Consider the following 65,640-nt stretch of genomic DNA (forward strand, 5'->3'; position numbering starts at 1 on the left):
TGTAAGTACGTACGTACGTATGTACGTCTCTGCCAATTTTATCTGATTTCTCTGCAATCGCTGATCTGTCAAACAGACGTTGTGTATATCTATATATATATATATATATATATATATATGTATGTATGTATGTATATATATATATATATATATATATATATATATATATATATATATATATATATATATATATATATATATATATATATATATATATCTTCTTCTTTCGGCTTTATGTATGTAAAGATACAAAAACATATATATGTTTTTGTATCTTTACATACATGAATATATATATATATATATATATATATATATATATATATATATATATATATATATATATATATATATATATATATATATATATATATATATATATACATACATATAGATAAGGTCTGTAAGCAGTTGTATGTATATATATATATATATATATATATATATATATATATATACACACAATGTATATATACATACAACCGCTTACAGAACTTATAATTGCATACGTCAAACGCTTTATCTGATCAGTGTGAAAATATTTGAGGGTCAACTTGGGCTAAATTGTATGGGGGGGGGGGGGCAATTGATGACATCACCGGTCACGTGGTTCGGCAGCCATATTTGTTGACATAAAAACCTTCAAAAATCTTATCCTCAGAAATGGCTGATCAGATCTAGGCAAAACATTTCAGGTATGCTCGCCTATCCATGAGGAACAAAAACTTCTCCACCTATGACATCACAGATCACATGGTTTTGCAGCTATGAGTGTTTGAAGAATAAACCTTTAAAAATCTTCTTCTCCAGAACTGCTTGACAGATTGTGGGGAAACTTCATTCACATGTTCCCCAAGCCTTGGTGATACCAGGGTATTCACAAATAATTAATAGGGCACATGGTCTGGCAGTCATTCTGGATTGAGCGAAAATCTTAAAAAAATTATTTCCCTTGAACCACTTCATCAATTGATGTGAAACATCACAGTTATGATTGACTAGGCAAGCAGAATATATGTTTTTAATTTAAACCTGATCGGACGCATGGTGTGGCAGCCAGAATATTTTGAATCTGAGTTGAGGGATTTATATCCAACTTGGTACAAGTATGTACAGTTATGTAATAATGTGCATATATATATATATCTGGTGACATCTCGACGTCGAAGAGTGCTCTTGTAGTTTATGTAATGCTGTGATGTTGGTTGATTTCCAATTTCCCAGGTGGATATGGGAGACTTGTCCTGACGTGTAACCCCAAAAAAATGTGAATACGTGAAGTGAGAATGCAGAAGCAGGTCACACTTTTTGACCCGTGAATACACGGAGTCCATGACTAGCCAATCTGTGAATAGCAGAGTTCGACAGTCGATATATGTATATACATATATGTTTAAATTGACTCCTCCCATGCTCTTCCAACTGAAGAAAGCTGCATAAAGCAACCATGAAAGGCTACGCAAGATAAGCCCATTGCTGTTTCAAATCCTTTCCAGAGTTCCTTACAACATCAATACAGAATCATGGGCTTGTTTTAACTGAGGATAATGATTGTACGTGAGTTCCTGTATTGTCATTATTTACACCAATCAGAATACATACATTTCGTTTGTGCAAATTAATTTGTAATGAGTAAATACCACCCATTGCTCCACTGAAAGGAATACTGGAAGAGGGGAGAGAGGGGTGAGTGAGAGAGAAAAGGGATAGTGAGAAATGAGGGATGGGGGAGCGAGGAGGGATGGAGAGTAAGGAGCGGTGGGATAAAGGAAGACAGTGTGAGGTGAGAGGAAGGGAAGGCAGACGTGCGGTGGAGCATTAATTCCGATTCATACTGTCTCATCAAAATGAGTATGCCAAGAATAACAGTGAAGAGAGAAACAAAATAATGTCTGAAATCCATTTTTTTACTGGTCATACAATGAACACGCCCCAGAGACAAACACCACCCGGACATGTCCGGAGATAAACAATTTAAATTTCTTTTCCATCTGCCCTAGGAATGAAGATAGAAAGGAAAACAGGTATCCATTGTGGCCATATTAGAATCCAAGATGGTGACCACCAGGATGCATTTCACAGGAGGCTGTTGGGAGAGAGGTGTTATTTGTGAAAGAGGGTCAGCTGGTAAGAGGGGGAAAGGGTTGGAGAAGGAAGGCAAAAGGTCTGTGAAATTATCGTGATTTGCAGGTGGTGGCAGACCGAAAGCCACAAATAGTATTCCTGGAGGAGATCTGCGTTGCATGTTTTGTGGCCTGATATTTTCATCTGGTCAGGTACAACAAGGCAGGTCATCTTTGAGGAATTGTCAGTACCTTGGGAAGAGAACACTGAGGTGGTGCACAAAAGAAAGTCCAAAGAGCTGGAGTGTCTGGAGAAGGGTTGGCAAGTTTCTTCTCAGCTATTTGAGGTGGGGAGTCGAGGGTATCTTGGCAAATCCTTTGTGCATTTCTTGCTCGACTTGGAGTGTGTGTAATGGAAAGGAGGATGATGTGTGAGAGAGTGGCTCAGGTTGCCTCGAAATGCTCACTTTAGATTTGGAGGAATTTTATGGAGGCAAGTCGAACGGTGTAGGTTGAGGTTGATTGGGTGGTGGTTCTTTCAGCCCCAAAACGGGGTAGTTACTGGTTGTGGAAAAGATATGGAGACGTGTGTATGGTTGTTGTTTTGAGTAGTTTATGTTATAAGGATAGTTGGTTGGTTGCGTGTGTATTTTTGCATGTGCTTTGTTGTGGAGTGGTGTGTGTGTGGTAAGGCTGGGTGGTGGTTGCTCCAGCATATATTTTTGGTGTTGTGGATTCTGGGAGTGGGAGCTGATGTTTTGTTGTAGTTTGTATTCTCGCTGACTGGGGTTGGGCCGTTGGGGGTATGTATGTATCCATGTGTAGTTGTTGCATGTGAAGGCATATGCGCCTCTGCTGGCCCACCTCGCTGACCGTATTGAGGTTCTTCTTCTTCGTTTTGAGCTTGATCTTGATTTTCATTCTCTTTCTTCTCTCCATGCTCAGGGGCTGAGGGTCTATGCCTTTTACCACCCCGGAGCTGTGGCGGCGCCCCTGGGCTATATGTCGGGGCAGGTGTCGAGCTGCCATTGGGTTGTATCGTCATCCAAAACACGCAGACCATGTGCCCCACTTGGGGCACGGTATATGGGACAGCCAAGGATGACATGGTCTGCGGTTTGTTCCTCCGCCACACTCACAAGCCGCAGAAGGTGCCACACCCCATGTGTGCATATTTGAGCGGAATCATCCAACGCTGGTATAAAGACGATTTTGTCGTACCCAAGCTAGTCTTGGCAAGGGCATTCCGGTGGTATGGGAACCGATGTCGGGAATGAAAGCGCGGAGTCTGGTAGAGTTTGTCCCCATTCTGTGCTCCAGTTGTGATCTGCCCAGCTGGCCACACTGATGTTAAGGTCGTTGGCGTTTTTCAGCAATGACTGTGCGGCAGGCACAAATGGGTGTCTCAAATTCAGTTGCTGGGGCTGCTCATTTGATGAAGTAGAGAGCTTGAGATGGAGCAAATGGTTTGGCTCCAGTGCCTGGCGAGTGAGAGATAGAGTGGCTTCCTCACGGCGAAGCTCAGCGGGTTGGATGCCTGCGAGGATGGAAAGGTTGTCCGTTGGTGTGGGATGCAGGCATCCGGTCACAGTAAGCAAGGCGCCATTGATGGCGGTGTCGATCTGGTGGGAATGAGCTCTGCGGCACCAGACGGGTGCACAGTACTCGGTGGTGGAGTAGACCAGGGCTAAGGCTGCTGTACGTAACGGGACAGCGCCCGCACTCCAGCCGGAACCCACCAGTCATCTTAGCAGTGCGGCACAGGATGTTAGCTTCTTGCATAGTGACTCCAGGTGTCGGCGGTACGTAAGCGACCTTTCCAATGTTACCCCAATATATTTTGGCTCAGGGCAGTAGAACAGGGGTTTTCCATCGATGTTGACGTTTAGCTCACGTTTTGCTTCCCTGTTGTTCAAATGGAAAGCTGCTAACACTGTTTTGGTTTCGCTGAGCTTCAATCTCCATTTCTGGAGGTATGCCGATAAAGTAGACATGTCCTGGCCATACAGTATCGTAGGCGGCTGTGAGATCGAGGAACACAGCACCGGCCTTCTTTTTAGCCTCAAAGCAGTCCTCGATGTCTTGGGTAATAAGAGTGACCTGATCTTCAGTAGATTTCCCGCACCAAAAACCAGCTTGCTCCCGAGGAAGAAGTGGATCTATAATTGGTTCGACCCGGGCATAGATAAGACGCTCGAGGATTTTGAAGTGGACACAAAGGAGAGATATTGGGCAATAACTCTCCGGGTCCCCTGGTGGCTTATGAGGCTTGGGGATCGTGACTACTAGGGCTCTTCTCCAGATTTTGGGGATTTTGAGGTGGCGCAAGCAGGAAGAGAGGAATTCGCATAACCAGGACTTCAATGCAGAGGCAGCGTAGAGTATAAGTTCCGGGCAGATGTGATCGGGGCCCGGAGACTTGTGTGGCTTCAGTAGTTGGAGGGTGTTGGGGAGCTCATCCAGGGTGAAGTCATCGGAGATACTCTTGCCATCTGGTGTTTCCGCCTTCCAGAGGTCAGACACCTCTTTGGCCACAAGTTGAGATGACTTGTAGTCCCTCGCTTCGTACACCCCGTTCTTCACCAGCTGGGTCGCAATGGCGTTAGCAGAAACGGGGCACGGGCAAGGGGAGCGTGCTGACCGGCCAGTGAGGTTGTTAATGATACTCCATGCTTTGCGGCTACAGTGCGAGAAGTCTATGGTGTTGATGGCTTCGGTCCACAGCTCAAGCTTCCTTTGGTCGAGCCACGCGAGTAGATTGGTGGTGGCTACATTGGAAGCGGTGCCTGGTGGGGCACAAAGGAAAAAGCGGTAGAGGGTCTTGCACTCGGAATCCCAGCACGGCGTATAGTTGTTTCAGCGGCCGTGTGGGATTGCTTTCTTCGCCGCAGATGTTATGGCGTTGCAGAAGTCCTGGTAAGCCTCGTCCATATTAATGGTATCGGGTGGTGGTAGACCCGTGATAGATTTGTTGGTAAGGAGGCTGTAGCGATTCCAGTCGGCCTTTCTGAAGTTCCATCGTCCCACCGGTGCGCTCGGGACGGGTGCCGCGAGCTTCAGAACAGTGATAAGCGAGGGTCGATGTTGGGACTGCAGGAACTTCTCAAGCACACGTCTGTCAGGTAGTGGGCTGTCAGGGTCAGCACTCGCAAAGGCCAGATCGGGACTCGTCCCCGTTCCCCAGCATCCGGAGAGGAAACTGGCTGCACCCTTTGGATTGTAAAGGAGGGAAAGGTTGTTGTTTGCTGCCCAGGCAGCCAGACACTCTCTGTCATTGCTAGTGGTGTTATATCCCCAGTCAATGTGCTGACAATTAAAATCGCCAGCGTAGAGACTGGGGGAGGGGAATGTGGGTAACGACGATGGCGATATCCGCGAGGATGCGGGCTTGTAGACGATGATGTTATAGTTTGCAACGTCCACACACCCACTCAATCTCGGCATCAGCCAGAGATTGACCGACGAGAGTCCAGCTCAGACTCTCGTAGACAAATGTGGCAAGGCCATGCTTCCTGCTTTTAGTAGACCCAGCGAGTGCATAGTGTAGAAAGACTAGCTTATCTGCAGAGGTGCAGTGGGTCTCTTGGAGGAGGATGACGAGGGTCCGGTTCTTATGGGCAAGCTGCTCGATGACATTGATCTTGCATGTCGTGAGGCCCTCGACATTCAGCTGCAGTATTGTGGGTCGACGGTACTTGTTGGCGGCATGGGCGCTGCCGCACCCTAAAAAGGGCAGTTCCCTCGCCACCTGCTGCTGAAAAGCCCGGGTGGAGGCTCGGATATGACAGGCTTTGTTTCGCATACTGTAGTATTTGCTACTTATAGGGGGGACCACGTGAAGGTGCCTATCTCCCCCCCCCCCCCCGAGGTATTGAGGTTGAAGGGCTAAAACTGGATGATGCTGAGCACTTCAACTGAAGACCCGGTCAGCGAGGTCTTTGCAATTGTGGCCCAGGTGTGTTTTGAAATTGTGTGTATATATATATATATATATATACACACACATGTATGTGGTTTGCTGTTGTGACTTTGAAATTGTAAGATTATTCCTCATTTCTTTAGTTAAATGTAGATGAATCAGTTGTACTACGATTGGAACATGTGCATCCCTGACCGGTGCCCGGCTCACCACAGCATGGTCCAGGGCCAGAAGGTCGTGCGGCGGCTCCGAACATGCAGCCTACTCCCAAGCCGGCCTGGGCTAATGGCTCCCACCTGACATGGCAATCAATTACCGCATATCAAGTGTCCGAAAGTAGCCCATTAAGGGCGTGTGCTGGGAAAGAACTTTGAACTATGATGGCCTGGCAACTGTTAGCGGGTGTTTTACGAGTTGGCTGCATATAGGTATACACATGGTAACCAAACGAACATGCCATCAATGACGGTAGGTGCGAGACTATAGTGCTTCTGGGAGGGAATGATTCGTGGAATAATGATGGATACCACTTGTCAAAAAGCTTTCTGAGTGGTGGGTAAAATGCTTTCGCTGTTGCTGTCGTTTTGGGGTTGTCCTCAGGCTTTTCAAATTAAGCATTAATACTTCAGAGGTCCCGAGGTGCAGCAGAAAAAGATGCAGCTCACACAGGCACTTACTCAGAATGATCCTCTATTGCCTCACTTTTCTGTTTCATTAGGGCCATAATGAAGTTGTGCTTAATGAGATTAACCTAAATTATTCATTGGTAGCTCCTGGAAAGGCTTTGCTAGGCCCAACAGCACATGCATTATGGATGATGGTTTGAGCGGTTACCGGTCGATGATGCATTGCGGTCTTTTGGAGATGCCTTCAAGAAGGCCTTTCACATTGAGCGGCTAATGATCGTCATGGTCAATTTGGCTTCAGTGTCTGATATCCACAGAAGCCTGGAGGGAGGGGGGTCACATGCACGATGTTCGATGGGGGAAGCTGTGTGGGATGGCCTATAGTTGTGTTTCTGCTTTCCTGCTGCTCTGCTTTCCCCCGAGCAATACCTAAGAATGCAGGTATTGAAACGTATTTTTATAAGATTTTGATAAGTATGTCAGCAATGCTTAACATTAAATGCCTCAAATTGTGTTTTGTTCATTTACCATTGTTAGTCTCACCTTGAAGAGGATGCAAGACGATTGCAATTCCCCCGTATATCTGTCTGCCTGCGTCTGTGCGTCAATATATTTACACTTTAAAAATGGTTTTCTCTGGAACTGCTTGTCTGATCGTTGCGAAACTTTAAACACACTCCCAATGGAGAATATGTTGTTGCAAACTCTGACGTTTGTCATTGGATTAAAGGAAAAATAAAAAAATGGACATTATTTTCTCTGAAACCGCTCAACAAAATAAAGTGAAACTTGGCTTGTGTCATCAACTCCCGATGGAGTGATAACGATGACGTCATCAGTGAAGTGGTATTCCAGCCATAATTGGGCCACAATAGCGGTGAGCCATAATCTTGGCGTGTTCAGTTAACGACGGTATTTTTGTTCGGAATGAACGCGCGTGGCGAGATGAAGCCCTCTACGAGTGATTGTGACGTGCAATATGAGTGGCTGAAAATGTGTATAAAATAGCACGGTTGAGGGACAAAATGGAGGAAGACTTGGACAAATAAGGAATCTGTGGAGGAAAGAGGGGTAGGAGAGGACACGGGGTGGACAAGATGGATACAGAAGTAAATTCTGGAAACTGGAAGGAAAAACTGGAAACTTGGAAAAAGAAAATAGAGGTGGGCTTTTGGAGGGTTAATGGGGGTAGAAATGATCATCGTTTTGGATGGGGGAGTGTGGGAGGAGGAGAGCAGATTGGTACCATACTCTCTGCAGAGCGTTGGCCATTGGGCACAATCCTGGACGGGTCACCACTCTGACACAGATTACTAGCAAGCTGGCACTCATTTTGGCAACCTCGGAAGGATGACAGGTCGAGTTAACCCCAACTGGTATTAATTCAACAGCTGAGCAGAATTAGAACTCAGGACCCTCGGATCCCAAGAGCCCACCACTCTAACCATTAAGCCAACATCAGGCATACGATCTGTGTGAACAGCTGTTTTGAAGACCTGGAGGGAGGAATGAGATTGAAGAAAATGTGGAAGTTGAGAGCAGAGGTGGGAAAAAGAGGAACGAATGAGTGGAGGTGAGCAGTGATCCTGGATTTTGGGAGTTTTATCAGAAGGGCACGACCATGTGCACCTTGTTTAGGGGGTGGGTCCAGAGCACAGAAAGAGCAGTGAGAGTCCCGTTCTCTCTCACCTGTGGGATCACCTCCATGTGTGAGTCCAATCTTCCCTTCACGGCTTCAATGTGGCACCTCACCATCATCTTATCTTCCTGTGATCTTTTGTTCTTATCCTGGTAACTCTCTGATCGCCCCCCACCCTTTCCTCTATGCTTACCTGGAGGGTTCCCTTCCTCTCACTTCCTAATAATTTGTGTGCATGTTTTGCTATGTGTGTGTCTATTCCCCCCACCGCAAGATCACTGCGATAATCTCTCCTCTCACCACCTGTTCCCCATTTCTCATTGCCTTGCTCTTCATTGAGCTTCGATATTGTACACACGATAAGAAAGGACCATTCAGTATCTTGGCTTATTATGATTTTCTTCAAGTAATGAACATAGTGTTGGCTAACTTGCCTTGTTAAGACCACTCCTGGTTTATAATCACTTTGGCAGCTCCATGATGCTCAATGATAGTTGAACCTCCATCAAAAAAATCAGATCATGTTAAGATTAAAATACTGTATCATTACAGGGAGGGCCATAAAAAAGTTAAATAAAACCAAAAGTAATAACCTGACACCAGTGACAGATATGAAAGAAATTTTTAATGTGAAATATTTGTATAATCCTCAAGTTTCAAAACTTAAACAAAGTGCTCTGTTATATGCATTTCCATATGTGTAGAAAGAGCTTCTGCATCACCTTCTGAAGGGTGTGTTGCGTAACTCCCGAGATAATCGGAATAACTAAATCTTTCCAATCAGCAATTACGGTTGGTTTCAACTGAAACACTCCCTTTGACTTATCCCCATAAAAACAACAACTCGGCGTTGATAAGTCAGGGGATCTGGGGGATGCAGGAATTAATTTATGTGACTCGGAAGGTGATTCGGATTTTTTTTGTTTGTTTGTTTTTCAGCCGAGTAAGACATTCATTAGAGGTATGGGATTTGGCTCCATCTTGTTGAAACCACAAATTTTCATAATTTCTCAACCTGTTCCATCGGTTAGTCTTCAGAATGTGATGATGACAACCTGCCATCACAGTTGCAGCCGTTTCGGTATGAAAGTCTTCAAAACAAGAGGACCTGAAGTTTCACGATGAACTTGACCGACACCAGACAATGATTTCCGGAGAGTTAAATGAAGCTTGCTTGTTCTTGCTCTTGTGGCTTTTCCAATCCCCCAAAATCAAAATTCTGTTTCTTGTACACCGCTCCTTCAACATTCCATATCCAGGTGGTGCATGATGTCATCGCTGGGTGCCGAAGGAAGAGAGTACTCAGTTTTTACTCCGTTTGTTTGTTTTCTTATTTGTCCGGGCGATAGCTCAGCCATCCTTTGAGCTCGGAAGCTGAAATTTGGAGACAAAAGTGAAGATTTGCTTTGGCAAAACCGTTTTATTTTATTTTTTGATGAATCAATTAATTGATTAATTACTTAATTATTATAGATTTATTAATTACTTATTTATTTTATTTCTCATCTGGGCAATATCAGGTACCTTTTGAACAAGGAAGATGATATTTGGATATGACAGTGAACAAGTGATTTTGGCTATAAAGAGTATTTTAAAATTTATTGATTGATCAATCAATCGATTAATTATTCATTTTTCGATGAATTATTTAATTTTCAAAAAGTTACAGATTCCGATTAAACGGTGGTGGTTGTGGTATGCTATTCGGCAATTTGATGAAGAAATTAATTATTTTGAGATTATTATTTGTTTGCTTTAATTTTGCAATTAATAAATTAATCAATCAATTATTGTACACCGCTCCCTCCTAATTCCATCTCCATGTGCTGCCTTCGGTGCCCCAGCAATGTCACATGCTGGAGGATTTGTTATCTTTTTATTTGACTTGGGGGCCGTGTACTTTGAATGTACCTGTACTTGCTCATAATCCCATTAATGTAAATATAACACTCATCAGAGAAAATAACCTCATTGATATTGAGGTCTTCATTTTCCAGTGCTTCAGATAAGCAGTTACAAAATCAATTTCCTCTTCTGTCATCATTTTCATGAAATTCCTGGAAAATCTGAATTTTGTTTGGAAAAATCCCAACGTCTTACATTCCGTATATGTCGCACTGATGTGTGAATCATTCCTGTTTCAGATAAGTCGTCTTGCATCGGCCATGGGAACAAATGATATATAATATCTGACTAACAAGGGCACACATCTCCTGCCACTCGGGCCTTGCACCGACACACATAGTCGAGAGTTTGGCTTACATAGTCACATAGTCGACTCACATAGAGTCCAAGCATATTTTTGGCTTCTTTTAGAATCTTGGTGAGCCATTTCAAGTAACCATCCGCTTCCCGGACACATAATGTATTTTATTTCGCCCTGAACACGCCAACTTCCTGGGGTTTCTGCACGTACACACCGATCATTTTGGGGTGGATTACCTCATTTCAAAAGGACACAAACACGAACATGCCATATCCTGAACAACCCATATCCACATTGTATAATGATGGAGTATCTTTCATTTTTCACACAAATACCTTTATTGTTTTGTAAGCAGGTACACGAGATGCTGGGAATCTTCTTTGTAAAGCTCTATGCACTCTCTTCGGTGACTTTATTTCAATGACAGATGTGCTGCTTGTTAAATTGTCCTGTCATTTTAATACCGATTAAAAAAAAAAATTAATCTTTGTGTCACAGGTAATCTAAAGAAATTTAAAATTTATTCACAACTATATTATTAAGAAGATCACAGCATGATAAAATGTTGCCCTTTTTTATGGTCAACCCTGTATATTATGTCAACCATTTGGAGAAAACATTTCAGGTACAGTTTTTATGCATTATTTTGAATGGGGATTTTACAGACTAAGGTGTAAGAAAGAAAAAGACAGGTTTAATTGAAATAAGTTACCCTAACAATTTGTACAGTGCGAGGCAGAAATAAACTAAGCAGATTTGATTTAAGATGCATTAACACGAGGATAATGTACAGGTGCAAGAGATTAGTATTGGCATTATATAGAGGTCGAGCCAGGTATCACTTTAAAAGCCACACACAGTTCTAGTCGTGATATCATCGAGAGGGTAATTGCAATAGAAATTGTTGAGTGTAAGGTGACCTTTAGGTATGTTTTTCTGCTCATCGAAGTCCAAACTGACCAAATCAGACAGGCCAAGAGAGCGCAAGCTGGGCAACACACTTTCGTTCACACATTTAAACTTCTGAACAAGGTTGTTCCAAGAATCTTCCATAAAATGTCCTTGGATGAATGATGTGAGATACAACATGGCTGATATGCAACTGAATAGCATCTACTTAATGTACTGTACTGTACTGTAGAAGTAAAGATGGCAGAATTTTCAACCCCTCTCTACTTCCATACCCTCTCTCACTCACTACCCACCTTCCACTTGATCATTCATATGTAAGATAAGGATTACCCAAAGAGGCCTCTTTATTCATCCTTCCCATACCACCCCCAAAGCTTGGAAAACGAGAATACGTTCTGTGATTCTGATGTACCATAATCTGTAACAGAGCGTCGGTACTACCAAAGCAGTGTCTTGGCAAGGGTTGTACTGCATGGTTTGCCGTTACCTTCCCCACAGTAGTTAGTAGTTATGGCAGGAATTTTTAATTTGTTCAGGGTGTTGGCAATTATCACTTGCCTACTCTTAGCAAAGGACATCATAGGATCTTTAACCTCCACCAACCAGTGCCGGCAGATGGGATTCCCATTTAACATCCATCTGAGGGACGGCACACACATCGATGAACCTCCCTGCCTGTGAAACACCAGGGATGACAGTTTATAACTGGGCCTGGCTGGATTTGAACCCAGGCTGGACAGTTTGGAGGCTAGACGGTGTATGTGTGCCCCTCTCGGCCATCCTGCCAGCTCTGAGATAACGTTATTGCTACCCAATTATACCAGTTAGCACTCTCAGAGCATTGCTTTGTTGGATACACCATACATGTGGATGTTCCATACAGGTATAACTGTTAGGAACTGCTACTTGGCAATGTAGACAAGCATTGCAATTGTTCATGGGATTATCAGAGCCGATTATGTACATTTGAGGAACCAGAAAACTTGTCACATTGGTGAGAGCTGCATTTCAAATATATATATATATATATATATATATATATATATATATATATATATATATATATATATATATATATATATATATATATATATATATATATATATATATATATATATATATATATATATATATATATATATATATATACAATGTCGAGGCTCGTATAAGAGTTAACACACAGAACGTACAACAAGGGGAACAGGAGACAAGATGGGCGGCAGAGGGAAGCACATTCAGTGTGTATCAGAGACATGAGCAGATCTGTAGAAGGGAGAGAGATGGGGTGGGGTACACAGGGTATACAAGATGGATACAAGGACTTTCAGATCCTTACACGACAGGGACTTTCAGGATGGAAAGCAGTGAATTTGAAGGAGGTGGGTTTGGGATAAATTAGTGGGGGAAGAAAAGATCGTGGGGTTGGATGGGGGAAGATAAGAGATGGTGGTGAACAGCTGTTTTGAAGAACTGGAGGGAAGAGTGGGATTGAAGAAAGTGTGGAAGCATGTCCCAAAGGTGGGAAAATGAGGAATGAAGGAGTCAAGGTGAGCAGTGATTCTTGATTTTGGTAGTTTTACCAGAAGGGGGTTGCTGGTGGACCTTGAGCGCCGCAATGTTTCAAAAATGTGAGGCAATATATAATGCGCGGTAACTTATGTCAACTATACTCTTCTTTGCATGTGCAAGTCAAGACATAATGAGGTATTTATAGTGACATAAGTATGCATAAAATCTACCAAGATTTGAACGGGCTATATTCTGAAAAATTTTGGAGCGTCCGTTCTGAGTCGATGAGGTCGGCGGTTTGAACCTGACCATGGCTGAATCATATCAACGACTTTATAAATGGTACATACTGCTTCCTTGCTTAATGCTCAGCCTTTAAAAACAATAGAGCACAGATAAGCAACCATAGGTTGGCAATGGTTGTGCAGGCTTTGCTGGACCTAATGGCCGACTCTGGCATTTTAAGTTCCTTGTAAGGGAACTCATCATGGAGTATGGCAGTACTCCATATGTAGGGATGGCAAAAGAAAAAATGGCCACCCCATCAAATGTATATAAAATTGTATGCTTCACAACTGTGATAGAGGGAAACCATAAGCCTTTAAAAACCATATATTTTATTCTCGAGCATTTTCATAACTATCAAGACTGATAAAGATGCCAGACTACATCGTTAAAGTACCAAATTGAGAGATCGCAAAAATCCCCGAATTGTTGAAAAATGTTATCCGGACGAGCACAATAATGGTTGAAGCAATTATAATGATTCCAATGGAAGGATGCAACATTGTCTGTTGGGTATTGTACAAGTACCGTTACAATTTTTTTAATCAGATTAAAAAAATTTAATACAACCACAATACACTCCAGCCTGTTGAATGCATTTACTCATGCACAGAGTAAGAAAATCTCCTGTAAAACTCATTGTCTGCCGTAAAGTCTTTATTGTGGATAGTGAGGCCTCACTTGGATTGTAAAGTACGACAAACGATTGTAAGGTATTGAAGGAAAAGGTCCTAATCCTTGCCAAGAAATTCCTTTGTCTGCTTATGCTTTCATTGGGGTTCACAGGGGGGTCATACCAGTTGTTAAAAAGAGCATTCTAGTCACCTTTCCATATACCGTACGTGTACTATTGTTCATGCAAATCGTGCAGCACCTCCTCCTTATGTAAATAGATGTGATCATGTGACTCATTTCGAAGGCATATCTTTATTATATGAACACAGGGAAGGGAGGGAAGAAATTGGAAATGCCAACATTGAGAAAAAGAACAGAAGGGAAGAGGATACGAATGGAAGAATCTTCTTTATTATGTATGTACAGGGAGGAAGTAACTTGAGGAAAGTAAAACTAAGGAAAGGAGAGAATGTAGGATGGTAGGAGATGGAAAGGAGGTGAGCGAAGTTTATGAGAAAAGGGAAGGAAGATTGGGTAAGTGTTTGAGTATGGGGATAGAATAGAAGGGAAAGTTCTGAGAAAGGAAAGCGGTTGAAGAAAAATTCTGCCATGTTTGTGTACAAAATAAATAGATTATTCCCAAAGTGAACAGCATCAAGGTACTGAATGTCTGAGTGGAGAAATAAGGCATGCAAATATTGGATGGCATAATATGGGAACTGGGGAGGGACTTGTATGAGATATATCATTGAGGGAGTGGGGGTTGGGGGGTTTCTTATGTGAACGCCCTTCAAAATAATTTACTGGATGATGATGTCATTCGCATCCAGACTGGGAAAAATAGAGTTCAGTCAGATAAAAAACATTTAAAAAAACACAAAAAAAATGATGTGGGGATGGAATTCCGTAAAAAATTTAAATAAATAAACAAGGTCGAAAGGAATGACAAGGTAAGAATGACACCACAATGCAACACCACAATCCTTTTACGGATTGCCATCACGCTATCTTCTGACACTTTTCCACCTCAATCGCGCAACAAACTCAAAGGGCACTCAGTAGAGAGCATACCTCAGTACCAAAATCAGACGCAACTACTTTACACATCACTGTAAAATCATTACAAATCACATTTCTACATTTCCATCACATTTTAAGTACAATGGTTACGAATCAAATCAAAATTTTGGAAACATTTCTCTTACGTCACAGAGCACGGCATGCGCATTCCAACACAGTAGCCCCCAACCCCCTTTTGGATCCGCATATGAATTGAATGGTGGGTTCATTACCAATTGATCTCTTCTAGCAGTACTAACAGCTGCTTCTAGGACCTCAGCTTTCTGGGCTTAGCAATTGGAGGCAATTCCCCACTTTTCATCATCATAAGTCCTGAACAAAGCTCTGTTTAATTAATTTTGTCTCGTAATGCTAGCGAAAGCCAGTCTACTAAATGGACCCTTGTTCAGAATATATTTTGCATTCACCATTGTCATTTCGAATTTATCAGCATTTCCATTTACAAACTAAGGCCCTCTGGGGTTTCCAAGATTCCTATGGTTCTTAAATAATGCTTCGACACTTGCTTCAGCATCTATCCAAATCACATTTACGTCCTTTCCTGCCTACAAAACAGAGATTCCAGTTTGGTGTTAGCCCATGCAGGGAAAGAATCTGTGGCCTTTACATTATCAAAGTGGCCAAGCCAAAATGCTTACACGATTCTCACACAGAACATACACAATATAATATTCCATTCGTGCATCATGCAGCCGTTCTCAAGGCATAATCTGATTACTTATAACTGCACCGAGACGTGCGTGCGCATCATGCTTTAGTTGTTGCAATATTACCTCCAACAACACATTCATGTATGACATTGCACAGTAATCTTCAGTTCCTTATCGAGCTCACAATCGCTTCTAATTCAGATGTTCACCAAGATCGAATTCACACACATCACCTCTCTATCTGGTCTTGAAGCACTCTCAACGAGATCCACAATGCACTCCAAATAGACCGCACCACAATGCCAGGGCTCTGTCTTTCAATAAAAGCTGATATATACCCAGTTGTTTGTATCCACGCCAAAGATGCAACGACGTGTGAGGAGTGTGTCATCATTTTTCCTCTGGAATCGGCGTGTGCACTTCGCCTCATCCAGAGTCTTCACAGTGTACGGTGAGGACCAATCCTTATCTCCACTTTCCGTACTTATTCATTCCCATTATCTTCAAAGTTCACAATACACAACAGAGCACGTTTTATTCCAGTGAAATCTACTGGACTTGCACACGCTCCATTTCAACACTCAGTACAACATGTAGATCAATGCAAATCAGTGCGCATACAAATCAAATATAAATACAAACATACAAGAGTTCTCTCCTTTTAACTTATGACTAAAACAAATACAGTTCTTTTCAACTTGTGCTTGAAAGACAATAAATTTCACGCTTTAGCTCTTCAGCTCAATTGATCCCTGTAGGTTGGAACATCCAATTTATGTCCTTAACACAAAACTTAACATTTTCAATCACATAGGATTCATGAATCCGTAACACCTCCACACAATAATAATGTAACAGTTTCACAGCAACAAAACTTCCAGCGAGCAGAGCCTTCAACTCTCCGTTGGAGGTTTCCAACCCCTATTGAAAACATTTGAATGCCCTGGATAAATCCTGAAATCTTAGGTGGCCTCCAACCACCTCACTTTTTGGCCTGCCACTCACAGTTCTCTTATGTATACCTCTCCTATCAATGGAGTACCACGCTACCGGTTTGGCTGAGAGATGCAGCATCCGATCTGAAGTAAGAGCAAACATCTTAGTTTTTGGCCACTTGCTTGCTGTTATGCCAGATGATGCTATTCCAGCCCTGCCGGGGTTTGTGTTCGCTGTTTGGGTGCAAAAATTGTGCTGGAAAAGAACTCTATTTCCAGATGTTGGATCAGCATACAAAAGGAGAATCTTCCATTTCGTATATATGGATGAAGAACATTCAATGATTCACTGAAACATTCGAATGGACTTCACTGAAACAGAATCCCGAAGTAATCCCTCTTATACACAATTTGACATGCCAAAGAATGGGATGGTGAGACATTTGGCAATTCAACCACGGGATGAGCTAATAAGCATGAGGCTAAATAACTCAAAACTGCAATACATGGTCACTTTGGGTGGGAGTGAGAGAATGACACAATCATAGCAAAAGTTTGAGTGTTATCAACCAGGTAATCCTGTTTCTATGCAGTGAGAAAGACCTTTTTCATCGTGAGATATTCCTTTTATCAATATGGAGGTCAAAAGATCTTGGGAAAAAGGAAATATTACTGACAGCCAATTTGACTACAGCACAAAAATTAAATTTATAAAGTACCAGCAACAATTCAACAGGTGAATATAATTGAAAATACATGAATATAATTATTTTTCTTCCACATCGACATGGGGAATGATGCAAATTGGTTGCACTCCTCCTTAACCACCTTAGACATCTGAGGCATGTTTAGTTCATGCAAGAACATGATGCCTTAGTTTATTCTTCTGGTATGGGATAATATAATTACCATTGCCTAAACTCATTGCTAAGTACATTATGTGGTAATATTCAATTTTACAAGGAAATCTAAGGTGGAGATCTAAGGTGGAAATCTAAGGTGGAGCCCATCATGCCTGCATGAACACCATACTAATTTTTCTACACCACCAAGGAAGAAAATGCAAAACAAATTTTGAATTAATGAAGGAATTTTTTTTTGTTGTTTTTTTTTTGTAGTTTTTGTATTTTGTTTTTGTTCCCTTCAGGGGAGTGGGCATGGGCTTGGTTAAAAATACACATCAACCACACAACCTTCCTTGACAAGACCCCCACCACCAACACTCCGTACACAATTCTGTACCCTATGAAACTCATATTTAATGTTGCTCACATATATGTTGTTCTGCTTTGTCATAAATAAACGTTTTGTGTTGTACTTACACACTTATTGGTTCCTTGTATCATGAAACATGGGTATAGACACAAACGGCACCTTCCTAAGTCGATCGGATACGAAGATATTACTATTTCAACGTTTCCATCATTATGCATGATGCTGTATTGGATTTAGGCAAAGAAGAAATGTCTGGAGATGATTAATTTTGCTTTCATTGGATTCCTTGGGACAGAAAACATGGGAATAGACACCAAAGGCAACATCCTAAGTGCAATAGTTTTCAAGATATGCCGATTTCATGATTTAACTAATTATGGGTGGCGGCATGGTGGCCATCTTGAATTTTGGAAACCCCCCCCACCCTTAATGAGATTCTTCGGGACTTTTTGTGGGATATCTACCAGGTCTCCCAAGTCTTCTTCTTCCTTTGGCTGCTCCCGTTAGGGGTCGCCACAGCGGATCATCCATCTCCATTTCGCTCTGTCCTCCACATCTTCCATTGTCACACCAACCACCCGCATGTCCGCCCTCACCACATCCATAAACCTTCTCTTTGGCCTCCTCTTCTCCTCATACCTGGCGCTCCATCCTCAGCATCCTTCTCCTGATATACCCCACATCACTCCTGTAAACATGTCCAAATCATCTCAATCTCACCTCTCTCACTTTGTCCCCAAACCGTCCTACGTGCGCTGTCCCTCTAATATACTCATTTCTAATCCTGTCCATCATCGTCACTCCTATTGAGAACCACAGCATCTTCAACTCTGCCACCTCCAGCTCCACCTCCTGTCTTTTTGTCAGCGCCACCGCCTCCAAACCATACAACATAGCTGGTCTCACTACCATCTTGTGTACTTTCCCTTTCACTCTTGCAGATACCCTTCTATCAAAAAATCACTCCTGAAACTCTTCTCCAACCACTCCATCCTGCCTGCAATCTATTTGTCACTTCTCTCCCACACTCTCCGTTACTTTGGACAGTTGATCCAAAGTATTTAAACCCATCCACCTTCACCACCTCATCTCCTTGCAACCGCACCATACCACCACCCTCCCTCTCATTTACGCACATGTACTCCGTTTTACTCCGACTGACTATCATTCCCCTTCTCTCCAGTGCGTACCTCCACCTATCGAGGCTCGCCTCAGCCTGCTCCCTACTCTCCCTACAGATCATGATGTCATCCGCGAACATCATAGTCCATGGGGACTCCAGTCTGATCTCGTCCGTCAACCTGTCCATCACCATTGCAAACAGGAAAGAGCTCAGAGTCGATCCTTGATGCAATCCCACTTTTACCTTAAACCGGTCCGTCATTCCTACTGCACACCTCACCGCTGTCACACTGTCCTCATACATATCCTGCACGATCCTCACATACTTCTCCAACACTCCCGACTTCCTCATACAATGCCACAACTCCTCTCTTGGCATCCTATCATAAGCTTTCTCTAAATTCACAAACACACAATGTAACTCCTTCTGGCCTTCCCTATACTTCTCCATCAACATTCTCAAAGCAAACATCACATCAGTGGTGCTCTTTCCTGGCATAAACCCATATTGCTGCTCACAAATCGTCACCTCTCCCCTCAACCTGGCTTCCACTACTCTTTCCCATAACTTCAAGATGTGGCTTATCAACTTTATACCACTGTAATTACCACAGCTCTGCACATCACCCTTATTCTTAAAAATCGGAACCAGTACACTTAATCTCCACTCCTCAGGCATCCTCTCACTTTCCAAGATTTTGTTAAACAATCTGGTTGAAAACTCCACTGCCATCTCTCCTAAGCACTTCCATGCCTCCACTGGTATACCATCTGGGCCAACCGCCTTTCCACTCTTCATCCTCTTCACAGCAGTCCTCACTTAATCCTTACTGATCCACCCCACTTCCTTATTTCGTTATCTCCACCTCTTCCAACCTTCTCTCTCTCTCATTTTCTTCATTCATCAGCTCCTCAAAGTACTCCATCCACCTTCTCAACACACTCTCCTCGCTCGTCAGCACATTTCCATCTGCATCCTTTATCACCCTAACCTGCTGCACATCCTTCCCAGCTTGGTCCCTCTGTCTGGCCAATCGGTACAAATCCTTTTCCCCTTCCTTTGCATCCACCTTCTCATGCAGCTCACCATATGCCTTTTCCTTAGCCTTCGCCACCTCTCTCTTTGTCTTGCTCCGCAACTCCTTGTACTCCTGCCTACTTTTTCATCTCTGGCTATCCGAATTCTTTTTCACCAACCTCTTTCTCCTTATACTTTCCTGTACTTCTTCGTTCCACCACCAAGTCTCCTTGTCTTCCTTCCTCTGTCCAGATGTCACACCAAGTACCTTCCTAGCTATCTCCCTCACAACTTTTGCTGTAGTTTCCCAGTCGTCCTACCCATCTTTACCACCATCCAAAACCTGTCTCGCCTCCTCCCTGAATTTCACGCAACAGTCTTCCTCTTTCAGCTTCCACCATCTGGTCCTTGGTTCAGCCTTCAGTCTCTTCCTCAACCTCACCACCAAAATCATCCTACAAACCACCATCCGATGCTGTCTCGCTACACTCTCCCCTGCCACCACCTTCCAGTCTCTAATCTCTTTCAGGTTGCATCTCCTGCTTAAAACGTAGTCCATCTGTGTTCCTCTTCCTCCACTCTTATACGTCACCCTGTGCTCCTCCTTCTTCTTAAAATACGTATTTACCACTGCCATTTCCATTCTTTTTGCAAAATCCACCACCATCTGCCCTTCCACATTCCTCTCGTTGACACCATACCGACCCATTACCCCCTCATCATCTCGATTTCCTTCCCCCACATGCCCATTGAAATCCACTCCAATCACCACTCTTTCTTCCTTGGATACACTCTCCACCACTTCATCTAACTCACTCCAGAAATCTTCTTTCTCCTCCTTCTCAGACCCCACTTGTGGGGCACATGCACTGATGACATTCATCATCACCCCTTCAATTTCCAACTTCACACTCATCACTCACTCAGACACTCTCCTCACCTCCAATACCCTCTTAACATAATCCTCCTTCAGGATTACCCCTACACCATTTCTCCTCTCATCCACACCATGGTAGAAACACCTCCGATGCTCCTAGCCTTACTCCCCTTCCAATTGGTCTCTTGTCCATGCAGTACGTCTACCATTCTCCTCTCCATCATATCAGCCAACTCTCACCACCCTTTGCCAGTCATAGTACCAACATTCAAAGTTCCAACTCTCATCTCCACACTTCTTCCCTTCCTCCTCTCCTACTGCCTCTGGACACGCCTTCCCCCTCTCGTTCTCCTCCTTCGCCCAGCAGTAACACAGTTTCCACCAAGACCCTGCTGGCCAACAGTACCGGTCGCGGTTGTTGGTAACCCGGACCTCGACCGATCCGGTATGGAAATCTGGTTTATGATCCGCATATTGATTTGGCATAGGTTTTTACGCCGGATGCCCTTCCTGACGCAACCCTCCCCATTTATCCAGGTTTGGGACCAGCACTGAGAATGCACTAACTTGTGCAACCACAGTGGCTGGGTTTACCCACCAGGTCTCCCAGGTCACTGTGCAAAAATTCAGCTTAGACACCGAAATTTCGACCACGAATCCTCAATAAAAGGGACTACATAATGTCACGAGTCAGGTCTCTACATGGTCACAGAAGCCAAATTGACTCTCCCAAAGGAATGATACACATTTCCCCTGGTAATCCAAAATACTTTCTTGCTGTGATCCAATCACAAAGATTAGCCAAGCGATAAACCATTCCAGTTGTAACTGAAAATTCACTTGGTATAAGTTCAAATGTTTAAAAATAAGTAGAGTTGCTGGAGCAGAGTGAGACCATTATGTATTATATTTCCCATCTATAAGAAAATAGGCATGAGAATGATGGACGGAGGTATCCTTCTCAGACCACCTTCGGTGGGCAATGTGCTGTAGCTGGGAAATGCATTCTCCAACCTTTGCAAGTTTTAAAAGAAATTTGATTGTTCACAACAAATCGTATCCATATCATAAGATAAACTAAGGTGATTTGCAATACCGTCTTCCATCAAAGGTGGCACAATTTCTGCTCCATGTAAATTTTGGAGTTTTGGTGACGTTCACGTTTCCTCAATTATCGTAAAAGATACTATAATAATGTTTTTTATTGTCATACGCAAAAGTAGGAACAGAGTTAGCTCATTGAAAAATAATTATGCATTAAGCCAATAATTAGTACACTCGTATTTACAATGTGGCTGACAGTAAGGCCTTGAGCAAGAGGAAGTTGTCCAGCCTGTGTTTGAATCCCAAACCAGCTATAAACTGTCATCCCGGTGTTTCACAGGCAGAGTGATTCATTAATGTGTGTGCCATCCCTCGAATGGACATTAAACTGGGCGTCCCGTCTGATTGCATTAGTTGGTGGACGTCAGAGATCCCACGGTGTCCTTCGTGAAGAGTCGCTGAGCTATCGCAACAGCACTGAATAAATTACAAATTCTTCCCCTAACTACTGCTGGGAGAAGGATGGCAAAGACCTCAGTGTGACCCTCGCCAATGAACTGCTTCAGCAGCACCAACTCTCTGTGTCAGAGTATGGTGTCTCAGATCGGATTTGCATGAGTTGTCCAATTGGCGTGAATGGTATGTTGAACATACAGGCATCCATGAATCTAACAAACTAAATAATTGCAAAGAGAATTTAAACAATTCCCTCTGATAAATAATTTTTCATAAAAGTATTTAGCATTTCCTCGAAATCTCTTTCGAGAAAATTACAAATAAAACACAGAAAAGACACAAATCTTATGTTGGGAGCCCGGGTTAATATATTCACTCATTTTTTCAGTTTTGACCAAGGAGGATGTCCGAGAAGTTGTTAAGTTGACGCATGTAAGTTGAATTGATGTTAGGTAAATGGAGTGACATGGCTTACAGTTTCTTTTATGAAACGAAGTGACAAAATAATTTTCTGCTAAGGCCCACAGGACATCCTTTGTTGTGCCTCTTGGACCATGTCATGGTGGAAATGTAATTCCTGAAGCCGAGACTAGCCTGAGTGCTGTCCCAGTTTTGCCTCGGTACAACACTAGTTAGCTGAAACCGGCCACAGGTGCGGAAAGTCAACTTATTGACTCATCCATCAATACCCTGCATTTATGCTGCACCACAATGTTGCTCTGTACCAATATGCAATGTGCTGCTTGACCCCTTGGCTACCTCTTGTCCGCAGCTCAATTCCTTTAACTGCCCGTGGGGTTGATTAATTTGTTTTTCCTCAGGAGATCGGTCAATCATGAGAGATACCAGCGTGGCAAACACCTCACAGATCATTATGTGACTTTTTTGTGTTTAAATTTTTTGTTGTTTTTACAAGATAGAAGGCTCATGGTGGAGCTGCCACACACGCATCTCACACGCATGGAAATACAGATTAATATGCAAGACTGTGAGATGATGGAAGGCCACTGAGATTGGGGGAAGTCTTTGAGGACAAGTCTCCAGTGTACTCTCAAGTCTTTGAGGACAAGTCTCCAGTCTACTCTCATGTCTTTGAGGACAAGTCTCCTGTGTAGACTCGTCTTTGAGGGTGTCTTTAGTCTAGTCTCAAGTGTTTGAGGACAACTCTCCAGTCAAGTCTCAAGTCATTGAGGACAATTCTCCAGTGTCATCTCAAGTTTTTGAAGGCAAGTCTCTCGTCTCGTCTCATATTTGAGGAGAAGTCTCAAGTCTTTGAGGGCAAGTCTCCAGTCGAGTCTCCAGTCTAGTCTCAAGTCTTTGAGGACAAGTCTCCAGTCGAGTCTCCAGTCTAGTCTCGTCTTTGAGGACAAGTCTCCAGTCAAGTCTCAATTCTTCGAGGACAAGTCCCCAGTCTAGTCTCAAGTCTTTAAGGACAAGTCTCCAGTCGAGTCCCCAGTCTAGTCTCAAGTCTTTGAAGACAAGTCTCCAGTCTAGTCTCAAGTCTTTGAGGACAAGTCTCCAGTCTACGCTCATGTCTTTTGAGGACAAGTCTCCAGTCTACTCTCAAGTCTTTGAAGACAAGTCTCCAGTCTAGTCTCAAGTCTTTGAGGACAAGTCTCCAGTCTACTCTCAAGTCTTTGAGGGCAAGTCTCCAGTCTAGTTTCAAGTCTTTGAGGACAAGTCTCCAGTACAGTCAATTTTTTGAGGACAAGTCCCCAGTCTAGTCTGAAGTCTTTGAGGACAAGTCTCCAGTCTACTCTCACGTCTTTGAGGACAAGTCTCCAGTGTCGTCTCAAGTTTTTGAAGACAAGTCTCTTGTCTAGTGCCATATTTGAGGAGGTCTCAAGTCTTTGAGGGCAAGTCTCCAGTTTAGTCTCAAGTCTTTCAGGACAAGTCTTCAGTTGAGTCTCCAGTCTTGCCTCGTCTTTGAGGACAAGTCTCCAGTCTAGTCTCAAGTCATTGAGGACGTCTTCCAGTGCAGTCTCAAATCTTTGAGGAAAAGTCCCCAGTCTAGTCTAAAGTCTTTGAGGATAAGTCTCCAGTCTACTCTCATGTCTGTGAGGACATGTCTCCAGTCTAGTCTCAAGTCTTTGAGGACAAGTCTCCAGTCTATTCTCAAGTCTTTGTGGACAAGTTTCCAGTCTAGTCTCAAGTCTTTCAGGACAAGTCTTCAGTTGAGTCTCCAGTCTTGCCTCGTCTTTGAGGACAAGTCTCCAGTCTAGTCTCAAGTCATTGAGGACGTCTTCCAGTGCAGTCTCAAATCTTTGAGGAAAAGTCCCCAGTCTAGTCTAAAGTCTTTGAGGATAAGTCTCCAGTCTACTCTCATGTCTTTGAGGACATGTCTCCAGTCTAGTCTCAAGTCTTTGAGGACAAGTCTCCAGTCGAGTCTCAAGTCTTTGCGGACAAATTTCCAGACTAGTCTCAAGTCTTTCAGGACAAGTCTTCAGTTGAGTCTCCAGTCTTGCCTCGTCTTTGAGGACAAGTCTCCAGTCTAGTCTCAAGTCATTGAGGACGTCTTCCAGTGCAGTCTCAAATCTTTGAGGAAAAGTCCCCAGTCTAGTCTAAAGTCTTTGAGGATAAGTTTCCAGTCTACTCTCATGTTTTGAGGACATGTCTCCAGTCTAGTCTCAAGTCTTTGAGGACAAGTCTCCAGTCGAGTCTCCAGTCTAGTCTCATCTTTGAGGACAAGTCCCCAGTCTACTCTCATGTCTTTGAGGACAAGTCTCCAATCTAGTCTCAAGTCTTTGAGGACAAGTCTCCAGTCGAGTCTCCAGTCTAGTCTCGTCTTTGAGGACAAGTCTCCAGTCTAGTCTCAAGTCATTGAGGACGTCTTCCAGTGCAGTCTCAAATCTTTGAGGAAAAGTCCCCAGTCAAGTCGCAAGTCTTTGAGGACAAGTCTCCAGTCTAGTCTCAAGTCTTTGAAGACAAGTCTCCAGTCTAGTCTCAAGTCTTTGAGGACAAGTCTCCAGTCTACTCTCAAGTCTTTGAGGACAAGGTCTCCAGTCTAACCTCAAGTCTTTGAGGACAAGGTCTCCAGTCTAGCCTCAAGTCTTTGAGGACAAGTCTCCAGTCGAGTCTCCAGTCTAGTCTCGTCTTTGAGGACAAGTCTCCAGTCTAGTCTCAAGTCATTGAGGACGTCTTCCAGTGCAGTCTCAAATCTTTGAGGAAAAGTCCCCAGTCAAGTCGCAAGTCTTTGAGGACAAGTCTCCAGTCTAGTCTCAAGTCTTTGAAGACAAGTCTCCAGTCTAGTCTCAAGTCTTTGAGGACAAGTCTCCAGTCTACTCTCAAGTCTTTGAGGACAAGGTCTCCAGTCTAGCCTCAAGTCTTTGAGGGCAAGTCTCCAGTCTAGTTTCAAGTCTTTGAGGACAAGTCTCCAGTACAGTCAATTTTTTGAGGACAAGTCTCCAGTCTCAAGTCTTTGAGGACAAGTCTCCAGTGTAGTGTCAAGTCTTTGAGGACAAGTCTCCAGTCAAGTCTGAAGACTTTGAGGACAAGTCTCCAGTCTAGTCTCAAGTCATTGAGGACGTCTTCCAGTGCAGTCTCAAATCTTTGAGGAAAAGTCACCAGTCTAGTCTAATGTCTTTGAAGATAAGTCTCCAGTCTACTCTCATGTCTTTGAGGACATGTCTCCAGTCGAGTCTCAACTCTTTGAGACAAGTCTCCAGTCGAGTCTCCAGTCTAGTCTCGTCTTTGAGGACAAGTAACCAGTCTAGTCGATAGTCTATGAGGACAAGTCTCCAGTCTAGTCTCAAGTCTTTGAGGACAAGTCTCCAGTCTACTCTCATGTCTTTGAGGACAAGTTTCCAGTCTACTCTCATGTCTTTGAGGACAAGTCTCCAGTCTAGTCTCAAGTCTTTGAGGACAGGTCTCCAGTCGAGTCTCCAGTCTCGTCTCGTCTTTGAGGACAAGTCTCCAGTCAAGTCTCAATTCTTCGAGGACAAGTCCCCAGTCTAGTCTCAAGTCTTTAAGGACAAGTCTCCAGTCGAGTCCCCAGTTTAGTCTCAAGTCTTTGAGGACAAGTCTCCAGTCTAGTCTCAAGTCTTTGAAGACAAGTCTCCAGTCTACTCTCATGTCTTTTGAGGACAAGTCTCCAGTCTACTCTCGTGTCTTTTGAGGACAAGTCTCCAGTCTACTCTCATGTCTTTTGAGGAGAAGTCTCCAGTCTACTCTCATGTCTTTTGAGGACAAGTCTCCAGTCTAGTCTCAAGTCTTTGAGGACAAGTCTCCAGTCGAGTCTCTAGTCTAGTCATCTTTGAGGACAATTCTCCAGTCTAGTCTCAAGTCTTTGAAGACAAGTCTCCAGTCTAGTCTCAAGTTTTTGAGGACAAGTCTCCAGTCTACTCTCAAGTCTTTAAGTACAAGTCTCCAGTCTACTCTCAAGTCTTTAAGTACAAGTCTCCAGTCTAGCCTCAAGTCTTTAAGTACAAGTCTCCAGTCTAGCCTCAAGTCTTTGAGGACAAGGTGTCCAGTTTAGCCTCAAGTCTTTGAGGACAAGTCTCCAGTCGAGCCTCAAGTCTTTGAGGACAAGTCTCCAGTCTCGTCTCAAATCTTTGAGGGCAAGTCTTTGAGGACAAGTCTCCAGTACAGTCAATTTTTTGAGGACAAGTCTCAAGTCTTTGAGGACAAGTTTCCAGTCTAGTCTCAAGTCTTTGAGGACAAGTCTCCAGTCTACTCTCAAGTCTTTGAGGACAAGGTCTCCAGTCTAGCCTCAAGTCTTTGAGGGCAAGTCTCCAGTCTAGTTTCAAGTCTTTGAGGACAAGTCTCCAGTACAGTCAATTTTTTGAGGACAAGTCTCCAGTCTCAAGTCTTTGAGGACAAGTCTCCAGTGTAGTGTCAAGTCTTTGAGGACAAGTCTCCAGTCAAGTCTGAAGACTTTGAGGACAAGTCTCCAGTCTAGTCTCAAGTCATTGAGGACGTCTTCCAGTGCAGTCTCAAATCTTTGAGGAAAAGTCACCAGTCTAGTCTAATGTCTTTGAAGATAAGTCTCCAGTCTACTCTCATGTCTTTGAGGACATGTCTCCAGTCGAGTCTCAACTCTTTGAGACAAGTCTCCAGTCGAGTCTCCAGTCTAGTCTCGTCTTTGAGGACAAGTAACCAGTCTAGTCGATAGTCTATGAGGACAAGTCTCCAGTCTAGTCTCAAGTCTTTGAGGACAAGTCTCCAGTCTACTCTCATGTCTTTGAGGACAAGTTTCCAGTCTACTCTCATGTCTTTGAGGACAAGTCTCCAGTCTAGTCTCAAGTCTTTGAGGACAGGTCTCCAGTCGAGTCTCCAGTCTCGTCTTGTCTTTGAGGACAAGTCTCCAGTCAAGTCTCAATTCTTCGAGGACAAGTCCCCAGTCTAGTCTCAAGTCTTTAAGGACAAGTCTCCAGTCGAGTCCCCAGTTTAGTCTCAAGTCTTTGAGGACAAGTCTCCAGTCTAGTCTCAAGTCTTTGAAGACAAGTCTCCAGTCTACTCTCATGTCTTTTGAGGACAAGTCTCCAGTCTACTCTCGTGTCTTTTGAGGACAAGTCTCCAGTCTACTCTCATGTCTTTTGAGGAGAAGTCTCCAGTCTACTCTCATGCCTTTTGAGGACAAGTCTCCAGTCTAGTCTCAAGTCTTTGAGGACAAGTCTCCAGTCGAGTCTCTAGTCTAGTCATCTTTGAGGACAATTCTCCAGTCTAGTCTCAAGTCTTTGAAGACAAGTCTCCAGTCTAGTCTCAAGTTTTTGAGGACAAGTCTCCAGTCTACTCTCAAGTCTTTAAGTACAAGTCTCCAGTCTACTCTCAAGTCTTTAAGTACAAGTCTCCAGTCTAGCCTCAAGTCTTTAAGTACAAGTCTCCAGTCTAGCCTCAAGTCTTTGAGGACAAGGTGTCCAGTTTAGCCTCAAGTCTTTGAGGACAAGTCTCCAGTCGAGCCTCAAGTCTTTGAGGACAAGTCTCCAGTCTCGTCTCAAATCTTTGAGGGCAAGTCTTTGAGGACAAGTCTCCAGTACAGTCAATTTTTTGAGGACAAGTCTCAAGTCTTTGAGGACAAGTTTCCAGTCTAGTCTCAAGTCTTTGAGGATAAGTCTACAGTCTCATCTCACGTCTTTGAGGACAAGTCCCCAGTCTAGTCTGAAGTCTTTGAGGACAAGTCTCCAGTCTACTCTCACGTCTTTGAGGACAAGTCTCCAGTCTGGTCTCAAGTCTTTGAGGACAAGTCTCCAGTCTAGTCTTATCTTTGAGGACAAGTCTCCAGTCAAGTCTCAATTCTTTGAGGCCAACTCTCCAGTCTAGTCTCAAGTGTTTCTGGACAAGTCTCCATTCTAAGCTGAAGTCTTTGAGGGCAAGTCTCAAGTCATTGTAGTATTACTTCAACTTGTGTCAAGTCCAACATTGACTTGTATAACCTGGAGTACAAGCTATCAAGGAATTATGATACAGTTTCATTTATTGCAATGATGTTCTGAGAAGCTGTTCAACTCGAATTTTTATTTGTCAACTTCATGCAGTGGACATTTTTGCTTTGTTCGGAGGAAAAATAAATGTTCAATTAACTTCTCATATCTCGTGTACCTACTTGAACAAATGTACAAGAGACTAGTCTGTAACCTCAGCTTATATTTAAATGGTTTACATGTAGAACCAAAACATTCAATGTGGAACGGGAAAGGAGATCTTCATAACTTACTTGTATATTTATTATTTTGTTAAAATGAAACATAGAATCAAGAGGGAAGGTAGGGAACCAGGGAAGCGGTGGGACACTCGGGAAAATGAAACGTATCACTTAACTTCAATTGTTGTCTATTAACTTAAGCCATACTTTAAAAAAAAATGTTTTCCTTTTAAAAAGACGTCATGATATAATATACAATTACTGACCAAGTTTAAATAATCCAAGTCAAATGACATTTAAATCATCACAAAATCATTTTGTCGGTTTGGGACGTGCACTTGTCTCAAGTCTTTGAGGACAAGTCTCCAGTGTAGTCTCAAGTCTTTGAGGACAAGTCTTTAACATAAACACGTCAAGCGAACGTTTGTGTCGGAGTGGCGACCCGTCCAGGATTGTGTCCAATGACCAAGGAGACTGCTTCGGCAGCACCAACGCTCTGCACAGAGTATGGTCCTGATGGATGGATGGATGGATGGATGGATGGACGTGCCTGGGGTTTACTGATCAGTGGCCAAGTTTCCCCGATTTGACCCGAATATCAATGACCTGGTTTGAATAAAGTTGTGTTTACCGACATTGGTAAGACTGGTGCTTGCGCTTGGATATTGTGTGCTCTGTGCTGTCTGGAGAGTGGACACTCCCTTTAACCTCAGTGGAGAACGGTATGTGACCCAGCGGCCATGAGCGCTGGTGCGCTGCACATGTACGGTGTCCATGCACAAGGTGTATGTCGTCATTGACCGATAATTATTTTCCATTTATTTGAAATCCCATTTTGATTCACTGTTTATGGAAGGATTACTATCCAAACATTGTCAACTAGTCATCATAAACTCAAGTCACAAGTCCCCCAGACACCAAGTCTCAAGTCAATTTTGTCAAGTCCGAGTGAAGTCGCAAAATTTTTCGACTTACGAGTCCGTGTCGTCAACATTGCGCCATGCTAGAGTTATACAAAATAAATGTCAAATCACTCACACAACAGAACAGCTACACACTCTATGCTTCACCCTCTCCTCCAATGCCAGGTTGTAATAATACTCCTGATACAAAACACCAGAATCTTTCACACGCTTTGACTGTAGATGGCAGGAATTTGTAATTTAATCAGGGTGCCCATCAATAACTCATATACTCTTCACGAAAGACAGCGTGGGATCTTTAATGTCTACTAGCAAATGCTCGACCCAACCATCTTCCATGTATGTTCCATAAATACATTTTCACTTCCCTCCGGCCCATAGTCCGGTGAACTCCCAAACCTATCTTCCTTCTCCCACATCTCCCCACACTCCTCTGCTCTCCATTATTTCTCCAATTGTCTTCCATTCCTTTTTTCTCAATGAATTATTTATTTATTCTCATTTTAGTCCCCATCACCAGCACGGCCACCCTAACCGGTGCAAACGTGAGGGTGGTTCAAATTTTACTTGAACTTGTAAATGCATGTAGATGAATAATTTTTGAGAAAAATTGGATTTACAAGTATTTGTAACCGATTCCCAAAAGTCCATGTTTTCCCGCTTTAATGCACGTGCTGAAAAGAAAGATGGCGGCGAGTGAGAGAACAAAAAGAATGGAACAGCGAATAGTTCGGCCTACTCAATTTTCGGCCAAAGAAAGCATCATGGCTGTTCAAATATAGCAACAGCGTGCACATTATGGTTACGATTGCCTGTCAAGGTTAAATACAAGCTAGGTTGCGAACAAAAGTCAGGATCCAATTATTTGAATCCCCTTCGTAAACAGATGGCCCAAAAGCAAGATTTCTCCTTGACTGGTATTTGTATTTAACGGAGCGATTTGGCATACTTTTCAATTCTCATCCGGGATTAGGAGCTAGGGGTGGGCGAAATGGTGAGCAAAATCCTCCTTGGCCCGTAGTACGGTATTTTAATCACAGTGCCCACACTGCTCTTTCAGCCGGACTGCCACCATAGCTAGAAAGGAAAGGGGGAGGGTGGGAATAGCACGGTTGTTGCTGAAATGCTGAGGATTAAGAGGGAAAGTCCGTCCTGGTTTTGTCACCATAGCATCGCTCAAAGGGAAATTGAGTGCTTGGGGGCCGAGCAGAGAATCCCAGGAAGCAGAGCAAAAATAAATTAAATAAACTAAAAAATATGGCTCATGTTTTATTTTATCATTTGTGTGATGAGGTCATGTTATACCTTCTTGTAATTAGGAAAAAAATAAGTAAAAAAAATCGATTTTGTGACAATATATAGGAACAAAAAGACAAACAACACGTCAAACGAACTTCGTTATTTCATGTAAACGTGTAACGTCCTTGTGTTTCATCTATTCGGTGTGAGAGTGTCACTATAGTCTGTCATTATTCGATTAAAAAGGTATGAAGTAGAAATGTTAATAATCATTGAAGATGTACAATTTCAATCTGAACAATTACATTTACTTAAATACCTAGAGAGTTCATAGAACACCTTGCCCGTGAAGTGTTGAGAAACAAGGACATGGGCGTGGTGTGCAAGTGACAAATTTGATTGGTCTTAATGACGTAAAATGCCAAAATAATTTATCCAAATACTGCTAAACGGGAGGGTTTTTGAAAGTGCCAAAAAGGCGATATATGTTCTGCAGTGTTCAAGTGTATAATTAAATTGAAATGAAATGATGATTTTAAATGTTAGGCAAATAATTTTTTGGGAAGTTTACTGCTGTTGAGGCCGCGTCTTCCCCACCACCTTTTTTAACACGTTACGTTAGTTATTCGTGCTTGTTGTTTGTGTCCTTTATGACATCCTTAAAAACAGTAAGTTTCCTGTTTGGAATGATTTTCAATTTCGTTTCACTGCCAGACAGGCAGAAAGAGTAAAAATAAAAAAGAGAAAATTCTCACACCTCTCTGCGTATGCGTGATCAGGACGAATTCAGAGCCAAATTTCTGTTGAACTACAGGTTCGTTTTTTGATTAATGTTCAAAATATAACATTCAATTTAAATTAAGTTGTTCCTCGATCATGAACTGATGTTTGTAGGCAGACAGAGTGAACCAATTACTTAACCCCCCTTTTTGCTTAACAATATTAAGTAACACAAATAGTTTAAAGTTAGTGATTTTAAACGTGTTGTAATAAATTGAGCATTCCTATGCATTATGTACGTGAGGAATAGCTAGGTACAGAGGAACTGACCACATCGACCATGATACCATTTTAGATGACAAGTGACATCGATGCAGAGATACTACATTAAAATGCTTCGAACAGATATCTCGAAACATCTTCGACAGCCACCATTTTCTAATCACAACGACATGGTTGCTCGGTATGAATTTCATTCATGCTGCAAAATCTGGCCTGGCATCCATCTTTGAATTTGTCTCCAAAATGTCAACAACAACAACAACAACAACAAAAATCAGCAATGTCTCCATATCTGAAATCATTCAAGATGGGATGGGATGCTAGTTTATCGTGTCCATCCGTGAGATGTAATACATGCAACGATGAATCACCCTGCCTGTGAAACACCAGGTTGACAGTTTATAGCTGGGTCGAGATTCACACCAAGGTTGGACAGCTTGGAAGTGAGTGTACGTACATCTAGGCCATACTACCAGCCCTGAGTAACTCTCTGGCTTCGGAAAGGAAAGAAAAAAAACTTGGTGATTACTTTAAAAGAATTAAATTAACTTGCTATGCAGAATGCTTTGTGCTTAGAACACCTTTGGAGAAGTAGAGCTGTCAATGTTGGTGTAAATTAAGGGATTTTAATGATCCTGCTGTTTAAACAACCGAAGCACTTTATTGGTATCTCTGACTATACATTGGACAGGATGGCAGAGAGGCTGCCTTTTAAATGTCTAGTGTAAGTTCAAATCTCGTGAACCTGACTATAAACTGTCATCCTGGTGTTCTGCAGTACAGAGTGTGCCATCCCAAGGATGGAACACATCTGTTAAAGATCCCAAGGTGTATTTTTATGAAGGCGAGGTGAGTTATCACCAGCACCCCAAATAATTTACAAATTCTAGCCTTGCTGTGAAGGGGCACTGCATTAACAACACAGCCGAAAAACAGCAAAAACATAATAATATGGTTCCCTTACAAGGAACTTTGATGCAGGAATTGGCCATTAGGCCGATCAAAGGCTGTACTATGATTAACAACCTATGGTTGTTTGTCTCTGCTCGATCCTTTTCACCTGCAGCATGTCACAGGCCAACAAGAGTTCCACATTGCAGTTGTTGTTGCAGGTGGATTTTTGAAATGTGCACCCATTGCTCAGACAGCTGCTAGAACATACCCACATTGGTCACTTGACTTCACCCAGCATGACACCCAGACGATATATGACCACCATCTTGGTTTTCTGGTGGGCCGAATACTTGTCAGCAGAGGCCTTCAGGTGTAGTCACAGGTTTTGACCACAGTGTGGTCATGTCTTGTTAAATGCTGAACATCAAGCAAGGCAGCAGCCCATACCATTTTTGAAGTCTTTGATATGATAGAGCTGGGGTTCGAACCACCAAGCTTTTAGCGACCTCTCGGACTCAGAGCAGATACTCTAACCAGGACACCACTGAGTCTAATGATAATGACGCAAAGAAAGAGAGAAAGAGAGAAAGAGAGAAAGAGAGAAAGAGAGAAAGAGAGAAAGAGAGAAAGAAAGAGAAAGAGAGAAAGAGAGAGAGAGAGAGAGAGAGAGAGAGATAGAGAGAGAGAGATAGAGATAGAGATAGAGATAGAGATAGAGATAGAGATAGAGACAGACAGAGAGACAGACTGACTACAGATTAGAAGGCTGTAATTTGGCCACAATGCTGGCACACAATGACCTATTCTTTTTGAAAATCATTGTGAATTATTTAACTTCCACATGCAAGTGCTGGCACATTTGAAAGGCCTCCATGAGAGCAAGAAAAGAGAATGTGATCATGGAACAAATGGAAAGGAAGCATTTGATAGAAAAGGTGACAGGACAAAAATGACGGAAAGATAACACAAAACGGAAATAACTAAAAACTATCACTAGTTATGCGACGAGCTAAATTTGGTGTAATATTGAAGTAAACAAAAAGTTCCCGATTGAAACTCAGGTCTTTATTTGGGACTTTCGGGCCTTTTCGTGCGCTGTTCTGGGTCATAAGTTTCGAGGGCACAACGTTTTGATGCTTGTTAGCTGCCCGGACATCCGTGCCTTTCAACTCTACAGCCATGGACTCCAGAGGCCAGCCCAAAGGCCCCTGCAGTGAGTTCACCTGCAGACCTTGTGCCAAGAGCAGACCGGCCTTGAAAAAAAAGAAACCCTTGCTCTTTGTGCCCTAACCCCTTAATTACATTAAGGGACTTTCACTGCCAGCAATATGCAACAGATGTGCAAAACAAGAATTCTGACAATGGCAGATCAGATTTGTGGTTGGTCTGAAGTGATGTTTCGGAATGAGCGTTCCTCGGAGTCTGCCCTGAATTCTCCCTCCCCTCGAATGGCCAATTATAAATGTCATGTAAGTAAGTTGTGTTTTCCTGGAAGTTCCACCATTTTGCAACTTTTTCGCCATCATCGAATCCTCTATATTTGAGAACTTAATTCAACGTAGATCGCAGTTGATTATTTATTTTGGCATTTTTTTTGATCCTTGATCCAATGTTGGGTTTTTCTTTTTTGGTTTAATTTGACACATAATTAGGCCGAGACACACACAAACACACACACACACACACACACACACACACACACACACACACACACACACACACACACACACACACACACTCACTATGAACTTGGAACAGAACCATGGACTAGGACAGGCATTCAAAGCGAAAGGGGAGGCACGCTCTCTGGCTCTAATTTCCCCAAATTGCGATTCGATTATCGTTACTTTGCCTGGGGGGCCCGTCTGACCTCGGAGGGGAGAGGGCTATTGTGGCGGCAAAGCATGCCTCTTCTCTTGACGAAGGTGGACAGACAGGATGGAGGGCAGGCAGGGGGCAGGGAGGGCCATGATAGGAAAGGAGGATGACCAAGAATGAACCCAAACGATTTTTTTTCCCTCCCCCTCACTCCTGCTGCACTTATTTCCCCAGCATTGAATGAACCCAGGTTGCCCGGCCTACATGACCTCAGCCTGGACCTAGCTTGCTTGCTGAGTTCACCGGCAGGCAAAATTCTAATTGAAAACACGCCCGATAGGTAGCATTCCCAAGATGCAATCAATGTGCTCGCACAACAGGCTTTCCTCCTTGTAAAAATTGGAAGATGACATTTCGAGGGATTTTTCTCTCCTTCACGCTCGAAAGTTGAAATGAAACAAATTTTGATCAGCTGAAGTGGTGGAACATCATTGCTATGCTTATCAAGATGGCCTTGATTAAGGGATCAGAAAAGGTAGCTTAGAAGACGAGCATTGGGTAGTTCAAGTAAAAGAGTATAAAGAAGAGTGAATGTTTTAACTGCACCTGTAAAGAAGTGTGAAATTAACAGTTCAATCAAGCCTGTTTGGTGGTCTCACATCTGAGACCATAGTGGTTTCAGTGAAGCTGAAAGCCCAGGTTCAAATCTCAGTTACTGAGTTGATATATCCAAAGTCTACAAATGGCCTTGTAGTTCAAATAATTGTTCTTGTCATGAATTTACAACTCTTCCTTGAGCTTCAGACAGTGTGGTAAGCATGATTTATAGTGGTTTTTATTTGTCTTTCAGAGCCGTGCTCATGGTGACCGCTCATGAGTGCGCTGCACAGTTCCACCATGCCGATCCGGTCTTCCTCCCTGCAGCGGTGAATGTCGATGTGGCTGGTGAGGAGTTTGATTTGTCAGTTCAAGGTCATATTGTGGTGTCATCCATAAAGTGCTTTACCATTCCACCAGCCACATTCATCGAGTGTGACCTCGTCGAAACTGGATCTGAAATCAACTGCTTGCTGTCTCGGAGGACCATGCTTCGGTGCTGAGAGATGTTTTTTTTGGTTGTTCCACTATTTTGGGTGCTGGCTGTTTTTTTGAGTGCTGGTTGTTTTTGGGTGGTTTTTGGTTTGTTGGGTTCTGGTTATTTCTTTTGTGTTTTTTTATTTTTTTGGTGCTGTTTTTTTTTGGTTCGATTTTTGGGTGCTGGTTGTTCATTGTTTTCTTGGGTGCTGATTTTTTTTTTTTTTTTAGGGTGCTGATTGTTTTTTGTTTTTTTGAGTGCTTGTTGTTTTTTGTTTTTGTGGGTGCTAGTTGTTTTTTGGTTTTTTGGGTTGTGGTTGTTTTTTGTTCTTTTTTGGGTGCTGGTTATTTTTGGTTTTTTGGGGTGCTGGTTGTTTTTTGATTTTCTGGGTTCTGGTTGTTTTTTGTTTTTTTGAGTGCTTGTTGTTTTTTGTTTTTGTGGGTGCTGGTTGTTTTTTGTTTTTCTGGGTCCTGGTTGTTTTTTGTTCTTTTTTAGCGGTGCTGGTTGTTTTTTGTTTTAGTGGATGCTGGTTATTTTTTGCTTTTTTGGGGTGCTGGTTGTTTTTTGTTTTTTTGGGTGGTGGTTGTTTTTTGTTTTTCTGTGTGCTGGTTGTTTTTGTTTTTTTGAGTGCTGGCTGTCTTTTGTTTTTGTGGGTGATGGTTGTTTTTTTTTTGTTTTTTGGAGTGCTGGTTGTTTTTTGGTCTTTTGGTGCTGTTTGTTCTTTGTTCTTTTTTTTAGGTGCTGGTTTTTTTTTTTGGGGGGGGGGGTGTTGGTTGTTTTTTGTTTTTTTGGGTGTTGGTTGTTTTTTGTTTTTTGTTTTTTTGGGTGTTGGTTGTTTTTTATGTGGTGCTCGTTTTTTGTTTTTTGAGGTGTTGGTTGTATTTGGTGTTTTTTTTTGGGAGGATACTGGGTATTGTTTTTTTTTGGGGGGGGGGGGTTGGTTGTCTTGTGTTTTTGAGGTGCTGATTTTGGGTTGGTTTTTTTGGGGGGGGAGGGGAGGGGTGTTGGTTGTTTTTGTTTTTTTGGGCATGTTGATTACTTCCACCACCAAAGGTGAAGGAGGTTATGTTTTCACCCCTCGCTGTCTGTTTGTTTGTGTACAGGATATATCAAAAAGTTGTGGACAGATCCGGATGAAATATGGAGGGCAGGTTGGGTGTGTGACCAGGATGGAATGATTAGATTTGGGTGAAGACCTGGATCCAGATTCGACTACTAGATTTTTAAAAATGATTCTTCACCTTTGAGAGATAGGGCCAAAAATTATATATAGCATGATCTCTCAAAAGGTAGTGGATGTATTCAGATGAAACGTGGTGGACATGTTGGGTGTGTGACAAGAAAGAAATGATTCAATTTTGGTGAAGATCCGAATCCGGATCCGGATCCGATAATATTTTAAGTGATTCTTAACCATTGAGAGACAGAGAGAAATTAATATATATATATATATATATATATATATATATATATATATATATATATATATATATATATATATATATATATATATATATACATACACTATATAGCATGATAACTCAAAAAGTTGTGGAAGGATTCAGTCGAAACTTGGTGGACAGCTTGGGTGTGTTGCAAGGAAGAATTGATTTTGTTTTGGTGCAGATCCGAATCTGGATCTGGATACGAGAATTATTTAATTTGTAGAATGATTATTCACCATTGAGAGAAAGAGCCAAAAATGATATAGAACTGTATAGCATGATATTTCAAAACATGAATTGGGACCAATATGTTCTCATGCCTCAGCATTAGGTGGTGGAGTTATGTGCTCTACCGAGTGCCCTTCTAGTTGTTTTTGGTTTTGTTTGGGGTTCTTGTTTTCCCCTTTTTTTGGTGTTGTTTTTGTTTTTTTGGGTGCTGGTTGTTTTTGGTTGTTCCTATTTGTGGGTGCTGTTTGTTTTGGATTGTTCCTATTTTTTGTGTGCTGGTTGTTTTTGGTAGTTTCTATTTTTGGGAGCCAGTTGTTTTGGGTTCTTTTTGGGGTGCTGTTTGTTTTGGGTTTTTCCTATTTTTGGGTGCTGGTTGTTTTGGGCTGTTCCTATTTTTGGGTGATGGTTGTTTTTGTTGTTCCTATTTTTTGGGTGCTGGTTGTTTTTGGTTATTCCTATTTTTGGGTGCTGGTTGTTTTGGTTGTTCCTATGTTTCTGTGTGCTGGTTGTTTTGTGTTGTTCGTATTTTTTGGGTGCTGGTTGTTTTGTTTGTTTCTACTTTTGGGGTGCTGGTTGTTTTTGGTAGTTTATATTTTTGGGAGCCGGTTGTTTTGGGTTCTTTTTTTGGGTGCTGGTTGTTTTGTTTGTTCCTATTTTGGGTGCTGGTTGTTTTGTTTGTTCCTATTTTTGGGTGCTGGTTGTTTTTGGTTGTTTCCCTTTTTTGGGTGCTGGTTGTTTTTGATTCTTTTTTTTTTTTGGGTGCCGGTTGTTTTTGGTTGTTCCTATTTTTTGGGTGATATTAATTTTTGGTTGTTTTTTGTGTGCTGGTTGTTTTTTTGAGTGCTGGTTGTGTTTGGTTGTTCCTATTTTTGGGTGCTGGTTGTTTTGGATTGTTCCTATTTTTTGTGCTGGTTGTTTTTGGTTTTTCCTATTTTTGGGTGCTGGTTGTTTTGGTTGTTCCTATGTTTTTGTGTGCTGGTTGTTTTGTGTTGTTCATATTTTTGGGGTGCTGGTTGTTTTGGGTTGTTCCTATTTGTGGGTGCTGGTTGTTTTTGGTTGTTCCTATTTTTTGGTTGCCGGTTGTTTTTGGTTGTTCCTATTTTTTGGGTGCTATTAATTTTTGGTTGTTTTTTGGGTGCTGGTTGTTTTTGGTGGGTTTTTTTGGGGGGTGCTGGTTGTTTTTGGTTGTTCCTATTTTTTGGTTGCCGGTTGTTTTTGGTTGTTCCTATTTTTTGGGTGCTATTAATTTTTGGTTGTTTTTTGGGTGCTGGTTGTTTTTGGTGGGTTTTTTTTGGGGGGGTGCTGGTTGTTCTTGGTTGTTCCTATTTTGGGGGTGCTGGCTGTTTTTGTTGGTGTTTTTTAGGTGCTGCTTGTTCATAAAAACACCATGCAATAATTTTGCCAGGGCATGGCACGCGCGTGCGTGCGCATGCACGCACACACACACACACACACACACACACACACACACACACACACACACACACACACACACACACACACACACACACACACACACACACACACACACACACTGGCTTACTTTTTCTGATGGATATCATGGAATCTTTAATTTCCACAAGGAAGTGTTAACAGAAGGGACTGGTGACATGACCATCCTCTGAAGGACACTGTACTTATCAGATCCCAGTGCATTGCGTGTCGCACACCAAAACAACATGATTGAGTTGGATCCTATTCAAAGTGAGACTGACGCAATCTAAAATGCTATTTTTCGGGAGAAACCATGCGATTGAGAATTAATGGATGCTTGGATGTGATATATTTTAATAATACTTTATAATTATGATATCATCAATTGTAAGTAAATAAAAACTCAACAGCAAATAACTGCAGCTGCTTCGTTAAACGGATAGATTTCAAAACTAGGATACTCCTAGATAATGTTACTTATTCCATTCCCCTCAAAAGAAACAGCGGAATTCATTTATTATTCATTCATGTCTGGAAGAAAAAAAAATTCTGTCCGGCTGGATGGCACAGTGGTAGTGCACATGCCTTGAGCCGTCAAGTCAGGTCCTGGGGGAGGGGCAGGGGGGTGTGGGCTGGGAGTAATAGGGGGGGGTTGCTCCAGTTGATAGATTCTGTATTGACCAATGGCTGTCTGCACAATATGGGGGTTGTGCATCAACGTGTTGTCATGAAGTAGGAGCAAACCTTTGGCCAACATCTTTGGTGTTTGTCCTTAATGGGTATGCTGCAGTTTTGTCAAGAGGCTGGCATAATATTCCCCTGTTATTGTACCCTTGGGAGGCATATGGTCAATCTGCAGGCACCCCAGAATATCAGGTCTATCATCTTGCTGGCTGAGGATTGGGTGCAAAAGTTGTTGAGTGGCGGTGATCCTTTGTGCTTCCATTGCGTGGATTGTAGTTTGGTTTCACGATTCGAGTTGTGAATCCATGTTTAATCACCGGTTACCAGACGAGCAATGAAGCTCGTTGGATATGTGTAGAACAATTTGAGACGCGAGAGACATGATGGCAGCTGTTGTTGTAGGTTGCAAGTGTTGAGGTTTGAAGGGATCCATCTTGCTGAGACCTTTGTAGTTTAGACAATTGGTCTTGGATAATGATGAAAACGCCGCCTTGAGAAATTCTGAGTTCTCTGGATTTTGTTGCGACCTTTATATGTTAGCCATCCATGATTAATGGCTCAAACAAAGCAACAAACATCTTGTGGGTAGGTCACACCTGCCAGAAGCCCTGACTTTTAGTTATTTTCAAGGCATTCAAGCCGACATTGATTTTCTTTTTGTCCTTTGGTCACTTATAAGTCTCTATCACCAATTATACTACTTTTGAATAAGAAGGTTCACCTTCACCATACAAGGCCACCATTCATTACTGGATTTCTTTGAAAATGACACCTCTCTTTGCATAACTGTCTGACGACACCTTGATGCTCAATTTCAAAAGGTTCCAAAATTGTATGATGCCGCAAACTTATAGATAATACTTCAAAACAACAAACAATGTCCTTTCTGGTGTATACAGCCTGGTTTTCCCTTTAGGAAGCAAGCTAAGACTTTTATAATACAGAAGTCGAAGCTTCGGAAACAGCGGAATGACAGAGGATGTGGAGTTAACAGACTGCCAGAAATGCAGAGAAGAGCAGGTGGGCAAGATCGCACAGAGAAACACCGTGAGAGGAGGGAAGTGGTGAGCAGGAAATGAGGGTTGGCGTTCTGTTGATGTCAAAATGTGTGGAAATGTGCATGTGAGAAAGTGTGAAGTGTCGATTGGCCGAAGAGCTAACGTACTCGAGGGAAGAGTGCCAACAAAGACTCGGCAAGACGGTTCCATGGATGAGAAAAAAGGAGGAAGGAAGGAATGGAGGTGGACATGAAGCTTGCTCATACCTTCGGGTTTCAGCAAGATGAGCGTTTCTGGGAAGACACATGTGATGTGAAGTGACTGTCGATAGACAGAAGGAAGAAAGGGCAGGTAGAGCAAGACTGGAAAGCAAAGGAGTGCGGTAAAGTAAGGCAGTAAAAGAATGCAAAGTCTGTGGTCATTTGAGGACTGCAAATTCCAAGAAGAAGCAGACACTGAGTCTCGGCCTCTTGCCAACATATAACAATGATGCCGAGGATGTTGATTCGAACAGGAAAGTTGATTAAAGAATTGGCTTAATCACGTGAAAGCAAATAATTACAGTACACGGTTGATCATAATCTATAGCGGGGAATCATCAGGATCCAGCTACAAACTGTCATCCTGTTATTTCGGAGGCAAGGAGAGGCATCGATGATTGGATGTTAAACCGGTGCCCTTTCTGCTGTCATTAGTTGGTGAACGTTAACGATCCCTCGGTGTACATTGAGAAGAATAGGTGAGCTATCGCCGGCACCCTGAACAAATTCGAAATTCCTGCTCCAACCTACAAGGGCACTGCATCAGTGGCACAGCTGTGCCACATTGCAATGATGTTACGCACAGCCAATCAGCACAATTCCATACAAGCAATATAATCTATTATAATAATAAATAGAGCTTGTGTGGCTGTCGCTTTGTCAACAATATTCACTTGTCGATTGGTCACGGTACTGACCAATTGGGAGTGTTCCTTTTTCCCTTCACTTGTCGATTGGTCACGGCACTGACCAATTGGGAGTGCCGGTTTTTCCCTTCCTTTGTCGATTTGTGATTACGGTGCGACGTCTTTATCCCACGCTTTCCTCACCTCATGTTACCTCACCTCTCACAACGGCGATTACAATACTGGTGATTACAGCACGGAATCTTCATCACACAGTTTCTTCGCCGCGTGACACGTCCTCATGATGACTACATTGATCGTGGTGCTATCATTGACAATTTTTATGTTCCTTTAACTCCACGGACACGAAGCGGCCATCCCCGTTCGGCGCGCGGACACGGGTTCTGCTGGATTGCAAGGATAACACTGAACAACAAAAAATTTTTACTGGAGATATGTAAAGTGATTTAGACTAATTTGGGTACGCTGATTTCAAAAATCATAACCGTTTTGCTGTATCACGTCAGGATTTTCAGGAACAGAAATATTCCCATTGCCTAGAAGTCAGGATTTCAATGAAATTTACAAAAATTCATTTATTCATTTATTTCATCATGAATGCTTCAAAATTATAGAAATTACAGAAAAACTCCACTAGAATGTAATTAAAAATGCTTTAGGCATTTGGCTTTGCGTTTGTGCTGCTCTGTGTCAGTTTCACGATGCAGGAACCAGCAGAAATCGCCCATCATGTTCGGGTTGTGCCGCCTTTGGTAACGCGTCTCCATGAGTGAAATCTCTTGGTGGAATCGCTCGCCGTGCTCGTCCGAGACTGCTCCCAAGTTGTCAGGGAAGAAGTTCAGGTGCTGGTGTAGGAAATGGATTTTCAGGGACATCCTGGAGCCAAGTTTCCTGAAGGACTCCAGCAGCTGCTGCACTATTTCTTCATAGTTGTCCGCGCGCTCGTTCCCCAATAAGTTGTCCGTCACAGCTTTGAAGCTCCTCCACGCTGCCAGCTATTTGGGGTTTAGAGTTGTCGGAAAAGTTTCGTCCTTCATAATCTGTCGGATTTGCGGTCCAACAAAGACACCAGCCTTGATCTTGGCCTCCGACAAGGTGTTGCCAAACTTTTCCTTGAGGTATAAAAACCCACGCCCATTCAGATCCATTGCCCGTACAAAACTTTTCATCAAGCCGAGCTTTATGTGGAGTGGTGGAAGGAAAACCTTGGCTGGGTCGACAAGGGCGACATGCTTCACGTTGTGTCGACCAGGTACATGCTCTTTTCGCTCTTCCCAATCTTTCTTCGTCCAGTGATTCTTGTCGTCTCTGCTATCCCAGAGACAAAGGAAGCACATGTATTTCGTGTAGCCTGACTGCAGCCCTAACAACAGCGCCACCACTTTCAAGTCTCCGCAGATGTGCCAGTTGAAGTCATTGTACTTGATGGAATCAAGCAGCTGCCGCATAGTCTCATAGGTCTCTGTCATGCCGAACGCATGAGCCAGTGGGACTGATGGTTTCTCGTTGCCATTGTGGAGCAAAACAGCCTTCAAGCTGTTCTTCCCCGAGTCGATGAAGAGGCGCCAGTCTGCAGGATCGTGATCACACCCAAGTTCTTTCAACAGACCGTTGATGTCACTGCAGAATGTCATCGTGTCTTCCATCTCAAAGAACTCAGCCATGTCTCTGTGACGTGCTCTGAACAAGGATATCTTGGTGTTAGGTTCAAGTAGATTCCACTGCTGCAGCCTTGATCCAAGCAGCTCTGCCTTCGCCTTTGACAGCGAGAGATCTCTTACAAGATCATTTAAGTCTCCCTGGTTCAGAAGGTGTGATTCTTGAGTGTCGGGTTCAAAAGGTTCATCATCACCATCCTCTTCACCACTGCTTACAGCTATGTTCTGATCAGCTGGAGGTGTTGGAACGGGGTTCTCGTCATCATGAGGCACAGGTTTACGAGCAGAGACGCAGTCAGCGTACTTGATGTGACCTTTATTCTTCTTGTTGAAGCCGGCGATGCTTGTGCAGCAGAAATAACAATCATCATGATGATTCTGCGGCTCACGCCATATCATGGGCACCGCAAATGGCATGCTCGCGCGCTTGCCCACCAACCACTGAGTCAAGGTTGTGTGACAGCTTGTGCAGCAGATGTGTGGTGCCCAGCTCTGTTCTTGGTCCCCCACCTTACACCCGAAGTAGTGAAAGTAGGCGGCCTTCATTTTCACTGCTGTAGATATACTTCGCTGTTGATCTTTTTTGGTATACCGACCACAGACATAACAGAAGTTGTCAGGATGATTGGTACAGGAACGCCTACTCATCTTTATCTGAAAGAAAGAAATATAACACAAGTTAACAACAATTGTACGAAATAGACATGTTAAAGACATATGTAAATTTCATTGAAATCCTGACTTCTAGGCAATGGGAATATTTCTGTTCCTGAAAATCCTGACGTGATACAGCAAAACGGTTATGATTTTTGAAATCAGCGTACCCAAATTAGTCTTAATCACTTTACACATCTCCAGTAAAAAAAAAATTTTGAAATTTGTTGTTCAGTGTAATTAATTAACAGCGAGTGATATTATGTAAAAGTCTTAAGTATCGGTGCAATCAGGACTAATTTCAAGTGAAATTGTGAGACATATGCATCATGCGCAACTATTAACACAATATGTACACGTACACTAAATGTTTACATCAATCTATGAGCAAAGGATTCATTTTCACATTTGATTTTCAAAATAAAGGATCAATAAAATGACCAATCAGCCGCATTTGACCCAACTGAACTTATGAGGCCAATGATCAATTTTAGAAGGGAGTTTATTTTGTGTTCATCAAAGGTAGTTGATCAAGATTTTTTGGCAACAATGTCAGGTTGTGTAGTTCAGTTGTGAACGTCTCTTTTGATGATGTCTCAATGTAAGGTCACATACAGGACAAGGGAATCAGCAGATATCATTATACTTTTACAATAATTTAAAAAGGACATAAATGGATGATTGACAAATCAAGACGTCAGTATTATGGGATTTTAACTTGATATCCCAGCATTAAGAACCATACGTTCGGATGTTCGACCAGAACAGTGGCAATTGAGGTATCGGTTTGTGAACAAAGCCAAACTTCAAAAAGTAAATAAAATTAAACAAAATAAAACCACCTGCACCGAGAAACCCTCTGGAAGCATTTTTGGGCACATCGGAGAAACCATTGGACGACGCACTAAGGTATCCAGATATAAATCGGGCCCCGGTGTCTGAATGTGCGGCTCCGCATTTTGGAAACCCAATGCTTGGCAACTAAATAATTAATTTCTTCACAACATCCATTTGGGTTCTTGTGCCATTGGAAACTTCTATTTATTCCTCAAAGGTACAGTCCACTGAGCGAAGAAGGATGTTTTCGCTTAATCGTCAATTCATTATTTTTTTTTAACATTGTAATATTAAATCTCGTCTTTATAGCAATCATATTATTTCCTCTGCCACCAAAGGTGAAGGAGGTTCTGTTTTCTCCCCTTTCTGTCTGTTTGTTTGTCTCTTTGTTTGTGTACAGGATATCTCACAAAACGTTGTGGACGGATCCGGATGAAATTTTGTGGACAGGTTGGGATTGTGACAAGAACGAACTGATTAGATTCTGGTGAAGATCCGGATCCGGATCGGACGACTAGAATTTTTTTTCGTGATTCTTCACCAATGAGAGATTGGGCTAAAAATGATATATCACACGATATGTCAAAAAGTTGTGGACGGATTCGGATGAAACTCGGTGGACAGGTTGGAAGTGTGACAAGGAAGAATTGATTCCATCTTTCTGAAGATCCAGAGAATTTTTAAAGTGATTCTTCACCATTGAGAGATAGGGACAAAAACGATATAATACTGAATAGCATGATATTTCAAAAATGTAATGGGCCCGATATGTTATCGTGGATCAAGCGTTATTTGGCGGAGGTATGCGCTCTACCGAGTGCCCTTCTCGTTATGTTCTGTGATTTTAATAGCAGGAAACAAGGGCTGGCAGGATAACTGAGGAGGTATACTCTCCCCAACAACTGTCTGGCCTGGGTTTCAATCTGAATGTGGCTGTAAACTGTCACCTTGGTGTTTTGCATCCAGGGCGATGCGTTAATATGTCCGCCGTTCATCGGAGGGACGTTAAGCTGGATGACATGTCAGCCAGCACTACTGGGGGTGTCGGTGGATGTTGAGTATCTCACCGTGCCTTTCATAAAAAGTTTTCGCTGACACCCTGAAAAAAAATTAGAATGAGAAGGTCCTGACACAGTCAGGCCTGGCCAGCTGGTTCCAGAAAAAAAAAAAACAGAATCTTTCTCCCCCAAGCCGACCCCAACAAGGTGGGAATAATTTGAGGGCGTTAAAGAAGATTTAAATGGGGAAACGAAAAGTTAGTCTGGGAAGCACAATGTTTGGATTTGGGCGTAATTGTAATAATTATTGAGGTTTAAAAGTTTGTTTTCTGTGTTTCGAACGAGCCTTTTCACATGAGTTTGTGACAATATAACAATGGCCTTATGTGAGTATCATGTTAATGATATAAAGTATTACAGACAGAAAACTTTTATTGACCAACTTGACAGGACAAGCCCTAATTGTTAGTGAAATGGTACTCTCTGGTATGCGGTGCTTCATTGAAATTCAGGTATTTGGCTGGGTCCACACCTGAGCAATCAGTTGCGCAACCAAATTGATCTTGAAATCGCACAATTGCAATGCATGTAACTGCCTTGTTCACATCTGAGCACGTTGTTGTACAAGAAGGTTTCCACATTTAGAAGTATGCATTTCTTCTCTGGCAATTGTGTTGACCCTGGTGGTTCTTTCGGTTGTTAAAATCAACAGTGGCTTCAGTAGGATGCCATTATAGTTGTTTCATTTGTAGTTGTTTTGCATAACATATTAAATAAAGAAGCAAAGCCAAGTGTGTGTGTGTGTGTGTGTGTGTGTGTGTGTGTGTGTGTGTGTGTGTGTGTGTGTGTGTGTGTGTGTGTGTGTGTGTGTGTGTGTGTGTGTGTGTCAGTCTCTCTGTGTCTGTATGTCTCTCTCTGTGTCTCTGTCTCTCTCTGTCTGTCTGTCTGTCTCTCTTTCTCTCTCTCTCTGTGTCTCTGTCTCTGTCTCTCTCTGTCTGTCTGTCTGTCTGTCTGTCTGTCTCTCTCTCTCTCTCTCTCTCTCCCCAGGTGGCTATCATTTTGTTGGGGAATGAGGATATCACTGATGCTGTGCCCCTGTACCAGTACACTGGTACTCATTTCACGAACCTCAGAAGGATGACAAGCTGAATCAACCACATCTGGTGTTAATTCAGCAGCCAACGGGGTTCAAACTCAGGACCCGAACATCCTAAGATCCCAACCCAGCCACCCGAACCACGAAGCCAACACAAGGCTTATGAGATATTTGGTGGAATATATGACAATGTAATTTCAGAATATGTAAACGACTGGATTGATTGAATGTAATTTATTACTTGCAAATTTTGGTGGCACTCCAGAAATAATTAATTAATTGCTTTTCAGCATTCTCTTATCAGATGCAATTTGCAATCGTTATAATTGGGTTGTAGGTTTGGCTAACATACATTCTGATCAGTTTTCACTTAGCCTTTACTCGACTCCGCACCACCGCACAACCCCAACCATCACCGCAAAGCGTCACTGCCACTAGCTCCGGACTCTTGCCTTTGCTGTCAACCTCAGTTACCTTCACCATGAACCGGGCGCCCGCCGGCGTCTTCTAATTAGTCCAATCGTTCCTGTGCTTTGCATTTTTCCACCCACATGTATTAAAGCAGGTTTTTTTTTTTTCGGAGTGGGACGTTTTTACAGAGAGTACTACTGCCTGACATCCATCATATGACCGGGTGAGCCAGACATGGTGGCACGACACTGGGAGGATCCGATGACACTTGGCACAGGGTCTAATGGTGGAAGTCTCTGTAATGACTGCTGGCAGGTTTCAGGAACTTGTCAGCTCAACGATTGTCTCTGTGTTTTTCCTTCTTTACTGGCTTTGCCAAAAAGGCTTGCACTTTAAAGCTAATTTTTTTTTGTTAATATTGATGGCAGAAACATGCGTCTGAGATGATGATGTTGATGATAAGTGTTTAACGGCCACAATTATTCCCACAAAGTGAGGTTAACTGGGGAAAGTGTTTGGCCAAAGTCTTTTACGAACCGGCTGGCCTGGCCTGATGTTCGAATGTGTCCGAGACTGAAACTAAAAAAAATGCCGGCTTATTGAACAATGTCTGCGATGGTTTGTCGTCAATTTCTTTGGAAATCTCTCTTCTCTCGTTCTCTTTCTCCTTCTAGATGGTTCTCAGGTAATGATCAGGATGGCCAATTTACCTGGCAATCGATAAGATGAAATCATTCTTCAAGATTCAGTCTCAGTCTCACTCTCACTCTCACTCTCTCTTCCTCTCTCAGTCTCAGTCTCACTCTCACTCTCACTCTTACTCTCTCTTCCTCTCTCAGTCTCAGTCTCACTCTCACTCTCACTCTTACTCTCTCTTCCTCTCTCAGTCTCAGTCTCAGTCTCTCACTCTCACTCTCACTCTCTCTTCCTCTCTCAGTCTCAGTCTCACTCTCACTCTCACTCTTACTCTCTCCTCCTCTCTCAGTCTCAGTCTCAGTCTCTCACTCACTCTCTCTTCCTCTCTCAGTCTCAGTCTCAGTCTCAGTCTCTCACTCTCACTCTCACTCTCTCTTCCTCTCTCACTCTCACTCTCTCTTCCTCTCTCACTCTCTCACTCTCTCACTCTATGTTTTCACCCTGGTCTGTTTGTCTTTGTCTGTCTGAGCAGGATATCTCAAAAAGTTATTGATGGATTTAGACAAAATTTGGTGGACATACTGGGTGTGTGACAAGGTCAAACTGATTCGATTTTGGTGAACATCTGGCTCCGGATACTTAAATTTTGTTCGTGATTCTTCACCTTTGAGAGATAGGGCCAAAAATGATAGGGCCTTTACCTGCAGCACCCCCTACAATTAGGGTATGCGTGAAAATTGGCGAAAATTGAAGGCCCCCTAGTGACCAGGTGAGTGCATCGATACAAATGAAACTTTGCAGGTTCATGGTACTCAATGAGTACTACAACTTTGCCTAAGGACATATTGACCGATATTGCTTAGGTCAGGGGTCAAAGGTCAATGAGTGCAAAAATCGATAATATGCGAGAGCTGGAGGTGCCTTCACGCCAAATGCTTCTCCTCCGAGGGTTATGGTCGGATGGTCATGAAAATTCACACTAATCGTCTGGAATACATTGTGCACAAACGATCGAGCCAGATTTTCGATTTAGATCTTTGTTCACCCAGAGCACCCCCTCGAACTTTGGGGATTTCCGATTTCAAACCGCATTTTCGGTATTTTTTCATTCAAATGGACACCGAGTAGTTATCAGTAGATGGAACTGGATGACATTTGATATGCATAATCTTAAGGTGATTCCCTATCCGCTATATGACATCCATTTTGCTCTATATCTTGTAGTTTCCATGCTCAGCGACCCATCGCCGCCTACCGGCTTGTTTTTCTATTTGTCTATCTGGGAGCAGGATACCTCAAAAAGTTATTGACAGATTTGGACGAAATTTGGTGGTCAGACTGGGTATGTTACAAGGTCAAATTGATTTGATTTTTTTGTGAAGATCTGGCTCCGGATTCCAGAATTTTTTGAAAGATTCTTCACCATTGAGAGATATGGCCAAAAACGATATATTACAGGATATCTCAAAAGGTTATGGATGGATTCAGATGAAACTTAGTGGACAGGTTTGGTTTTGGTGAAGATCTGGATCCCGATCCGAGAATTTTCTAATTTTCTTTGTGATTCTTCATCATTGAGAGATGGGGGCCAAACACGAGATACAACGTGATATTTGACAAAGATGTGTGCGGATTATAACAAAACTAGGAGGTGAGTTGGGTAGGTGACGACACCAAGCCGATTAGATTTTGGTTCAGGTCTGGATTCAGATCCGGCCTATCAGTGGGATACAAAATATAAACTGTTCCGCCTGGTGGAGGTACGTGCTCTACCGAGTGCCGTTCTCATCTTTTGTTTCTGTCCAGGATGCCTGTTGAGGCATTATTGAGTAATTTTGCCTTAACAATGAAGTTATTCAAACAGAAAGAAGGAACCAAGTGTGAAGGTGATCCCAATTCCATTATTCCACCGCTGTGACAACATTGTCATGGTCATTCCTCAGACTCAGATGAAGACTTTTAGTGGTCGAGCATTCTTCCGATTTGCTCTTCATCTGTGCTGTCTTTTATAATTCGCTGAGCCTCATAAATTATAAGCTTTTTAACATCTCTCCTAAAATCCCATGTTTTTACAGTTGCCTTTTGAAAGTTTTGATTTTCTGACCACTTCTTCCTTTGTAATGTGCTTTGAGATTGCTTTCAATGAAAAATATACAATTTATTATTCGAAGTTGATTCACTAAAACAAATTGAATGGCTTATACAATTTCCTTTTTGAGTTGTCTTTAGCAGGGCTGGGAGGATGGCTATAAGAGGTATGCGCACTTGCCTCTAAGCTGTGCAGCCTGGGTTTGAATCCTGATTCAGCTACAAACTGTCATCCAGGTGTGTCACAGGCAGAGCGATTCATCAATGTGTGTGCCCTGTCCCTCTGATGGATGTTAAACTGAGCATCCCTTCTGTTAGGGGACATTTAATTTCCCACTGTGTCCTTTGTGAAGAGTAGGTGAACTCTTGCCAGCACCCTGAACAAATTCCAAATTCCTGTGTTAACTACTTAGATGAGTGTTCGGCCTGGCAAGCCGGTTCCTGAAAGGCTTGGGCCAAAAACTTCATCTGACCAACACCACAAAAACATGGGAAATCATTGAGGCTGTTAAAAAGAAGAAGAAAAAGTTTTTTCTCTCTCTCTCTCTCTCTCTCTCTCTCTCTCTCTCTCTCTCTCTCTCTCTCTCTCTCTCTCTCTCTCTCTCTCTCTCTCTCTCTCTCTCTCTCTCTCTCTCTCTCTCTCTCTCTCTTTTTTTTTTCTTCCCCCTTTGTTGTTTCATCTTCCAACTTTACTTCTACAAGAAAATAAAAATCTTAAATATATCTTCAAGGGAATTGAACGATAGTGTATCTAATTTTGGCATTGCAACCTACATATCGTCCAGAGCGATGACATTTTATTGCATAACAAAACCTCTCCTGTCAAACTGAACAACAACCCTTCAAACCATGTTTGACGCCAAGGTTAAGTACCATATCTTAATGTGAAATGGGATGCGCTTTACTTTCTCATGCAAGTTTGTGTCCATGGGATGTCTAACCTCAGTTGTTAGTCTTCAAGTTGTCTTCCAAAACACTTCCTCCCACTAATGACCTCTTCTGGGCATCGCAAGTAAGATAAAGGCAGACACACTCACCTCCCTCCCTCTCCACCCTCTCTTCACCCAAATTTTAAAGAGGTGGTCTCCGTGAGGCCTTGGCTTACAGGTAAGTCCCTTTTTTGGTGGGGCTCCTTCTTTAAGCTTTGAGAAGGTGAGAGCGCATTACCTTCATCCTTGTCTTTAGAACTCAAAGTCCTGTGCATAAGCAGTACCATGGGGGTTTTCTCCATTTGATGTTTTGCCAATGCTTCATGGCAAGCCAATTTGCAGGGCATTGAATATAGCTATCAGCACTATTGGAAAATCTTTGATGAATATGATGTGAGCAGAGCAAAACATCAAGGTACAGTCAGGTGAGTCGTCTTTCAGATGAAGTTGAAAGGTAAGACCTTCCTTGAGCTCTTCTGTTGGCGTTGATCGCGATATTAAACAGCCAGTATAAAATTCCAGGCCAGTGGAGACGGCTTTTGAACCTCATTTCAGGCTTAGATATTCTCTTTGCCAATTTTTATGTTGCATTCAGCCTGAGCATGTTTTGTTGTTGTTGTTGTTGTATAGCCCAGCATTGCTCTCTCGAACAGGCATGCCGCACAGAGACAGCCGATCAATCTCCCAGGAGCAACCCAGAGATCCCTCACTTCCAAGATGGTGTACCCCCACCTTTGCGAAGCCAGGGCCATTAGGGAGTTAGGGAGAGAGAAAGAGAGACGGCAGAGTGGGCCGGTCAATGGGAACCGATCGGTGATCTGACTGTGGCCACGCTTATCTGACAAATACGGGCAGCAGGGAAGAGTGGGGATGATTTGGGACCCGACCTGCATTTGGAGGGGGGTTCAACCATCGCCAAGAGCCATCCCCGATACTTGCTTGCATGTTGGTTGTGGGGTTATGTTGAGCGTCGATCATTTTCTACAGTCTTCCACTGATGCCGTCACAGGTTTCATAATCTTCGGTATATAGCTGCCAACTAACTATGGGGAGCCTCTGTTCTCCTCGACGACAATCAACTTCTGTTGATTTGACATCTACTCAATTTACAGCACCTGGGCCACCTTGTAGCTGCAGAAAAGAGTTTGGGCATCCCATTTTACAATCAAGATGGTGGCAATAAATACTGGTCACCACATTGCAAATCAGCTTTCTTACTCTTTCTCTTACCGCAACCACCGTGTGCTTTGTGCTGCTTTCGTTCAGTCATTAGAGATACTATTTAAATATATGAGGGTGTGTTCCTTCAGCCCTATGAGGTGTGGAGAAGTGTGCTACCATCTGTGGAAGAAATTCCAACACCATCCAATGGCAGCTGTTTTGGAGAGGCATTTACATTAGCACTGCTTATAGCAGTGTGGGAAGTTGCATTTTCAGGCTTACTCGACTCAATGGACCGAAAGTGCACAAAAGCAGGACTCCTGAACCTTGGGTTAAGGGTCAAATGGACTTGTACTGAAACTGTGGTGCAGAGCTTTAATTGTGACGTCATCAGGGCATTTCAAACGTACATGAAAGATGAGGAAATGTTTGAGGACAAGATGGGTCACCCAATCAAGATTGGGTTATTTAGACTTTAGTCAACCATCAAGAAGATTGATGTTTAAAGCTGCAGCAAAAATTAACCTCAGAGTTTACCATGGTGATGATCGGCCAGCTGGCCTCATTTCCTTGTTTGACATCAGTTTCTTGATTTTCAGATATACAAACAGAAAATTGCCTTGCGGTGTGTGTGTATGTGTGTGTGTGTGTATGTGTGTCGGGGGGGGGGGGAGGGGGGAGGTTGTTCCCATTATCTGACCTTGGGTACTCTCAGCACGTATGTAAAAAAAAACTTGGTGGAGATTGATCAAGGAGTGTGGAATTGTATAGAAATCTAAGAAAATGAAGCTTGCTGGATGAGTTGGGTAGGTGACAACAACAAGCTGATTCGATTTTGGTTCAGGTCCAGATGCAGATCCGGCCTATCAGTGGGACACAAAACATAAAATGTTCAGCTTCATGGAGGTATGTGCTCTTCCAAGTGCAGTTCTTGTTCATGTATAGTATACTTTGAGACTTTTTTAAATCCTCCTATCTGGTTTTGTCGCATTCTGCATAATTTATTTTAATCCTCCTTATTTTGCTTTATCTCGGTTAGCATTTCACTCTTGGTGTCAGCGTATGCTCCAGCAGCATGTTTTTCATCGTCGTCTACTGGCTCACATCGAAAAATTCTGCTTCATTCACATCCATTTCATCAGTAAACAAAAAGTGTGGGCAGAAGACTGAAAGCCATTGAGCAACGTCTCCTCCTGCAGATAAATGTCAATGATACCCAAAGCTTTGAACTTGATATGACACTGTTGGGAGGAACAAAGCAAGATGGAAAGCCTTTGGGCCAATGAATTCTGATGTCGTGAATAATGGTGCAAGCCAATGTAAAAAATGGTTTTGCCTTGGCAAGGTGATCCTTGTTGGCTTTTGACTTTGAAGGAAACAGGTTTAGATTATTTATCGATCTGCTCAACACAGGAGGCTTATGATAAATCTATAGGAAGTATTAAGATGAAGGAAGTCTCTTTTGTGAAGTTCTGTGCAGAAGTTACCAAACTCAAAATATTATTTTCAAATATGCCGCAAGGCTCTTTGCAAACCTCAATATTGCAAATATAGTTGGTAAGCTGTGAAAGTAGGAATGCTGAAATTGTACCATCCTTTGTCGACAACTGATCAGTAGCGCCTTGCAGCAGTCCGCGCACTCACTTGACGGCTCAACATTAAATCGGCAGCTACTGATGTTCGGCACACAATGATGTTCTTGGGAGGCCAAAGTACACTTGAAAAAGGGACCCAGAGCAGCAATCTTCACCTATTCTTGCAGCCATTTGGCCCTATCCTGGCCATAAAGCCGTCTTTGTGGTGAAGCATTGTTGGTGTGTAACCTGAGAGAAGGCCAGGCTCACTCAGAGTTTTATCGGAACTGCAGACGCGGTCACATGTGTAAATGTTGCCCCGGTGACACCAGGGAGAAAGCCTCTGCTGGGAGGCAAATTGCTGTGGATGTTTGCATCCCTTTTCACAATCCACAGAAGCCTCTTTGTCTTTTTACCTACGCCTCTTCTTTCTCGTGATGATCCCAAACATATATATATATATATATATATATATATATATATATATATATATATATATATATATATATATATATATATATATATATATATATATATATATATATATATATATATATATATATATATATATATATATATATATATATATATATATATATATATATATATATATATATATATATATATATATATATATATATATATATATATATATATATATATATATATATATATATATATATATATATATATATATATATATATATATATATATATATATATATATATATATATATATATATATATATATATATATGCCCCAGATCAGAGTGCTCGTATACAGACCATCCTTCTACCGTGAGGGCTCAAAAGCAACCTGATTCTGTGGTGTTTGGAAGACATAGTAAATGTTTGTAATATTAGGACATCCAATGAAGAAGACATCATTTATCATCTCTTCTGCATTAATAATATGCTACTGTACAATGAAATATAAGTCTCTATCTGGGAAGACTGGTGTTGGTCTGCGTCAGAGCACAAGATAAAATAATGGATTTTATCAACTAAAATTTGATGAGTGTGTTTATCGATGTGTGAAATGAGTTGCAGCTGTTGTTTCGAGCCAAAGGTCTGATGAAGAACCAACGTTCAAAATGTCAGCCTCATCTTGTTTCCCACGGTAGTAATCATGAACCCTATTGAACTTTCGAGGTGACAATATCCATTGTTTAATATGCTTCTGCATTTTACCATCGTCCTCGGTGTGAAAAGACTGCCCGAAAGAATACCTTTTGTAGGTATTCCGTGAAGGAAAAATATAGAACCATGTTTATATTACATGGGTAAGAGGAGGGGGATGATTGGTTAAAGTGAGAAAACGAAAATTGAGAAAAGGAGCTAGAATTGAGATTTGTGGGAGAAGTGGGGAAAAGAAGGGAATGTTGGGACAAAATAGAGTGGGAGAAGGGAAGAGGTAAAAACACAGCATACAAGGGAGTGATCAAAAAAAGTCTGCCTCCCTTGCGTATGTAATAAGTAGAAAGGGCACAGGTTACACAAAGCAGTTGTTCGTTTTCTATTGTCAATGTATTTCATAAAGGTATCTAAGGCTCGTGGAGGTGGTTTTAGATCGCGTGAAAAACAAGGACATTCGAGGAGGGAATGAAAAATAATTTTATTGGATATAGGATTTAAACCATATATAAATGGAAGAACACCAAACGGAAAAAAACCTGGTTCTTCTGAAGTTTTAAATGTAAGTGGAAGTGTATACAGTATACAAAAGGGGAGTGCGCGGTTCCACGTTTCACCTCGACCAACTTGGCAAAGCAGCCGGCTTTCCAAAGCAGCTTTTTGTGGGATACTGTTACTCTACCGCAGCCCCAAGAATTCCCACTCTTTTGTCGCGGCTTCGCTCTGAAGTTCTTGCCCGTCCTCGCTTGCTTGTTTTTTTTTCCTATCCCAAACACACTGGTGTACAAAAATGCTTATTGTGTTTAGGCGCATCACATGAAAGCCTTTTGAATTTGCTGAGATCAACAAATACAAACATGTCACTCTTCTTTTTATTGGAATTGTGTATCCAATGGATATTTAAGCTCCATATCTGTGAAGGAAGGGATCTTCTATTAGGACTTTTTTTATGCTACATCACAGCACTGCAGGGAAATTTATTCCCATTTTGATAATAATTAAGCTACAGTAGCATGAGTGGTCCAATGTGGTCCCCAGTGGAGCTGCAGTAGCCAAGAGGCTGGAGCATTTATTGAGTGCCGGAGCTGTGCAGTACTCCGATAAGGGATGGTTCCTTTGCTGAAAGTAATAAGTGCCCTCTTGAAAAGATTGCTGCCAAGTGTCAATGGGTAAACATTGCTTCAGAAGATTTGGAACAGCCGTCTGGCTTTGTATTGCTTTTCACCTGGGAGATGGCTCCGCAAATATGCGTGATTTCAACATAAACGGCTCCATGGGATCCATATACGGTCATGGGGCGGGGACTCTTCTCGTGCACAGTGTGCGCTTTCTGCGGAGCGGCTGCAGGTAGACAGAGGTTGGGAAGAAGGAGCCGCAGGTAGATAGAGGTCCGGAAGAAACACAGGCAGGTAGAAAGAAGTTGGGAGGAAACAACTGCAACTTGGCAGAGATTGGTATAAGACTGTTGTGGGTATATAGAGGTCTGGAAGAAACAGCTTGTTGCGTAATATACGTTCAGAAAAAATACAGGAAGGTATATAGACAGATGTCGGGAAGAAACAGCCTCACTTAGACAGAGGTCAGGAGGACAAACCCTTGGGTCGACAGAAGTCGGGAAGAAAGCCGTGAGTATAAATATACAGGTCCTCGGAACAAAAGCTCAGTATAGGTAATAGAGGGTTGAGAAGAAAGAGGCAGGTCGACAGCAGTCTGGAGGAAACAGGTACAGACATAGAAAGAGGCCTGCAGGATATGGTCACAGGTCGAAAAAGGTCTGGAAGAAATAGCTGCAGGTAGATAGAAGCCTGAAGGAGAAGGTTTCTGGCAATACAGTTTCAGAGGAGATGTCAGGCAGAGATACTGAAGTTAACCAAAAGTAGAGAGAGCTTTGGAGGAAATAACGAGGTAAATCAAAGTAGTATATCAGCCACAGGTTGAGATAACAGGTGGATGCGAACCTTCAAGATGCTGCCTTCTCACAGAGAATAGTTTCTCGGACCTGCATGACCGTGCTTCAATGAGAGTTTGCAAGCAAGTGTTCATTCTTTCTAATTTCAACGTAAGTACCGAATTCCTTACTACCTTCGTGCATGCGATGTTATTTGTCATGCCTAAAAATTGATGTGCTGGAAGGTTTGCATGCTATGAAATCAGGCACTCAAGAGCCTTTTCGTACATCAAACTGTCCGTAAAACACTTGGACAATCATGTCGTGTACAACCTCTTTAATATCATGTGGTTTACTTCTTCAATACCTTCATATTGTCTCCCACTTCTTCAATATCATTTAGTCGAATTCTTTAATTTCATTTAGTCTACTATCTTCATTGTCATGTTGTTTACGACTTCTATACTATCATATAGTCTACAATCTTCATTACTTTCATATTGTTTACTACTTCTTTAATATCGTCTTGTTTACTACTTCTTTAATATCGTCTTGTTTACTACTTCTTTAATATCGTCTTGTTTACGACTTCTTTAATATCGTCTTGTTTACTACTTCTTTAATATTATCTTGTTTACAACTTATTTATTATATTGCCTTGTTTACTACTTATTTAATATTGCCTTGTTTAAAACTTATTTGCTATCATATAGTCTACTTCTTTAATATTGTGTTGTTTACTAATTCTTTGCTATCATATAGTCTACTTATTTCATATCATATTGTTTACTACTTCTTTACTATCATATAGTCTACTTATTTCATATCTTATTGTTCACTACTTCGTTACTCTCATATTGTCTACTTCTTTAATATCGCATTGCTTACAACTTCTTCACTAATATATTGTCTACTTCTTTAATATCTTATTGTTTAATACTTCTTTAATATCGTATTGCTTACAACTTCTTTACTATTATATTGTCTACTTCTTTAATATCTTATTGTTTAATACTTCTTCAATATTGTATTGTTTACTCCTCCTTTAATATCCTATTGTTTACTCCTCCTTTAATATCGTATTGTTTACTCCTTCTTTACGATTATGTAGTTGACTTATTTCATATCGGCTTGTTTACTACTTCTATAATATCATGTCGTGTACTTCTTCAGTATCATGTTGTTTACTACTTCTTCACTATGATGTATTCTACTTCTTTAATACCATGTAGTGCACTTATTTAATATCATATTGTTTCGAACTTCTTCAATCTCATATAGTCTACTTCTTCAATATCATATTGTTTCGTCCTTTAAAATCATACACTGTACCTCTTCGATATCATATTGTTTACGACTGCTTTAATATCATCCAGTGTACCTCTTCAATTTCATATTACTTTCTTCTTCAATAACATATTGTTTCAACTTCTTTCATATCATGTAGTCTATTTCTTCAATGTCATATTATTTACTACTTCTTTCATATCATACAGTGTACTTCTTCAATTCCATATTGTTTAGTCCTTCTTGAAAATCATACAGTGCACCTCTTCAATATCATATTGTTTACTACTTTAATATCATAAGGTGTACTTCATCAATATCATATTGTTTACTACTTCTTTAATATCATAAGGTGTAGTTCATCAATATCATATTGTTTACTACTTCTTTAATATCATGTAGTCTACTTCTTCACTATCATATGTTTAATAGTTCTTTAATATCATGTCGTGTACTTGTTCAATATCATATTTTTTACTACTTATTTACCATCATGTAGTCTACTTCTTCATTACTTTCAGAATGTCAACTACTTCTTCAATGTTGTATTGTTTCCTACTTCTTTAATATAATTTCATTTATATCACAGTCTGCTCCTACATTCATATAATATAGTTCACAACTCCTTTAATACCGTATAGTTTACTACTTCATCAATGCAAGGATGATTAGAGAAATGTGTGTTTGCTTGAGTTTTATGCATTCCCAAAGCAATGCATGGGGTGAGTTGAAAACTGCTGTTTGTACTTGTGGTGTGCACAGAAAGGTTTTTAGTGGTTAAAACAATTTCATAGCCAATTGGTTCAGGGTGGGGGGAGCACCCCAATTCTCTCTATGTAAAAGTGCATCATATAGCGCCGCTCCTGGTAAGGGAATGGTATTGCAAGTCATCTCGTCATAACTCTGGGGGAATTAACTGGTTCACTCACACAGTTTATTCACTGGTATCAATAATTTGCTACACTACTTCATTTTCATCTAGTTTGCTAATTTATAACATAATATAGTTTACCACGTTATTACTAATCATGTAGTCACGATATTCAGAAATTTCATATAACCTACTCCCTTCTTTAATATCATAGTCAACTACCATAATATCAAATATTCTATGACTTCATTATCATATAGTCCATCTTCATTAATATTTTAATGCATACCACTTCAATATCATACAACCAACTCATGTAGTTTACAACTTCTTTAATATCATATTGAAGATTACTTATTTAACCTTTTTGTGGGTCGCCCATGAATAGTTTTTGGCCCAAGTCGTTCACAAACCAGCTCATGGCCAGACATGAAGTTAGACTGAAGCTGATTTGGGTAGGAATTTGTAATTTGTTCAGGGCGATGACAATTGCAAACTCCTTTACTCTTCGCAATAGAGACCGTGGTGTAGGTAATCACCACCACCTTTTGCTAGTAAATGGGACACCCAGTTTAACATCCATCCTAGGGAAAGCGACTTTCACCCCACATATGAAGCGCCAATGCCACAGTTCATAGTTGGGTTAGGGATTTAAATGCAGACAATATGGCTCAAAGACAAGTGCAACACCTCCACACCGTCATGTCAGACATTTAATATATTGCATAGGGTAGTTAAAAATTTGATGAGAACATACCATTCCACTTTCTATACCTCTGTAGGATGTTGGAGCACAGTAACTTTTTTGAATACTTTACTTTTCCAGCCCATGGGTTAATTCGCCCATAGTGCATTTGCTGTTTAAAAGGTGAGAACAATGCGATTATTAAGGAGACACGCATAGGTGGAAACAGAGCAGCGTGTAGTGCGATTTAGAGGGTGCGCTGACAGCCCACTTTCAGCCCTGGGACTAGCTTTTGCTAATCACAACACAGCAATGCCGTGTACGTTCGGCATAACGCACTCACACACGCACGCATACACACGCTTTGCCAAGGAATATTATTTTTCATGTTTCACTTGCTCTAAAACAAATTGCCTTTGTTACTCACGTGGCTGTGGCGGTGTACCTTTACGCCTTTATGCTGTGTCATGCTCCCGCTCTACCGGTGTTCCGTGATCTCCATCCCGCATCCATCCATGGGTACAGTGCGTTTGTTATGAACTCCTGCCATGTGCACCTCCCTGAAGAACACACGCCATTTCATCGCTTTTGGTTCTTGAGGTCGTTGGAAGGTCCACCAACGAGGTCCTTGAGGTCCACCAACAAGCTGTCATTGGAAGAACTTTTTATCTAATTGTGAGTGAAGTACCAGAAAGTCGAATAAAGTTTTCAACTTTGTGAAGTCATTTCTCATCTTGGGGATAAGAGGGAGAGTGGATCATGTGGGGTGTGCCGAAGCTTGGTTGTAGGAGGGAATTAATTCAGTTCAGGGAAGGTACCTCAGGTTCCTGATGCAGTTCGCCATGTGGGGCTTGTTTTGGAAGGAGGATGGGGAGAGAGGGAGAATTAAACATAGTTTGCGAGATTGCGATGGGGGAATGCAGACTATACAATTGCTCACTTTATCTGGCTTCCTGATATATAAGCACAGTCTCTACGGTACAAAAGGTGTGCTTATCCCAAGGAATTCCATTTCCTCCTCACCCCCCACAATCCCTCGCACTCTCTCCAGCACTGTACCCTCCCCTCCAGGCATGACAGGGATTTAACACATTAGGAACATGGCACGAAAATATGATCGGATTTTTGTCACCCTACGGTTGTGGGATCACTGCGCCAATGAAAGCTCCTTCATGCCGACGCATGTGTGTGTCCCTAGACGAGGAAGAACGACCAGGTGGAGATTTCTCCATAGTGGCGACACTTTCCAAATGTCCTTCGAGTGCTTCAGGCAGTGGCTGCTCTCCTTCGCTGTAGCGTAGCCTATACCACCCCCCATCCCAACCTCCCCTTGTCTGCAGCCCCGAACCCCTACCCACTCCAGCAGCAGGCACAGTCGGAAGTGCATTGCTCACTTGCGAGCCACGGCTGTCTTCCTCTCTCTCTTCTGTCTCTCTGTCTGTCCCTTCCTCTGTCCCACTCTGTCTGTTCCTCACTCTTCCAATCCCTCTCCTCCTCATCGTCCCTCGTTCCCCCTTCGAGTCATCTAGCCGGCCGTGCCCCTCTCAGCCGACCATCCTCCGCCGTGCTGTGACGCAGTGCTCGGTACGTGGTTTTTCACTTTTTAATAATTGCACTCTTTCCCACCTCGTCTCACCTGTGATGTACCTACGTGCGGTGTACCAATCCTACAACGTACGTCATGCTCGCTTTACTCTTTGGTGCACGGAATACAAAATTGCATATATATATATATATATATATATATATATATATATATATATATATATATATATATATATATATGTATATAAACTCCGTTCACGGCAATAATATATTATTATATATAATCCAATATATTAATATATGATTTGTTTGATAAAGTTGTACACTAATTAATTTGTTTAACAAGGAAGACACCTGCACAAACTATACATCATGGAGTATTGTGTACAATATAATTATTATGGCCCAACAAGGCATCGTCTCTGGGCTCAGGAGTGAAGTGTCGACCACCGAGTGATCTTCATCCTGGACTGTCCCGGATAAACAGCACTCAGTGGTGCCCGACATGTCGAACCTGAGGCTCACCTGTTGGGTGTCTATAGCCTGCTCTACTATATATAGCAAGTCGTTGGTTCCTTCACATTTGAAATATGGATCTTCCGCACTGGTGCAGCAAGTTTATAAAGTACAACGACGTCCTGTCCGCAGGAGGAGAATGCCACTTCCATTTATCTGATTTGCGTCTGCCTGCAGGCTGCAGTACAGGTGTTTACAGACCGGTCATTAAGGTATCAGGTAAAGTAATTATGACGTGGTCCAAGCCTTTAACACAACAATAGAGAAACAAACAACTCATTAGGACAATCCAAGATCCGTGGACAATTCGTATTATTAGCACGACGTTAACATTATCACGTTTCGAATGCGAATTATCACACAGGTAATATACCTGTACCAGAATCCTCTTCTTTAAATGGTATGTTCTCCTTCGCGGACGTGTGAAACAGCACCATGAAGGCCTCACTGGAAGCATCGAGGGAGTGGATGCGAGGGAAGGGTAGTCGTGGACCCAAGGGAGTGATCGAGCAGCGTGACCCCGAGGAAGTGAATATGTAGTTGGTCAAGCTGAAGGGTCGTCTTCCCACGAGTTACTGAAGATGTAGTGAGTAGTGACAATATATATATATATATATGTGTGTGTGTGTGTGTGTGTGTGTGTGTGTGTGTGTGTGTGTGTGTGTGTGTGTGTGTGTGTGTGTGTGTGTGTGTGTGTGTTGAAGACCCGGGTTCGACATTTCCCATCGATCCCTTGTCGTTGCAAACCACAGCCGTTCGTCTTGTTCGCCTCAATGGGTCGACGATGGACGAGGAAGCACACTCAGTCGTCCTTCATCTGCGACCAGCACTTCCTCTGATAGGCATCTATCGGGTGAAGGGACAATAGAAGGTTGATGGGGTGGGGGTCTTCCGTAGGTGATCAGGAGTTGCGCGGCGACGCTTTGTCGGGACCAGTAATCGCTCCGATTCCTGAGGTTTCGGTGTGAGTTCGCAAACCCCAATCGATCAGGGACGTGCGCCCATATGACGACGACGACGACGCCGATGACCACGACGACGACGTCGACGACGACGGAGTTTGCTTGCTGTCTTCAGCTACCGAGGGTCGGCGTCGTCGTTCGCGAGCTACCGCACCGCCACGTTGACCACGTGAAACCAACGTTATTACTCGTTGTAAAAGGCCGGGTGTTTTGAGACTGGCCCGCTAAGCAGGCCTCACAAGACGGCCAAACGAGTTGTGTTTATGTGCTTTCGTTAGAACAGCGCCCGCGGTACATGGAGGGAGAGCTCGTTCTGCCGTCGGATTGTCGGACAACCCTCGTACGCAGCACAGGTACGTACGAATCCATAAACGTACGGCTCACAAAAGGAACGTGCGATTCAAAGTTCACGAGCTTTGTTGTAGACTCTGTGGAGTGCCATCATGGTTGTCCCCTGCGGAGTTCCCACGAGATCGCCGCAACACCCGCTCGTCGCAAGCCGATGCCAGAGTGTCGTGGACCAGGTGCTGGCCCTTCCCGTGGCTCGACCCGAGTGGTGGGGAACATGGGGATGCGTCCCCGAGAGTATAACATCACTCAAAGGGAATCTTTGTCGGGTGATTCGGTCGGTGGTCGTGCAATGGGGGCCGGGTGTTTTAACAGTATACTCACGTGGGTAAACTCTGTTGGAGTGGACCCACCATACAGCACGACAGGGGAGAGACCGTTCGCCTCGTTTGGATGCTTAAAAAAGCGATTTGAACATGAAGGTGGACCGAGCTCAAGACCGCCACGCTCCATCGACGGGAGCACATCGTATGAGACACTCGAGTTTGTCCGTACGTGCTCAGTCCACGTGCGTGCTGTGTTCAGGTGGGTCTGCTTCGCTCCCTCCTGTCTGGAGGTGGACAGACAGAGTGACGTCACGCTCGGTTCCAAAACGTCGCCCTGATCTGGATTCCGACGGTAAATCAACATTTCCGATATTTAAACCTTTAACAAATACACGTGGAAAGCGCTGTCAACAAACTAACTCCTTTTCGGTTTGTATTTACATATACCCTACACGCACACACACGCACGCACGCACGCACGCACGCACGCACGCACGCACACACACACACACACACACACACACACACACACACACACACACACACACACACACACACACACACACACACACACACACACACATTTGTTTATTTATTTAGTTCAGTATTTATTTAACCAGAGCTGATCAGTAATTCCGTGGCCCAAGTGAGATGTTCATCAAAAAACGAGGATAATAGTTTACCATCGATGATTATAGTTTCCTCGAAAATGGATCTTGTAGTAAAAACAAAATCGAGTTTAATTTGATGTTTGACATGAATTGTCGAAGAGGGTTGAACTTTTTAAAATAATTATTTATTTCCCCCGGGTACATTGTGTGTGATCATCGCCATCGAGGGTGTCGGCCCGTTCACTTGAACAAATCTCCACGACATCGTTATTAAACTGTTGGTTCACAGGAGCAGATTATTATTATTATTATTATTATTATTATTATGAATATTATCATTATTATTTCATTTTTTTGCATTGTACAGTTTATAATATAAGATAACAGATTTTACTTTTATCAAAACACAAGGTACTACAACGATTATTATGACAACTATCACTATTACTGCTGCTACTACTACCACGATTACCGTGACGAATACGACGACTACGACTACGACTATTTCTAGGACTACGACGACCGCTACTACTACGACTACTACTACTATAAGTGCTTCGACTACTCCTACTATTGCTATTACTCCTACGACTATTACTACTAAAACTACTACTATCACCTCTACGACGACTACTACAACTACTCTTGCTACGACTACTATTACTACAACTATTACTGCTATGACTACTGCTTCTACTACTACAACTACTACTACTACTATTATTACTTCTATTACCACTGCTACTCCTACTATAACTACTTTGATGGCCCCTTTTATTCCCAGTTTCTTGTGGAATCGGCTGGGGAAGGTTTTTAAAAAAATGTTTTTTTTTTACCCAAATCTTTCACGAACCGGCTGGCCAGGCTTGACGTTCGACTGAAGGTGGCAGCGATTTGTAATTTTTTCAGGATGCCGGCGATAACCCACCTCTGCGCGAAAGTCACCGTGGGATCTTTGACATCCAGCAATGTCTGCTGTTATAGCAGATGGGTCCTCTTCCTCCAGCTTAAAATCCATCCAAGGAAGGGCACACTTTAATTTGATGCCTCTCCCTGGATTTGGAAACACCAGCGATGACAGTTTATGAGCTGGATCGGGATTCCAACCCAGGCGAGGCAGCTCCGAAGCGAGCACACACACCTCAAAGCTATCTTGCTAACCCTATTTATTCATACACAGGTATTGTTACCTATAAACGAATCGATAGGACCACAGCAAGGTGTGCGTGCTGCACCGAAAGTCCAATAATTGTTTGTAGTCATTTCATTGCTCGGATGTTTACCCAGGTAATATTTACACAGGTAGGGTGAATGTATATTAATTAATTAATTAATTATAAAAGTGGAGCTGCACGTTCGACAAACACCGATGAGTGTGAAACTGAGGCATGTGGAGGCCAGTGATGAGAATATCAAGGTGATCTTAAGTTATATTACAAAGTGCACAATGACGTCACAGTAAGGAGGAAAAAAAAACACAGTGTGCAGCGTCACCACGACAGCCACAATTGCAGTGAGTGATGCACGAGTGCGCTGATGTCGGTCGAGGAGCGACCTGGGCCTCTTGCCTTTTGTCCTCAGAGAGAGGTGCTCACTCAACCTGAACCCGAGCTGTGCCTTTCATGTGCCTGGGAACGGTGTGATGCCCGCAGCTCCTGCACCTTCCCTCCAAGGCTTTTTGTTTTCGTACTTTGAAAAGAAAAAAACGGGACGTGCCTCATTCTCTCTTTCATTCATTCTCATGGAGCACGGTCGTGCTCCCACATTGAGTAATGGAGGGATGACGCTTGATCATCATGCGAGTTCCTTTGCAAGTAACTTCAACCACAGAGGGATTTGTCACCAATCCTCCGCAATGGTTGCCAACCTATGGTTGTTAATTGTCCATGCCCTGTCCTTTTTAAATGCTGAGCATCCACAGCAAGGAATCAGCACGTACCATTGCTGAAGTCTTTGGTATGCCTCAGATGGGATTTGAAGCACTGACGTCCTTGACTCAGAGTGGGCAAAGACACCAGGTGACCAGGTGTCACCAGGTGTCAAAGACACGATAACCAATCGTTAAGACACCAGGTGTGGTGTTGATC

General features: G+C 42.5%; 2 protein-coding genes across 3 annotated transcripts in view; one reads left to right on the top strand and one right to left on the bottom strand.

Moving 5' to 3' along the window:
* Nucleotides 1-6,894: 6,894 nt before the first annotated feature.
* On the bottom strand, nt 6,895-60,672 carry LOC147035671 (uncharacterized). Its single transcript, XM_085869105.1, has 4 exons — nt 59,733-60,672; nt 42,468-43,710; nt 40,758-40,853; nt 6,895-7,037 (listed from the first exon to the last, which is right to left on the bottom strand). The coding sequence occupies exons 1-4, from the start codon at nt 59,772-59,774 to the stop codon at nt 6,895-6,897; spliced, it is 1,524 nt and encodes a 507-aa protein (XP_085725231.1). The 5' UTR covers nt 59,775-60,672.
* A 1,573-nt stretch (nt 60,673-62,245) lies between these two features.
* LOC147035672 (protein phosphatase EYA1-like) overlaps nt 62,246-65,640 on the top strand; it is a 386,713-nt gene continuing 383,318 nt past the window's right edge. The window contains exon 1 of one of the 2 annotated variants that reach the window (XM_085846578.1): nt 62,246-62,681. In XM_085846578.1, coding sequence (XP_085702704.1) covers nt 62,624-62,681 — 58 coding nt within the window. In that variant the 5' untranslated portion in view covers nt 62,246-62,623. Of the gene's footprint in view, nt 62,682-62,762; nt 63,295-65,640 lie in introns of those variants that run through there. The other variant, XM_085846569.1, reaches the window with a different exon arrangement.

Source organism: Eptatretus burgeri, chromosome 1, assembly GCF_056783735.1.
Source record: "Eptatretus burgeri isolate ZD-2024b chromosome 1, Ebu_testis_v1, whole genome shotgun sequence".
NCBI lineage: Eukaryota > Metazoa > Chordata > Myxini > Myxiniformes > Myxinidae > Eptatretus > Eptatretus burgeri.

What these genes read in the sequence shown, in the direction of transcription:
- LOC147035671 (XM_085869105.1), bottom strand. Translation starts at nt 59,774, where the DNA reads ATGACACAGCATAAAGGCGTAAAGGTACACCGCCACAGCCAC. An exon ending in AGGTACACCGCCACAGCCAC is followed by an intron (nt 43,711 to 59,732) that starts GTGAGTAACAAA and finishes TCTTTCTTTCAG; the next exon opens with ATAAAGATGAGTAGGCGTTC. An exon ending in GGAGGCCAAGATCAAGGCTG is followed by an intron (nt 40,854 to 42,467) that starts GTGTCTTTGTTG and finishes TTTGCTTTCCAG; the next exon opens with TCTTGCTCTACCTGCCCTTT.